Source organism: Pseudophryne corroboree, chromosome 7, assembly GCF_028390025.1.
Source record: "Pseudophryne corroboree isolate aPseCor3 chromosome 7, aPseCor3.hap2, whole genome shotgun sequence".
Classification (NCBI taxonomy): domain Eukaryota; kingdom Metazoa; phylum Chordata; class Amphibia; order Anura; family Myobatrachidae; genus Pseudophryne; species Pseudophryne corroboree.
This window is the reverse complement of record NC_086450.1, coordinates 427,025,486-427,097,574: the sequence shown is the minus strand read 5'-3', so window position 1 is coordinate 427,097,574 and position 72,089 is coordinate 427,025,486. Positions and strand designations below refer to the sequence as shown.

The window sequence follows — 72,089 nt, the reverse complement described above, 5'->3', positions numbered from 1 at the left end:
CCGAAGCCAGACGGCTCGGTCAGACCAATCCAAAATCTGAAATCACTCAATTTCTACTTAAAGGAATTCAAATCAAAGATGGAATCTCTCAGGGCAGTGATCTCCAATCTGGAAAAGAGGATACAGGAGGTCGACTTACATTTTCCTCCACATTAGATTTACCTGAGGTTTGCTGTTCAGGATGGTCATTACCAATTTCTCCAGGGTGATGGCGGTAATTATGGTTCTCCTTCTCTAGTACGGAGTCACATTTATCCCGTGTTGGGTCGGTCTCCTGATAACGGCGAGATCAAGAAACCAGCGGGTGCAAAACGTTGCACTCTCCCTGACAGTTCTTCAACAACAGGGTTGGCTCCTGAACTGGCCAGATTCACTGATGGTCCCATCGACGCGGTTGTCAGTTTTGGGAATAATACTAGACACAGACCTACAGAGTTTTTTCTTCCAGTGGAAAAGGCTCTGGAGAGCCAGAGTCTGGTAAAACAAATTCTGAGACCAGCAAGAGTATCAATTCATCAATACATTCGGTTGCTGAAAAAGATGGGTTCGGCCTATGAGGCCACTCCGTTTGGCAGGTTTCATGCACGGATGTTCCAGTGGGACCTGTTGGACAAGAAGTCTAGTTCCCACCTACACATACACCGGAGGATAAGCCTGTCTTCCAAATCCAGAATCTCACTCCTGTGGTGGCTGTGCAGTTCTCACCTCCTAGAGGGGCGCAGGTTCGAGATCCAGGACTGGATCCTAGCGACCACGGATGCAAGCCTCGGAGGCGGGGGCGGCAGTCACACAGGGGGGAAAAACTTCCAAGAAAGATGGTCAAGTTAGAAAACTTGTCACCACATAAACGGTCTAGAGTTAAGGGCCGTTTACAACGGTTTTCTACAAACGAAAAGCAGAACGGCAATGGCAGAAACCACAAGGATTTTCCGCTGGGCGGAAAAACATACAAGCGCTCTGTCGGCAATGTCATTCCAAAAGTGGACAACTGGGAAGCAGACTTCCTCAGCAGACACTATCTCCATCCAGGAGAGGGGAAACCTCCTCCAAGTAATCTTCGGAGAAGTGGCATGTCGGTGGGATTTCCTCAAGTAGGTATGATGACATCTCGTCTCAAGAAGATGCTTCAGAGTTCCAGGTCAAGGGACCCTCAAACAGGAACAGGGAATGCACGGGTGACACTGTGGGTGTTTTCAGTCGGTATATGTATTCCATACGTTTTCTCTCATTCCAAAAGTTCTGGGATCATAAAAACGAAATTCGAGCGAGCCTCATGGTCTCAGACTGGCCAAGAAGAGCTTGGTATCCAGATCTCAGGAATTACTCCTAAGAGATCCCTGGCTTTTTCCTTTGCGCGAGGACCTGTTGCGGCAGGGGCCGTGCGTGTATTAGGACTTACTACGGCTACATTGGACGACATGGCAGTTGACCGCCAAATCCTGGTCCGTAAGGGTATTCCCACGGTATTTGTTCTCCACACTTATTTGGGCTGGAAAAAGGGGTAACGTCTAAACATTACTACCGTAGTTGGAGAAAATTAATTTCTTGGTGTGAATCCAAGAAGACTCCTACGGCAGACTTGTCAGTTAGGACGTTTTTTTCCATTTCCTACAAGCCGGTGTGGATGCGGGCCTAACCTTGGGGCTCAATTATTATCGGCCTTATCAGGTTTCTTTCAGAATAAATTGGACTCCCTTCCAGAAGTTCAGACTGTCGTGAAGGGCGTGTTGCACATCAACCTCCATTTGTGCCCCAGTGGCACCATGGGATCTTAACGTGGTGTTGCAGTGCCTTCACTCATATTGATCTGAACCTTTACAGAAGGTGGAGTTGACATTCATCACTTGGGAAGTGGTCGTCAGGTTGGCCTTGGCATACGCAAGGCGAGTGTCTGAGTTAGCGGCCTGGTCTCACAAGAGACTTTATTTGATCTTCCATGAAGATAGAGCAGAGTTGGAAACTCATCAACAATTTCTACCAAAGGTGGTTTCTTCTTTCCACATGTACCAACCTATTGTGGTGCCGGTGACTACCGATGCCTTCGCTGTGTCGAAGTCTCTGCATGTGGTCAGAGTTTTGAAAATGTATGTTGCCAGGACTGCTCCGTTTAGGAACACAGGCTCTGTTGTCCTGTTTGCTCCCAACAAGTTTGGGTGTCCTGCTTCCAAGCAGACCGTTGTGTGCTGGATCTGTGGTACGATTCAGCATGCTCATCTCACGGCAGGATTGCAGTTACCGAAATAGGTGAAGGCCCATTCTACTAGAAAGGTGGGCTCGTACGGGGCGGTTGACCGGGGAGTCTCGGCATTGCATCTTTGCCGAGCAGCTATTTAGCGAACAATTGGGCTAAGTTTTACACTTTTAATGCCTTGGCCGAGGTTGACCTCACGTTTGGTCATTCGGTACTGCAGAGTCGTCCGCACTCTCCCGACCATTCTAGAGCTTTGGTATAACCCCATGGTTCTTGAAGTGACCCCAGCATCCTCTAGGACGTATGAGAAAATAGGATTTTAATACCTACCGGTAAATCCTTTTCTCTTAGTCCGTAGAGGATGCTGGGCGCCCGTCCCAGTGCGTACTGTATCTGCAGTTATTGGTTGTGGTTACACACAGGTTGTGTTACGTTTTTTGTCAGCATATTGCTGAAAATTCTTCATGCCGTTGGCTTGTGTTCTGTTGAATGCCACGTCCTGCGGCATGCTTGAGGTGTGAGCTGGTAAGATGCTCACCGTGTCTTAACAATAAATCCTTTCCTCGAAATGTCTGTCTCCCTGGGTACAGTTCCTTAAACTGGAGTCTGGAGGAGGGGCATAGAGGGAGGAGCCAGGTCACACCATTTGAAAGTCTTAAAGTGCCCATGTCTCCTGCGGATCCCGTCTATACCCCATGGTTCTTGAAGTGACCCCAGCATCCTCTACGGACTAAGAGAAAAGGATTTACCGGTAGGTATTAAAATCCTATTTTTCCAAATACGATGGTGATGTTTAGACGTAACTCCTTTCCTAGTCTGTATCAGGGTAGGAATAACCTTGTTCGGAATGCCCTTCTGAGCTAGTAGCTGGCGTTCAACCTCCATGCCGTCAACCACAGCCGCGGTAAGTCTTGATAGGCGAACGGCCCCTGCTGCAGCAGGTCCTCCCGAAGAGGAAGGGGCCTCAGCTCTTCTAGCAGTAGATCCAGAAGATCCGCGTACAAAGACCTTTTGGCCAGTCTGGAGCAATGAGGATCGCTTGAACCCTTGTTCTCCTTATGAGCTTTAGCTCTCTTGGAATAAGCGGGAGTGGTGGAAACACGACACCGACTGGAAAACCCACAGAGTCACCAGGGCGTCCACCGCCACTGCTTGCGCGTCCCTCGAACAATATCGCAGAAACTTCTTGTTGAGACGAGAGGCCATCATGTCGATTTGAGGTACACCCCAAAGATCTGTTGCCTCCATGAACAACTCCGGATGGAGTCCCCACTCTCCTGGATGGAGATCGTTTCTGCTGAGGAAGTCCGTTTCCCAGTTGTCTACTCCCGGAATGAAGATTACTGACAGCACCAACGCGTGTTTTTCTGCCCAGAGGATGATTCTTGTTACCTCTGACATTGCAGCTCTGCTCTTCGTTCTGCCCTGTCGGTTGATGTAAGCCACTGTCGTTACATTGTCCGATTGCACTTGAATGGCCCGATTTCTCAGAAGATGGGCTGCTTGGAGAAGACTGTTGTAGACGGCTCTTAGTTCTAGAATGTTTATCGGCAGGCCAGCTTCCAGGCTTGACCACCTTCCTTGGAAGGTTACCCCTTGAGTGACTGCGCCCCAGCCTCGGAGACTTGCATCCGTGGTTAAAAGGATCCAGTCCTGAATCCCGAACCTGCAGCCCTCCAGAAGGTGAGGTAGTTGCAACCACCAGAGGAGGTAAATCCTGGCCTTTGGTAACAGACGTATCCTCTGGTGCATATGCAGATCCCGAACACTTGTCCAGGAGATCCAGTTGGAAGCACCGAGCATGAAATCTCCCATACTGTAGAGCCTTGTAAGAAGCCACCATCTTTCCCAGAATGCGAATGCACTGAAGAACCGACACCCGGGCTGGCTTCAGGACATCCCGGACCATTGTTTGTATCACCAACGCTTTTTTCTTTGGAAGAAACACCCTCTGCACTTCCGTGTCGAGGATCATTCCCAGAAAGGACAACCTCCTGGTTGGTTCCAAATTTGATTTGGGCAGATTCAGGATCCAACCGTGTTCCCTGAGAAGGTAGGTCGTGAGAAGGATGGACTGTAACAGCTTCTCCTTGGACAGTGCCTTTCATCAGCTGATCGTCCAGATATGGAATTATGTTCACCCCCTGTCTACGGAGGAGAACCATAATTTCCGCCATCACCTTGGTGAAAACCCTTGGTGCTGTGGAGAGGCCAAATGGCAGAGCCTGGAACTGATAGTGACAGTCCAGCAGTGCGAATCGGAGATAAGCCTGATGTGGCGGCCAAATCGGAATGTGGAGGTACGCATCCTTGATATCCAGGGATACCAGGAATTCCCCCTCTTCCAGACTTGATTTCACTGCCCTTAGAGACTCCATTTTGAACTTGAACTCCTTCAAAAAGGGATTTCGCGATTTTAGGTTCAGAATGAGCCTGACCGAACCATCCGGTTTCGGTACCACGAAAAGGTTCGAATAGTAACCTTTGTTTTGCAGATGAGAAGGGACCAGTACAATAACCTGTGCCTCCACCAACTTCTGGATGGCTGCCTGCAGGACAGCCCTGTCCGCCAGCAAAGCTGGCAAGCCTGATTTGAAGAATCGGTGAGGAGGGAGATCTTGAAATTCCAGTCTGTACCCCTGGGACATGATATCTTGCACCCAGGGATCCAGGCCGGAAGACACCCAGACGTAACAGAAAAGCCTGAATCTCGCTCCCACTGGCCCCACCTCCGGGGTGTGCAGTCCACCGTCGTGTGGAATGGGATCATCATGAGAGGACATATCCTCTGCAGCATATGACACAGAGTCCCTGGACATAGCTTAATGGAGACCACAGACACTCCACATACACACAGGGGAAGGCAGACAGAGTTTCACCCCCAAGCATGGCAAGAGAGACACAGAGATTGGAGCCAACCCACACCCAGCGCTTTTTAGGTAAAGGGAGACCCCCAAACAACGCTGACTGTGCACCTTAATAGGTTACACAGCCTGTATACAGCCTCCCCCCCCCCCCCTTCTATAACCCCCTGGTAACATGAGAGATAGCTGGAGTTGTTCTGGAGGGACTTGCTCTTCACTGACAGCGTTGTGCAGGCAGGAAAATGGCGCTGAACGCTGCTGGGTCCGCTCTGAGAAGCTCTGCCCCCAAAATGGCACTGTCTTCCCGCTCTTCATAGGATTATACTGGCCTGAGGAATTATGCTGCCAGAGATCCCGGGACCCCGACAGGCTGTGTGACCAGTGTAGGCGCTGACTCAGGGCGCTCCTCACAGCGCCGCACTATGTACCGCTGAGCCCAAGCTCCATACCCTGTTGCTGCCATCTTCACACCGGCCCCCCGCTTGCTAGTGGGGGTCGGTGACTCACTCGCCACCAATCTTCTGGCTCTGTAAGGGGGTGGCGGCATGCTGCTGGGGTGAGCGATCCTGTGGTGGCGAACGATCGATCCCCTCAGGAGCTCAGTGTCCTTTCAGCGGAGATAGTGGCTCAGACCCCGCAGGGCGGACACTACTCCTCCCCCTTAGTTCCACGAAGTAGGGAGGATGTTGCCAGCCTCCCTGTAAAATAACAAACTCTAAAAAAAAGTCTGTTAGGAGGGCATAGAGGGAGGAGCCAGCCCACACTCTCAAACTCTTAAAGTGCCAATGGCTCCTGGTGGACCCGTCTATACCCCCCTGGTACTAATGTGGACCTTAGCATCCTCTAGGACACTCGGTCCTCAGGACCCCACACAGTGCATGTTTTGCAGGTCTCCTCACTGAATCGCAATTGAAATAATTAACTCCACCTGTGGACCTTTTAAAATGTGTCTGTAATTAATACAGCTGTGCACCTGCTGGGTTACCTGCAAAACATGCACTGTGTGGGGTCCTGAGGACCGAGTTTGAGAACCTGTGCTCTAGGACGTAAGAGAAAAGGGGTGTGACCACACCCCTTTTACCCGTGGCCAGCCCTCTTCAAATTTGTACTGATTTGTTGGGGTCATTCCAAGTTAATCGCACGCTGCCACTTTTTGTAGCCCATGTGATCAACTAGATGCCGCCTAGGGGGGGGGGGGGGGTGTATTTTTACATAGCAAGGATGAGATCGCTTGTGCAGCCCTGCTATGCCAAAAAAGTTTTGTGCAGAACTAGACTAGGGTAAAACTTACTTACCCTGTGCAATCACTTCAGCGTTCCAGGTTCCAGAATTGACGTCAGACATCCGCCCTCCAAACGCCTCCACACGCCTGCATTCTGATCTCCACGCCACGAAAACGGCGAGTTGATGCCCGGATCCGCCTTCCTTCTGTCAATCTTCGACCGTTTTCTTCGTTGAAGCGTTGCTGCCCGGTGACGGCAACGACTCACCTTCGCAGTTCTGACCCGTTCGCACGGCTGCGAAAAAGCGCAGTGTGCGATCGGGTCGGAATGACCTATATATATAAATATATATATATATATATATATATATATATATATATATATATATATATATATATACATATATATATACATACATATATATATATATATATATATATATATATATATATATATATAAAATAAGATTTTACTCACCGGTAAATCTATTTCTCGTAGTCCGTAGTGGATGCTGGGAACTCCGTAAGGACCATGGGGAATAGACGGGCTCCGCAGGAGACTGGGCACGCTAAAAGAAAGATTAGGTACTATCTGGTGTGCACTGGCTCCTCCCTCTATGCCCCTCCTCCAGACCTCAGTTAGGATACTGTGCCCGGAAGAGCTGACACAATAAGGAAGGATTTTGAATCCCGGGTAAGACTCATACCAGCCACACCAATCACACCGTATAACTCGTGATACTATACCCAGTTAACCGTATGAAATATAACTGAGCCTCTCAACAGATGGCTCAACAATAACCCTTTAGTTAGGCAATAACTATATACAAGTATTGCAGACAATCCGCACTTGGGATGGGCGCCCAGCATCCACTACGGACTACGAGAAATAGATTTACCGGTGAGTAAAATCTTATTTTCTCGGACGTCCTAGTGGATGCTGGGAACTCCGTAAGGACCATGGGGATTATACCAAAGCTCCCAAACGGGCGGGAGAGTGCGGATGACTCTGCAGCACCGAATGAGAGAACTCAAGGTCCTCCTCAGCCAGGGTATCAAATTTGTAGAATTTAGCAAACGTGTTTGCCCCTGACCAAGTTGCAGCTCGGCAAAGTTGTAAAGCCGAGACCCCTCGGGCAGCCGCCCAAGATGAGCCCACTTTCCTCGTGGAATGGGCTGTTACTGATTTAGGATGCGGCAATCCAGCTGCAGAATGCTCCAGCTGAATTGTGCTACAAATTCAGCGAGCAATAGTCTGCTTAGAAGCAGGAGCACCTATTTTGTTGGGTGCCTACAGGATAAAAAACGAGTCCGTTTTCCTGACTCCAGCCTTCCTGGAAATATAAATTTTTAAGGCCCTGACTACGTCCAGTAACTTGGAATCTTCCAAGTCCCTAGTAGCCGCAGGCACTACAATAGGTTGGTTCAAGTGAAAAGCTGATACCACCTTAGGGAGAAACTGGGGACGAGTCCTCAATTCTGCCCTATCCATAAGGAAAATCAGATAAGGGCTTTTACATGACAAAGCCGCCAATTCTGACACACGCCTGGCCGAAGCCAAGGCCAATAACATGACCACTTTCCACGTGAGATATTTCAAATCCACAGTTTTAAGTGGCTCAAACCAATGTGATTTTAAGAAACTCAACACCACGTTGAGATCCCAAGGTGCCACTGAAGGCACAAAAAAGGGGATGAATATGTAGCACTCCCTTTACAAATGTCTGAACTCCAGGCAGTGAAGCCAGTTCTTTCTGTAAGAAAATCGACAGAGCCGAAATCTGGACCTTAATGGAACCCAAATTTAGGCCCATAGTCACTCCTGACTGTAGGAAGTGCAGAAAACGACCCAGCTGAAATTCCTCTGTTGGGGCCTTCCTGGCCTCACACCACGCAACATATTTTCGCCAAATACGGTGATAATGGTTTGCGGTTACTTCTTTCCTGGCTTTTATCAGCGTAGGAATGACTTCCTCCGGAATGCCCTTTTGCTTTAGGATCCGGAATTCAACCGCCATGCCGTCAAACGCAGCCGCGGTAAGTCTTGGAACAGACAGGGCCCCTGCTGTAGCAGATCCTGTCTGAGCGGTAGAGGCCATGGGTTCTGGGTACCAAGCTCTTCTTGGCCCATCCGGAACCACGAGTATCGTTCTTACTCCTCGTTTTCTTATTATTCTCAGTACCTTTGGTATGAGAGGCAGAGGAGGGAATACATAAACCGACTGGTACACCCACGGTGTCACTAGAGCGTCCACAGCTATTGCCTGAGGGTCCCTTGACCTGGCGCAATATCTAGTTTTTTGTTTAGGCGGGACGCCATCATGTCCACCTGTGGCCTTTCCCAATGGTTTACCAACAGCTGGAAGACTTCTGGATGAAGTCCCCACTCTCCCGGGTGTCGGTCGTGTCTGCTGAGGAAGTCTGCTTCCCAGTTGTCCACTCCCGGAATGAACACTGCTGACAGTGCTAAGACGTGATTTTCCGCCCATCGGAGAATCCTTGTGGCTTCTGCCATCGCCATCCTGCTTCTTGTGCCGCCCTGTCGGTTTACATGGGCGACTGCCGTGATGTTGTCTGATTGGATCAGTACCGGCTGGTTTTGAAGCAGAGGCCTTGCCAGACTTAGGGCATTGTAAATGGCCCTCAGTTCCAGAATATTTATGTGTAGGGACGACTCCTGACTTGACCAAAGTCCTTGGAAATTTCTTCCCTGTGTGACTGCCCCCCAGCCTCGAAGGCTGGCATCCGTGGTTACCAGGACCCAGTCCTGTATGCCGAATCTGCGGCCCTCTTGAAGATGAGCACTCTGCAGCCACCACAGTAGAGATACCCTGGTCCTTGGAGACAGGGTTATCAGCCGATGCATCTGAAGATGCGATTCCGACCACTTGTCCAAGAGGTCCCACTGAGGTAGGCTCCCTGCCTGAGGGAGTTGTTGGCAAGGCAGATTTGAGGAAACGGCGGGGGGGGAGACGCCTCGAATTCCAGCCTGTACCCCTGAGATACTACTTGAAGGATCCAGGGATCCACCTGTGAGCGAGCCCACTGATCGCTGAAATTTTTTTTGAGGCGGCCCCCCACCGTACCTGGCTACGCTTGTGGAGCCCCCGCGTCATGCGGTGGACTGAGGAAGCGGGGGAAGAATTTTGATTCTGGGAACTGGCTGACTGGTGCAGCTTTTTCCCTCTTCCCTCGTCTCTGTGCAGAAAGGAAGCGCCTTTGACCCGCTTGCTTTACTGAAGCCGAAAGGACTGTACCTGATAATACAGTGCTTTCTTAGGCTGTGAGGAAACCTGAGGTAAAAATTTTTCCTTCCCAGCTGTTGCTGTGGATACGAGGTCCCAGAGACCATCCCCAAACAATTCCTCACCCTTATAAGGCTCTATGTGCCTTTTAAAGTCAGCATCACCTGTCCAGTGTCGGGTCTCTAATACCCTCCTGACAGAATGGACATTGCATTAATTCTGGATGCCAGCCGGCAAAATATCCCTCTGTGCATCCCTCATATATAAGACGACGTCTTATGTTCGCAAAATAGTATCCCTGTTTGACAGGGTTTCAGACCACGCTGCAGCAGCACTATCTGCAGGTCTCAGTCTAGTACCTGAGTGTGTAAATACAGACTTCAGGATAGCCTCCTGCTTTTTATCAGCAGGTACCTTCAAAGTGGCCGTATCCTAAGACGGCAGTGCCACCTTTTTTTGACAAACGTGTGAGCGCCTTATCCACCCTAGGGGATATCTCCCAGCGTAACTTATCCTCTGGCGGTAAAGGGTACGCCATCAGTAACTTTTTAGAAATTACCAGTTTCTTATCGGGGGAACCCACGCTTTTTCACACTTCATTCACTCATTAGATGGGGGAACAAAACACTGCCTGCTTTTTCTCCCCAAACATAAAACCCTCTTTTTTTTAGTGGTACTTGGGTTAATGTCAGAAATGTGTAACACATTTTTTATTGCCGGGATCTTGTAACGGATGTTCCTAGTGGATTGTGTATATGTCTCAACCTTGTCGACACTGGAGTCAGACTCCGTGTCGACATCTGTGTCTGCCATCTGAGGGAGCGGGCGTTTTTGAGCCCCTGATGGCCTTTGAGACGCCTGGGCAGGCGCGGGCTGAGAAGCCGGCTGTCCCATAGCTGTTACGTCATCCAGCCTTTTATGTAAGGAGTTGACACTGTCGGTTAATACCTTCCACCTATCCATCCACTCTGGTGTCGGCCCACAGGGGGCGACATCCCATTTATCGGCATCTGCTCCGCCTCCACATAAGCCTCCTCATCAAACATGTCGACACAGCCGTACCGACACACCGCACACACACAGGGAATGCTCTGACTGAGGACAGGACCCCACACAGCCCTTTGGGGAGACAGAGAGAGTATGCCAGCACACACCACAGCGCTATATAATGTAGGGATAAACACTATCACTGAGTGAATTTTCCCCAATAGCTGCTTGTATAAACAATATTGCGCCTAAATTTAGTGCCCCCCCTCTCTTTTTAACCCTTTGAGCCTGAAAACTACAGGGGAGAGCCTGGGGAGCTGTCTTCCAGCTACACTGTGAAGAGAAAATGGCGCCAGTGTGCCGAGGGAGATAGCTCCGTCCCTTTTTCGCGGACTTTTCTCCCGCTTTTTTATGGATTCTGGCAGGGGTAATTATCACATATATAGCCTCTGGGGCTATATATTGTGATTATTTTGCCAGCCAAGGTGTTTTTATTGCTGCTCAGGGCGCCCCCCCCCAGCGCCCTGCACCCTCAGTGACCGGAGTGTGAAGTGTGTATGAGGAGCAATGGCGCACAGCTGCAGTGCTGTGCGCTACCTTTGTGAAGACTGAAGTCTTCTGCCGCCGATTTTCCGGACCATCTTCATGCTTCTGGCTCTGTAAGGGGGACGGCGGCACGGCTCCGGGAACGAACACCAAGGACGGGTCCTGCGGTCGATCCCTCTGGAGCTAATGGTGTCCAGTAGCCTAAGAAGCCCAAGCTAGCTGCAAGCAGGTAGGTTCGCTTCTTCTCCCCTTAGTCCCTCGTTGCAGTGAGCCTGTTGCCAGCAGGTCTCACTGTAAAATAAAAAACCTAACATATACTTTCTTTCTAGGAGCTCAGGAGAGCCCCTAGTGTGCATCCAGCTCGGCCGGGCACAGAAATCTAACTGAGGTCTGGAGGAGGGGCATAGAGGGAGGAGCCAGTGCACACCAGATAGTACCTAATCTTTCTTTTAGAGTGCCCAGTCTCCTGCGGAGCCCGTCTATTCCCCATGGTCCTTACGGATGATAAAGCCTAATATTTATCCTATATTAAACACTATAAAAGGTTAAAAGACACAGTACGCAATTGGCGTATGGGGTACCGTAAGGGTACGCACTTAGCGTAGCATACGCTCGGCCGTGATCGAGACGCACATGCGGCACGCTCGCTCACAGCTTAATACGTGGTGTCGAGCACGCTATAGGCGAGCGACTACCGTAATGCTACGCTACTAGCGTACGCTCGAGACCACGAGGAGATCACGAGCGGCGCAGACGCTTACAAGATGGCAATCAGTAAACCTTGAATGTAACACACAGAAAGGATACTCTTATACTGTAAATCTTGTACTGAAACACTGTAGCGATATAACGCTGCTTAACCTAGTTAACACTAAAGCTGTTTGAGCGATCGTGATTGCTCCTATTACCCACTGCAATGTAATGAACACACGATACCGTGCTAAGGATCCAACACCTTTACTAACGAGCTTTTAGTTATATCGAAAAGAGAAACAGTTAACAAGTCATACACTACAGGCTAACATATAATTCTAACAGGATATCTAGACAGAAATATACGCAAATAGTAAACAATCGCAAATACAAATACATAGACTAAGAATGAATGGCTAACATTACACGGGTAACAAAGTGGCAACAGAGAAACATACCATACGGGGAACACTCGCAGGCGCAACCGGAATCCAGTCCTCCAATTATCAGCGATAACTGTTGAAGAGAGAGTACTGGCCGGTCTGGGGACAGTGACCCTTATATACACAAAATACAGTGTACTTCAAAGGGCCCTACAACCTTATTGTTCATTGGACACAGGAATGTCTCTCTGCACTATAACAAAAGGTCATAGGTGGATTTGAACAGGTGGGCTGTGACTATTTCAAACAGCTCAGGTGGCTGGGAATCTCCGGATTCCCGCCGCATGGATAATGAACTGCAAATATAGAATATGTCCAGAAACTACTAATGGTCATAACTACACGCAGGAGCGATTAATCTTTACCTAACCAACACCGGATTATTGCTATTAAAATACTCTTCAGTTAGGTACCAGACACCACTGTTCAACCTTAAACAGACCCTTTGTACCACGCAAAGAGGGATTCCCAAGTCCGTGAACAAGTCACATTAAACAAACTTACAGTTATTACTAAAGGGAACATTACCTATAAAACATGCTATTTGGTTCTATCATTAAACGATTGAGTCGCCCGCTAGACGCACACAAACTCTACCGTAAATGCACATACCACGCGCTCGAGCGCATGGCCGAGGCGCCATCACGCGGCTGCGTATATCCGCATGCACGGGAGAGAATGTGCACGTGCAGCAGGCACGCGCATGAGGTGAATATATGGCAACGTGTAGCGTGATATTTTTCTGACTTTGACACGGAGTTCCCAGCATCCACTAGGACGTCAGAGAAATATATATTTTAGATAGGATAACCACATATATCTTATCTGCATATCATATATTTAGATACACACATATGTAGATAGGGCTGTTGGGTGTCTCTGCTGCAGTATAAAATAAGTGACACCAACAAAAACAAAGTAAATGTAAATATAACAGTATAAGTTGATCTACGCTAAACAAACATGAATGTAGAACAGTTCTGCAACTCACACATTATAATATTGTGGGGACTGAGGACTCATTAGGGGGTATGCATCACTGTCCTCAATATCTGGACTGTGCAGTAATAACACATTCTGTGTGTGTACTGTCTGTATAAAGTGCACAATAGCAACAACCGCCCTCCCGAACGCGTTGGCGGTGGAATCCGAAGTAGGAGAACCATGTGATCAACCCATAGTAACTCCTTGGAGGACCGCATGATGTAATCAAGAGATCGGTGTGTGACGCTACCTCACCCCACTCGGACCTCGCACTTCCATTGGACAACGCTACTCGTTCTACAGGCGGGGTTTCCCCTTTGCTCGGTCAACCAAGCCTGCAGGAGAAGCCGCGCCCTCTAAGTTTTCATTGGTTGAAGTAGCGCTCGTGTAGGAAAAGCGTAAGCGATTAATATTAATTAGGAGGGCGTGTCCCTGCTGCTAAGGCGTATTTGTGTGTGTTGTGTTGCGCGCCCTGCTGCGTGAAGTCTTCCTAAGTAGCTGGGCAGGGGGCGGTGCTAGCTGGACACTGTTAACCCTGACGCTGCTGGCCTGAATTATGTGTATACAGATGCACACACCTTGTGTTGCTTAGCAAGAGCGTAAACTCCTGTGTGCCTGGTGCATGTTTTTATTTTTATAATCTATGCATTAAACATATATATGCAAGGCGCATTAACAGTAATATACACTCCAGTTTTCCTGACCATATCCCTATTACACGACAAGTATTTAATAATGTATTTGGAAGAACAAGTTAGCTACATAAAAAAAAAAAAATAGAATTATAGTAATAATATAACGCTTATTTCTACAAGCCGCATCCTGTGCCATGAATGTCATCGGCTTGTCCCCATCCCATAATACACTGTCAGAGCTGCTGACACCTGTCCCGCTGCTCGCAGCATTGAACAGGCATGGTTTAGTAGGATTCAGGGATGGACTAGGCTCCTGGCGCAATGAGGCATGCCACAAGTCAAGGGTCCACCTACGGATGGGCGAATAGAGAGCAGGAAGGCTGCGCTGTGTGCGGCCTGCCTGGCTCTCTGTGGCCGCACCAGCCTGACAGACATTTGCTAGGTGGCCAGTCCAGCCCCGATGGGACTGTCCCTCATTTGGGACAGAAGTCCTCATTAGCAGAAAGCAGGGCCATCTTAACAGTATTGTAGGCCCTGGGCAAAGCAATGCACGGGGGTCCCCTAACCCCCTAATAACGGGAACCAATTAAAGGAAATCATAACATTCACATACAGTGAATGGCTGTCAGCACTGATTGGTGGATAGCTTCAGGCATCCACCAATAATGCAGGCATGTCCTGACCGTTTCAGGGTGTGTCTCAACCTACGTCTGCGATCCTGCACATAGTTACAATGGGTCTGGCGTCTAACTTCCTGCGGCCATGCTATGCGACCATAGGGCTAGTCTAGGCTGACCATATTATCGCTTTAACCTGGGACACTCATGAATTACACAGGTTCTGTGGCTGCTTTAAACCAGGTGACATGTAGGCATGTAGCATACTTACCTACTCTCCCGGATTCTGCGGGAGACACCCGGTTTTCGGGTAGTCCCCCGCAGCCCCCGGAAGAGTGGGCACCCCTCCCGCATTCTGTCCACTTCCTAGTGAAGTGGGCAGAATAGGGAGAATAACACCATAAAATCACGGGCCCGGCGGGGGCGGAGCCTAATGACGCGATCAGATGCTAATTGCGTCATTTAACCCCGCCCCTAACCAAATTTCATCCAATTACCGTCTTTTCCCGGTTGGTGGGCGGGGCCTGCTGATGTAATCAGCTTGGCTCCTCCCTCATCACCGCCCACCTGCTTCTCCTCTCCGGTCATCTCCCGGAGAGGAGAGTTAAAATATCGGCAAGTATGGCATGTAGTCAGCCAGCCACAGAACCTGTGTAATTCATGAGAGTCCCAGGTTAAAGGGATAATATAGTCGGCCTAGTCAGAATTTTGATAATCGACTGACATGCTGCATGTTTGTATGAGGACTCAGGGACTCACAAAGCCGCCGGTGGGCATCTTTATACAAATCCAGGCGGCTGTGGCATTTGCATATGTCCGCACAGTGTCTGAAAGATTCCTCTCCATACAGAAAGCCACGTGTCCACTTCTCCACTCATTAAAAGGCTTATTACATCATACCTCCCCACATGCTACATCCCAGATATATTGCATATTGAGCAGTGGGGCCTAATTTCAAAGGTTGAATCTTTCATTTAGCTCCTATTCTAAAGCCGGGTACACACTAGCAGATGTGTGTTCCCAGTGATATTGGCTGCGGCAGGGACCCGGCGGGGTGCCGGCATCGGCAAGTGCATTTTCACTTGCTGATGCCGGCAGAAAGAGAGTGACAGGGGGAGCGGTCATGGGCCTTGTTAATGAGGTCTTCTCTCGGCTAGGCTGTTCAGATGAGGGAGGGGGTCGTTAATTATGCGCGGGAACACGCACTGTTAACAACATTGAGTGTACACACTTGACGAGATAGTAAAAGATATCGCTCAGAATGGCCCTTCTGAGCGATATCTTTCACTTTCTCGTCTAGTGTGTATGGGGCAGGGGTTAAAGTGGGCCGGAACGGAGCGGAACTGCGTTCCGTCACTTCAAATTGGAGGCGGAACCAGTTCCGCCTCCGCCCGCCCACCTTAACTACACACAGGCAGCCTAAGCACTGAGTCAAAAAAAGGAGTAGAGCAGACAGACTGGTGCTCCGCCTCTGCATCTGTTCTGCTGCGGGTTGCAGGCTGTCACTAGCACACACACACAGCCCGCGTAACAGCGCTCAGCTTTCCCTCTCGCTGGCTTTAAGTTCCAGCCCTGGATTCCATGTGTGGGTGGGCGGCGCCGACGAGAATGATCGATTACCCCAACCCGCCTCCTCCAGACCCTGTGCCGCAGGCGGGAAATATGACGTCATCGCGCATCTCCGTCTACAGGGAAGAGAGGATCCGCGCTGACTGAGTACCTATCTGAGTGCTTGGACGGAGACTGAGAGTCCCTATAATGTAAAAACCCATGCAATTGCAATGCAGTATTTGTTCTATAACGTAATGAATTCTATGGTTGATGAATGATTATATTTTAATATGGCCTGTTTAGTGATCACATTTTCATGCTAATTATATTAATTTAGAGAGATTGCCAGTGCAACATTTTTTTTGTTAATTTGTTTGGAATAGTTGACTACTTTGATTCTTGATATTATACATTTTGAGAGGGGTTTACAGAAAAGTGGATCCTGCAAGTGGCTAGTTGTTAGACAGTGGAGCAGTGCTGTAGTATGGTGGGTGCAGCCTGCGGTCTTTCTGGCTTCCAGTGGTAGGTCGGCGCTGCTGGTGGCTACATGTTACAAAGCGAAAATAGACGATCCTAATTGCGCTTATAAATAGGTGGCAGCCCTTGGTCACACAAAACACCTTCACCGTGGTTTTAATATAGAATCATGCACCCAAAATTAGTGAAACCAGGTGGCGCAACCTTATCACAACAAGATTTAAATGGTCAAAAAAAGGCTTACACAATAAATACGATAGAATGGTTCCAGCTCCAGATTGATTAACAATGGGCTAAAAAAATAATGAGAAAATACAACACATAGTGTATTCCGCTTGAATGAAAGTGTGATTTTATTACTCAATAGTCCCACTCACATAGTATAGCTGGTAAATTTGCATGTAGTAGGCAGAATCTCATTCTGGCTGGTTTTACTTCTTAAATGTGTTACAATACCGTTCCCATACGGAGCTTGAATAAAGAATAATGATAGTGCAATACCGTCTGTGTATTTGATTTAAAATAAATTTAATACAAGACACACTCACAAACAAAGGTTAAAAAACAGCATATAACAACAGGTGTCCAGAAGGCTGCAGCGGACAGTGTGGAGATATAGTCACCCAAAGTCCTGGTTACTGAAGGTGTCCCAAAACTGCCGAGTATGTCCTCCGGATCCTCCGTCAATGCCGCACAGATAGGTCCTACAGGCTTAAGCGCTTTCGGATCGTTTATCCTTCTTCAGAAGCGTGTGAAGAAGGATAAACGATCCGAAAGCGCTTAAGCCTGTGGGACCTATCTGTGCGGCATTGACGGAGGATCCGGAGGACATACTCGGCAGTTTTGGGACACCTTCAGTAACCAGGACTTTGGGTGACTATATCTCCACACTGTCCGCTGCAGCCTTCTGGACACCTGTTGTTATATGCTGTTTTTTAACCTTTGTTTGTGAGTGTGTCTTGTATTAAATTTATTTTAAATCAAATACACAGACGGTATTGCACTATCATTATTCTTTATTCAAGCTCCGTATGGGAACGGTATTGTAACACATTTAAGAAGTAAAACCAGCCAGAATGAGATTCTGCCTACTACATGCAAATTTACCAGCTATACTATGTGAGTGGGACTATTGAGTAATAAAATCACACTTTCATTCAAGCGGAATACACTATGGTGGTCATTCCGAGTTGTTCGCTCGGTAAATTTCTTCGCATCGCAGCAATTTTCCGCTTAGTGCGCATGCGCAATGTTCGCACTGCGACTGCGCCAAGTAAATTTGCTATGAAGTTAGGTATTTTACTCACGGCTTTTTCTTCGTTCAGGCGATCGTAATGTGATTGACAGGAAGTGGGTGTTTCTGGGCGGAAACTGGCCGTTTTATGGGTGTGTGTGAAAAAACGCTACCGTTTCTGGAAAAACGCGGGAGTGGCTGGAGAAACGGAGGAGTGTCTGGGCGAACGCTGGGTGTGTTTGTGACGTCAAACCAGGAATGACAAGCACTGAACTGATCGCAGATGCCGAGTAAGTCTGGAGCTACTCAGAAACTGCTAAGAGGTGTGTAATCGCAATTTTGAGAATCTTTCGTTCGCAATTTTAAGAAGCTAAGATTCACTCCCAGTAGGCGGCGGCTTAGCGTGTGCAAAGCTGCTAAAAGCAGCTTGCGAGCGAACAACTCGGAATGAGGGCCTATGTGTTGTATTTTCTCATTATTTTTTTAGCCCATTGTTAATCAATCTGGAGCTGGAACCATTCTATCATATTTATTGTGTAAGCCTTTTTTTGACAATTTAAATCTTGTTGTGATAAGGTTGCGCCACCTGGTTTCACTAATTTTGGGTGCATGAGGCTACATGTTACAGACAGGCTGCGTAGTGTGTTGTCCATGAGGCTTCAGGGCTACTCGTTGCAGGTGGGCAGCACTGTTCCGTCTAATGCATCGTGTTTTGTGTGAGCCAAAGTGCTCTCGGGGTGGGGTGTTATGATGAACGGACACACACACTTTCTCTCGCTCTCTCTCTCTCATGAGTATCAGTGGCTCTACCTGGCATAATGTGTATCGGGTTCTGTCAGGCATAATGTGTATCAGGGGCCCTACCTAGCATAATGTGTATCATGAGCTCTACTATGGTGTAAGGGGTGCTACTGTGTGGTGTAATGTGAATTGGTACTATTATGTGGACACGCCCCTTCCCCATAAAGCCACAACCTTATATTTTTGCTGCGCGCCTTCGGCGCGCACTGTCCCTTATTTCTGTGTGGTGGAAGAGAGGGCATCAATTATTTTCCTGCCGCTGGACACCAAAATGTCTATTTACAGCACTGCTGCATTAAGTAAATAATAATTAGTTAGCTCTGTACTACTGCTGTGGATTTTTATCTTGTGTTCTCTTACATTATTCAGCAGTCAGCAGTTATGCACATCTTCCCCACCTGTGTTGGAGTGGGCTATGTTGATCAAATCATTTTTAATTGTTTGACCAGTATAATTTTGATTATAAACAGATGAATTTACTCATATAGGGGAGGGACTGGGGGTGTGGCATCGGTCAGGTGGGAGGGGCTAGGGCTATGACATATGCCAGGTGGGAGTGGTTAGGGGGCACGCACAGGGTTGGGGGGGGTGAGTTCCACCACCTCTTTAGGACCACTTTAAGCACTGGTATGGGGCTTAAGAATCCTAAAGACTCGGGCAGATCATGATTAAAAACGTATAGACTTGGTGCAGCACTAAAGGTATCCTCAAATTTGTCTCTGCTAATAAAGCCTGGGACAAGGAGATGTACTGTATACAGTAGTAGTTATAGATCTATGTCATCCATCTGTGCAGGCTATAAGGGAAGGATGTTTTGTCTGCTACCTCGAGGGTCATATCAAGTAGATTGAGACGGCTTGCAGCGAGAGTAAAGAGGGGTACTCACGGAGCGATCGCTGCTTAAAATCTAAGCAATCTGACTAGATTGCTTAGATTTTAAGCATGATCGTTCCGTGTGTACCCCCCACAGCAATAGCGATGCGCAGCCTCGCGCATCGCTAACGCTGGTGCTAGATTGGCCTGCATGTAGGCCAATCTAGAGGGCGCTCATTTCATCCCGCTGGGTGAAATGAGCGCCCCCACCCCATCTCCCCCCGCACGCTCAGCACACATCGCGCTGTGCTGAGCGGTGGGAGAGATGTGTGCTGAGCGGTTCACTCAGCACACATCTCTCCCACATCGGCCCGTGAATACGGGCCTTAAGTACGAACTTACTGTTTTTTGTTTGCAATCTTGCATAAAATACACAATACTAGATCTGAGGACAGCTGAAGGAACACGTATAGGTAACCGGCTGACCGGATGCGGGCTGTCACTATACCAACAGCCCCATCCCGTCAGCCAGAATCCCAGCAGTGAGGCAGCGAGTCCCCTCCCTTTCCCCGCCTGTCAGGATTCCGCCGTTGGGATCCTGTCCCAATTATATGCCACGTATCCTTTACCATTAGTCAGTGCAACCAAGGTATTGTTTCGTGAGAGGCTTATCACATCTGAGACTGGCAAGAGGTCGTGGGAGCAAGATGAAGGGTTTCTGGGGAAGAGAAAGCAAACAACGGGACTGTACTGAATTATTTTCTAATATTCATCCCTTATCATTTACATTAGACAAATAAATAGTTTTCACATCAAGTGTGCTCTTTTGCTTGTTTGTTTTCATTCATTAATCCAATTGGATATGTCATAATGTAACACAGCCTATTCTTAATATTTACAGGCAAAAGTTCATGTAGACAGAAAAACTCACAGCTTAATCCTTTTCTGTTTATTGATTAGAAAATAAATAACAGGGACAGAATGAGAGCGATAAAATATAAAATAAAAATGGTGATTGAAACACAAGTATCTACATATCTGGCCAAAGTGTATCTCTGAATTCTAAATCATTCAACTCAAGTCTTCACTCACACATACACGATACAAATACAGGTTGAGTCTCCCTTATCCAAAATGCTTGGGACCAGCGGTATTTTGGATATGGGATTTTTCCGTAGTTTGGAATAATTGCATACCATAATGAGATATCATGGTGATGGGACCTAAATCTAAGCACAGAATGTATTTATGTTACATATATACCTTATACACACAGCCTGAAGGTCATTTTAGCCAATATTTTTTATAACTTTGTGCATTAAACAAAGTGTGTGTACATTCGCACAATTCATTTATGTTTAATATACACCTTATACACACAGCCTGAAGGTCATTTAATACAATATTTTTAATAACTGTGTGTATTAAACAAAGTTTGTGTACATTGAGGTTTCACTATATCACTCTCACTCAAAAAAGTCCGTATTTCGGAATATTCCGTATTTCGGAATATTTGGATATGGGATACTCAACCTGTATAATATTTCACCTTTATGTTTCATAACTTGCCCCCGTTGTCTATTGGCGTGATTGCACGTTCCAGAGCCTAATTGCTACCATTGATTTCCGGCGTATTTCTTCTCCTACTGACTGTGGTGTGAGGAGATAAGAGGAGAAATAAGGACACAATAGAGGTGGAACTGTTAGTATGCTTTTCAGTCATTGCCTGGGATATTGGTCTTGTGTAAAGAAATACTCGTTAACTATTAACAGCAAGGCTTATACAGGGCCTTAATAATTTGTATACTGTCTGGAGTATTACAGGAAAGTTCCCTTATACAAAGCATCAGGTATTAACCCTTACCACCGGTTACAGTATTCATTATCTGGGATTTTTTTTGTGTTAGCGTCACTAAATGCCTTACTGTATAGGACAAATGATAGTATTACAGTTATAGCTCTGATTTACCGCAGTAACTTATTGTGGGCTAATTGATCCCCCTGGAGCTTAGGGGTCTATTTACTAAGCCTTGGTTGGAGATAAAATGGACGGAGATAAAGTACCAGCCAATCAGCTCCTAGCTGTCATTTTTCAAACACAGCCTGTGGCATGGCAGTTAGGAGCTGATTGGCTGGTACTTTATCTCTGTTGACTTTATCTCCATCCGAATCTTAGTAAATAGACTTGGGGGTCTATTCACGAAGCAGTGGAAAGAGTGGAGAAAAGCTCCAGTGGAGAAGTTGCCTATGGCAACCAATCAGCTTTGAATGAAACCTTTATCAAGTACATTCTATAAAATGTAAGGGAGATGCAGATTGGTTGCCATGGGCAACTTCTCCACTGGTCTGTTTCTCTACTCTCTTCACTGCTTCATGAATAGATCCCTAAATCCCTATGCACATGTGCATATGACGTTAACCCTTTGCTGGAAATGCTAGGCTGCCGGTAACGGAGGGGGGGAGGTGCTGCTAAAGCTCTTCCTGCTTCGCCTTTTTACCGAGGGGAAGCAGGAAACACTACCGACAAGATGTATTAACATCTCGGATGCTGGAGTGAGATAGTGAAAGTTCCCCCCTCCAGTCATTACTGTCACAGCCCACAGCGCATCAGCTTAGTGCTAATACACTGTGTATCACCGCCCGGCCGGCTCCACTGTGCATGCGCAAGATCTCGCAAACATCGCGAGATCTCCCGTGCAGACCGAAGCCAGCAGCCGCCGCAGCCAGTGGCTATGAATGTGGCAATGTCGAAATTTATAGCTGCAGTTGTCGAAACAGTCAGTGCGACTCACCGTGCATATATCGCTTAGCACATCAGCGTGCTGTCTTGTAGACAGCAGCGCCAATAATGCCGTAGGCTGGTCACACATCTCCGCATTCATACATAGCCTGCGCTGATACCACTGTACCCCATAACGCCTAATAATACATCTCCCCCAGGGGTGTAAGGGATGTTCCAATCATTATTCCCTGCCCCAAAATGATAAAATATTTTTATACTGCGCCATGTTGTGATATGATTTCTACTGATAGGAGTACCGCCATTTAAATTGGGACGTGATTTTACCTACCTACCTGATTCGGGGAGCTGGCTTCTGTTATTTGCAGTGTGAAATGTCATTTCAATACTGGCATCTGATGCCCCCTCCCTAATGCTAGCTAGGCAAACAGTGTCTCTCCATTGGTTGTGCCAGGCAGAACCTGCTGTGACTTGTAGTCCCTCAGCAGCTGCCCGTAACACCTCACACGAAAAAGATGACACAGGCAGCTATTAAAAACCCTGTTCTTCACGCTTGCTCCATATACCTTTTTATCTGTCCTGTTTTATTACTGTTCCAAGTGTAAAGCGCAGCGGAATACGCCATATAAGCAAAGGTAGTATTACTATTATTATTATTATACTGTCAGTGATGACACTAGTGTACAGAAATCCCACTGAAGGAAGATGTACACTGCTCCCTTCTTTCTCACACCCCTCCCTCACTTTCCACTGCAGAACATCTTACTATGTTACAGTATGTGCAATAAGAAAAGTTTCACAGGGCACACTAGCAATGAGAGGGTTAACTGCCTCCCCCCCTCCCTGACCCAGCCTGCTCCAGTCCCTAAGGCAGTGGCACACTTGGTTTTAGAGCAAGGGGAAGTCCAGGATACTGGGGGAGGAAAGGGGCAGGCCTAGGACATGGGTGTATGGGGTGTAGTGGGCGGGGCCAGAGCAGCCAGACCCCTCCTCCCCTTGCAGCCAGCAGTAGGAGAGAGGCAGCTGCAGTTTTGAACTGAACTTCCATGGTGGTTCCTGTAGACATTGGGGGGACTATTGGCAGCAGACCCCCTCCCGCCACCACCAATACAAGCACCCCTGCTGATTCCTTGGGATAAGCTGCATGCCTGATCCAGGACAGTGGCACTGAGGAGGAAGAGGGACCCTCAGGATGGACAGCCTGGCATTTGATGACAGCTCCCTGGATCAGCTGGACCCTTCTCTGACCCTCCATGAGAGCAGTGACATAGAGTCAGCCCTACTGAGTGACATAGATGGTGGGTGAGCCATGCTTGTGTGGGGGGTGGCAAGGGGGTCTCTGCAGCTGCATGCCATGTGTTCTGCAATTCTATGGGCACTCCTGTAATTGGGAATATCAGGGGAGATGTACTAAAGCCTTGGAGAGTGATACATTTCACGGTGATAAAGTACCAGCCAATCAGATCCTAACTGCCATGCCACAGGCTGGGTTTGAAAAAATGACAGTTAGGAGCTGATTGGCTGGTACTTTATCTCCGTTGACTTGATCTCTACCCAAGCCTTAGTAAATAGACCTCAAAGTACATCTGGCCCTTTGAAAGTCTTTTTGTGGGCAATGTATTGTGCTAAGTGGCACAGCTGGCAGGGCATGCTGAGACTTGTAGTTCATCAACAGCTGGACGGCCACGTCTCCGGCTGGAAGGGCATTCTAGGGCTGACATGAGTTGACCCTCGTTTGGGTTTACGGGGTGAGTTTTTTGGGACTGCCCCGTGATAATGTAATAACATTGCTGCTTGCGATCAGACACATGGAGTGGATGTGTATGATATGGAATCCTAGGGCTGCTTCTGGCTGAGCCCTGCCCCCAGTGTGACATCACGCAGGGTTACTGTCGGTCATTGTGCTAGTGCTGAGCTGGTTAATAGACATGCATATATATTATAGTGTTATAATGTGCAGCGCCGTGTACACTGCTGCTGGTCACAGCACTGATATAATGGTCTGTAGGAAAATACAATTTGCTTTATTAGATTAATCCCCTGATTATTGTTGTCTGCTGTTATTTATAAGCGGTGGAACTTTATCTTGTGTGTTTTACTTTCTCTATCAATAAAACCTTTGCCCATGTTTTAGCCAGCGGTCAAATCGTTGCTGCGTTTGTCAGTGCTGACCCAAATACCTGTACCTGCAGTGCCCCCGTCTTACTGCTTATTCATTAAATTGGCAAAGAAAGTGTATGTATATATATATATATATATATATATATATATATATATATATACGTAGGTAGGTGCGGCACTCCGGAAATAAATAAATAAATATATATATATATATATATAGTCAGTCCAGAGTACGGCACTCAGCGGTCTTGGTCATCCAGAATAAATCACAACTTAGGCAGCATAAGCTTTGCAACGTTTCGGCTCTTTATTAGCCTTTGTCAAGCAGCATAACCATGGTTATGCTGCAGCCTGCTTGACAAAGGCTAATAAAGAGCCGAAACGTTGCAAAGCTTACGCTGCCTAAGTTGTGATTTATTCTGGATGACCAAGACCGCTGAGTGCCGTACTCTGGACTGACTATTACACATTATGGAATGAGCACCGCGGCATTATTATAAGAAGTGTGAGTGCCGGTTACACATTGTTTATATATATATATATATATATATAAATATAAAAAAAAATTAAAAACACCTTTATATTTAATTCTGCAATTTGGGTGGTTTTTATCTGGTTACACTGGTTGCGTACAGGACACATTTAACATTTTTGTGAATTGGTATATAAAGGGGTTTATACGCTGCTTGGGGTGGCTGTGGGTGTAACAGGTGAGTGTAGGTTTGGGTATGTTATTTTCATCCTCTAAAAATGGCTATATAGATCGCCGATGGGCGCTTTGAATCTTTACAATAATTTCTCTATCGTCCTAAGTGGATGCTGGGGTTCCTGAAAGGACCATGGGGAATAGCGGCTCCGCAGGAGACAGGGCACAAAAGTAAAGCTTTTACAGGTCAGGTGGTGTGTACTGGCTCCTCCCCCTATGACCCTCCTCCAGACTCCAGTTAGATTTTTGTGCCCGGCCGAGAAGGGTGCAATTCTAGGTGGCTCTCATAAAGAGCTGCTTAGAGAGTTTAGCTTAGGTCTTTTATTTTACAGTGATTCCTGCTGGCAACAGGATCACTGCAACGAGGGACAGAGGGGAGAAGAAGTGAACTCACCTGCGTGCAGGATGGATTGGCTTCTTGGCTACTGGACATGAAGCTCCAGAGGGACGATCACAGGTACAGCCTGGATGGTCACCGGAGCCACGCCGCCGGCCCCCTCACAGATGCTGAAGCAAGAAGAGGTCCAGAATCGGCGGCTGAAGACTCCTGCAGTCTTCTTAAGGTAGCGCACAGCACTGCAGCTGTGCGCCATTTTCCTCTCAGCACACTTCACACGGCAGTCACTGAGGGTGCAGGGCGCTGGGGGGGGGGCGCCCTGGGAGGCAAATGAAAACCTTTAAAAAGGCTAAAAATACCTCACATATAGCCCCAGAGGCTATATGGAGATATTTACCCCTGCCTAAATGTACTAAATAGCGGGAGACGAGCCCGCCGAAAAAGGGGCGGGGCCTATCTCCTCAGCACACGGCGCCATTTTCTGTCACAGCTCCGCTGGTCAGGAAGGCTCCCAGGTCTCTCCCCTGCACTGCACTACAGAAACAGGGTATAACAGAGAGGGGGGGCAAAATAAATGGCAATATATTAATATAAAAGCAGCTATAAGGGAGCACTTAATCATAAGGCTATCCCTGTCATATATAGCGCTTTTTGGTGTGTGCTGGCAGACTCTCCCTCTGTCTCCCCAAAGGGCTAGTGGGTCCTGTCTTCGTATAGAGCATTCCCTGTGTGTCTGCTGTGTGTCGGTACGTGTGTGTCGACATGTATGAGGACGTTATTGGTGTGGAGGCGGAGCAATTGCCAAATATGAGGATGTCACCTCCTAGGGGGTCGACACCAGAATGGATGCCTTTATTTGTGGAATTACGGGATAGCGTCAACTCGCTTAAGCAGTCGTTTGCCGACATGAGGCGGCCGGACACTCAATTAGTGCCTGTCCAGGCGCCTCAAACACCGTCAGGGGCTGTAAAACGCCCCTTGCCTCAGTCGGTCGACACAGACCTAGACACAGGCACTGATTCCGGTGGTGAAGGTGACGAATCAACCGTATTTTCCAGTAGGGCCACACGTTATATGATTTTGGCAATAAAGGAGATGTTACATTTAGCTGATACTACAGGTACCACTAAACAGGGTATTATGTGGGGTGTGAAAAAACTACCAGTAGTTTTTACCGAATCAGAAGAATTAAATGACGTGTGTGATGAAGCGTGGGGTGCCCCGATAAAAAACTGCTAATTTCAAAGAAGTTATTGGCTTTATACCCTTTCCCGCCAGAGGTTAGGGAGCGCTGGGAAACACCTCCTAGGGTGGACAAAGCGCTAACACGCTTATCAAAACAAGTGGCGTTACCCTCTCCTGAGACGGCCGCACTTAAAGATCCATCAGATAGGAGGATGGAAAATATCCAAAAAGGTATATACACACATGCAGGTGTTATACTACGACCAGCTATTGCGACTGCCTGGATGTGCAGTGCTGGGGTAGTTTGGTCAGAGTCCCTGATCGAAAATATTGATACCCTGGACAGGGACAATATTTTACTGTCGTTAGAACAAATAAAGGATGCATTTCTTTATATGCGTGATGCACAGAGAGATATCTGCACACTGGCATCACGGGTAAGTGCTATGTCCATTTCGGCCAGAAGAGCTTTATGGACACGACAGTGGACAGGCGATGCGTAGAGGAGTTATTTGGGGTCGGTCTATCGGATTTGGTGGCCACGGCTACGGCCGGGAAATCCACCTTTCTACCTCAAGTCACTCCCCAACAGAAAAAGGCACCGACCTTTCAACCGCAGCCCTTTCGTTCCTTTAAAAATAAGAGAGCAAAGGGCTATTCATATCTGCCACGAGGCAGAGGACGAGGGAAGAGACAGCAACAGGCAGCTCCTTCCCAGGAACAGAAGCCCTCCCCGGCTTCTACAAAAGCCTCAGCATGACGCTGGGGCTTCGCAAGCGGACTCGGGGGCGGTAGGCGGTCGTCTCAAGAATTACAGCGCGCAGTGGGCTCACTCGCAGGTAAATCCCTGGATCCTGCAGATAATATCTCAGGGGTACAGGTTGAAATTAGAGACAGAGCCACCTCGCCGTTTCCTGAAGTCTGCTTTACCAACGTCCCCCTCAGAAAGGGAGACGGTTTTGGAAGCCATTCACAAGCTGTATTCTCAGCAGGTGATAGTCAAGGTACCTCTTCTACAACAAGGGAAGGGGTATTATTCCACTCTTTTTGTGGTACCGAAGCCGGATGGCTCGGTAAGGCCTATTCTAAATCTGAAGTCCTTGAACCTGTACATAAAGAAGTTCAAGTTCAAGATGGAGTCACTCAGAGCAGTGATAGCGAACCTGGAAGAAGGGGACTTTATGGTATCCTTGGACATCAGGGATGCGTATCTCCACGTTCCAATTACCCCTCACACCAGGGGTACCTCAGGTTCGTTGTACAAAACTGTCACTATCAGTTTCAGACGCTGCCGTTTGGTTTGTCCACGGCACCTCGGGTCTTTACAAAGGTAATGGCCGAGATAATATTTCTTCTTCGAAGAAAAGGCGTATTAATTATCCCATACTTGGACGATCTCCTAATAAGGGCAAGGTCCAGAGAACAGCTAGAGATGGGTTTAGCACTATCTCAAGAGGTGCTAAAGCAGCACGGATGGATTCTGAATATTCCAAAATCCCAATTAATGCCGACAACTCGTCTGCTGTTCCTGGGGATGATTCTGGACACAGTTCAGAAAAAGGTTTTTCTTCCCGAAGAAAAAGCCAAGGAGTTATCTGACCTGGTCAGGAACCTCCTAAAACCAGGAAAGGTGTCTGTACATCAATGCACAAGAGTCCTGGGAAAAAATGGTAGCTTCTTACGAAGCAATCCCTTTCGGCAGATTCCATGCAAAGGGATCTGTTGGACAAATGGTCAGGGTCGCATCTTCAGATGCACCTGCGGATAACCCTGTCGCCGAGGACAAGGGTATCCCTTCTGTGGTGGTTGCAGGAGGCTCATCTATTGGAGGGCCGCAGATTCGGCATGCAGGATTGGATCCTGGTGACCACGGATGCCAGCCTGAGAGGCTGGGGAGCAGTCACACAGGGAAGAAATTTCCAGGGAGTGTGGTCGAGCCTGAAAAAGTCTCTTCACATAAGCATTCTGGAACTAAGAGCAATCTACAATGCTCTAAGCCAGGCGGAACCTCTGCTTCAAGGAAGACCGGTGTTGATCCAGTCGGACAACATCACGGCAGTCGCCCATGTAAACAGACAGGGCGGCACAAGAAGCAGGAGGGCAATGGCAGAAGCTGCCAGGATCCTTCGCTGGGCGGAGAATCACGTGATAGCACTGTCAGCAGTATTCATCCCGGGCGTGGACAACTGGGAAGCAGACTTCCTCAGCAGACACGACCTTCACCCGGGAGAGTGGGGACTTCATCCAGAAGTTTTCCACATGCTATTAAACCGTTGGGTAAAACCAATGGTGGACATGATGGCGTCTCGCCTCAACAAAACACTGGACAGGTATTGCGCCAGGTCAAGAGATCCACAGGCAATAGCTGTGGACGCGCTGGTAACACCTTGGGTGTACCAGTCGGTATATGTGTTTCCTCCTCTGCCTCTCATACCAAAGGTATTGAGGATTATACGGCAAAGAGGAGTAAGACTAGTGGCTCCGGATTGGCCAAGAAGGACTTGGTACCCGGAACTTCAAGAGATGGTCACGGACGATCCGTGGCCTCTACTTCTGAGAAGGGACCTGCTTCAGCAGGGTCCTTGTCTTTTTCAAGACTTACCGCGGCTGCGTTTGACGGCATGGCGTTTGAATGCCAGATCCTAAAAGGAAAAGGCATTCCAGAAGAAGTCATTCCTACCTTGATAAAGGCAAGGAAGGAAGTCACCGCGAAGCATTATCGCCGTATTTGGCGAAAATATGTTGCGTGGTGCGAGCAGCGGAGTGCTCCGATGGAGGAATTTCAACTGGGTCGTTTTCCTACATTTCCTGCAATCAGGATTGTCTATGGGTCTCAAATTGGGATCTATTAAGGTTCAAATTTCGGCCCTATCAATATTCTTCCAAAAAGAATTGGCCTCAGTCCCTGAGGTCCAGATTTTTATCAAAGGAGTACTGCATATACAGCCTCCTGTGGTGCCTAAGGTGGCACCGTGGGATCTAAATGTAGTTTTAGATTTCCTCAAATCCAATTGGTTTGAACCACTAAAGAATGTGGATTTGAAATATCTCACATGGAAAGTGACTATGTTACTGGCCCTGGCTTCGGCCGGGAGAGTATCTGAACTGGCGGCTTTGTTTTATAAAAGCCCTTATTTAATTTTCCATTCGACATAGGGCAGAGCTGCGGACGCGTCCGCATTTTCTCCCTAAGGTGGTATCAGCGTTTCACCTGAACCAGCCTATTGTAGTGCCTGCGGCTACAGACGACTTGAAGGACTCCAAGTTGTTGGACGTTGTCAGAGCCTTAAAAATATACATTTAAAGGACGGCTGGAGTCAGAAAATCTGACTCGCTGTTTATACTGTATGCACCCAACAAGTTGGGTGCACCTGCTTCTAAGCAGTCGATTGCTCGTTGGATTTGTAACAAAATTCAACTTGTACATTCTGTGGCAGGCCTGCCACAGCCTAAATCTGTTAAGGCCCATTCCGCAAGGAAGGTGGGCTCATCTTGGGCGGCTGCCCGAGGGGTCTCGGCATTACAACTCTGCCGAGCAGCTACGTGGTCAGGGGAGAACACGTTTGTAAATTTTTACAAATTTGATACCCTGGCAAAGGAGGACCTGGAGTTCTCTCATTCGGTGCTGCAGAGTCATCCGCACTCTCCCGCCCGTTTGGGAGCTTTGGTATAATCCCCATGGTCCTTTCAGGAACCCCAGCATCCACTTAGGACGATAGAGAAAATAAGAATTTACTTACCGATAATTCTATTTCTCGGAGTCCGTAGTGGATGCTGGGCGCCCATCCCAAGTGCGGATTATCTGCAATACTTGTACATAGTTATTGTTAACTAATTCGGGTTATTGTTTAGGAAGCCATCTTTCAGAGGCTCCTCTGTTATCATACTGTTAACTGGGTTTAGATCACAAGTTGTACGGTGTGATTGGTGTGGCTGGTATGAGTCTTACCCGGGATTCAAAATCCTCCCTTATTGTGTACGCTCGTCCGGGCACAGTACCTAACTGGAGTCTGGAGGAGGGTCATAGGGGGAGGAGCCAGTACACACCACCTGACCTGTAAAAGCTTTACTTTTGTGCCCTGTCTCCTGCGGAGCCGCTATTCCCCATGGTCCTTTCAGGAACCCCAGCATCCACTACGGACTCCGAGAAATAGAATTATCGGTAAGTAAATTCTTATTTTCCCCGTGTCTGTTGCTTTTGCCTCCCCTTTCTCACCCTCTGCCCCATCTACCGGAGCTGTTGTCCCCGCAGCGTTCGCCCTATGTGGTTTATTCATGCTTCTGTGGGAGGCAGCCTTCTCAGGCTGTATACTGTATGTGCTGATTCAGTAGACTGTAGTTCCACAAAGTCACCAGTGCAGCGTTTATCTCCAGTGGCCCCTGTCACAATGGCTTTGCCGAGCCAGGCTTCCCATTCCTGACTAGAACCGTCCACTGGGGCCTCGGCCAGTTGTGTGTCTGAACATGACTCTTTGTAAATAGGCACTGCTCTGTCCAGCGGCAAAATAACATCAGGTCGTTCCAAATGAGTGTACGGTTTAGGTAGAAGTCTATATATACACCAGGCTGCAGGCCCAGAACAGCCACCATTGTTAGGGCACACCGTTGTCTAGAACGGACAACATTTTGTCGGAGTGAAACTTTGTCCTGGTTTGTGCCTTGGGTGGTTGCCCCTTTTACACATTCCCCGGTGGTCACCGGTGATGTCACTATGGGATCTGTCCATGAAGCAGTGAAAAGTGTGGTGAAGTGAACCTGTGGAGAAGTTGCCCATGGCAACCAATCAGCTGCTACATGCAATTGTACAGTATGCAAATTATAAATGTTACTTTGATGCTGCTAGGTTGCTATGGGCAACTTCTTCACTGGCTCACTTCTCCATACTTTTCACTGCTTCATGAATGGACCCCTATGTACCTAGTAAATCAATAGGCTTTTTGCAATCATTGGCTCAGCCGACAAAATGGCTGCTCACACTATGGGCCTAACTCATGCTTGTATGGCGATTTTCTCTGTGTCGCAAATGCTGAAAGAACATTGTGTCTAAGGATTGGCCTATAGCTACGCAGACTGGACATGGCAGTAGCACTGCAGGCACCATGTTATTCTACGTACAAGCCCACAGCTGACGGCAGATGTACGCCTGAGTCTTTGCAACCACTCCCATTAACATCCCCAAATGGTCACTTCCTGTCAGTCACCTTCCCATGAAATCCTCATTGTGAGCGGGATCTCAGCGGCACCTTGACGCTTGCACAGTGCCATTTGCAGCACATGCGCAGTCTGTCGAGTTGCGTGACCATCGGCCATAGCATACAAACATGAATTAGGCCCTATGGGCATTCAATAAGGACACTTTTTAAAGTTGCACTAAAAGAGTCTTACTAGGGGGACCCTCCCAATATATCCGCAGCTCCAGAGGTTATACGCCCGCACCTGTTTTCCCCTAGGACTTAATTTTGTTCAGCAATTCTAAATGGGGGCAGAAAAGGGACGCGAGCAGAGCGACCAAGAGATTGCGGCTTGCTTTTGTCTCTTTCGCTAACTTCAGGGCTGTAAGTGACTCAGAGGAGCCCCCGAGAATACCCACAGCTAAGCAGAGGAGACACCTTAATAAAATCTTTTATTGATGATGGTATATTTGCCGTTGTAAATATTGGACCATACTTATATATATATATATATATATATATATAAATATCCTCGCCTACAGTGCTGGAGCACTGCCCCTATATATTACATTACAGAGCCATGTTTCGCTTTCTTGCACAATTATTGTGTGTACAGTAGAATTGCTGCTGCCTGTGAACGTCCTATAATAACCCTGACGAGGTGGAAACTACATTGAACGGTAATAACCTTGAGAGACAGGCTGGTCCTTCCTCAGTCTTTAGCCGGGCCTATGATTGGCCCTCAGCAGTCACCTCATCTCAAAGCTCTGATTCAGTCTCCTCGTTCCCCCTCCCTCAGAGGAGGAGGCGGAGAAAGAGGAGGGTGTGGGAACAGGCACAGAGGGTCACTCCAAAATCCATGGCTCTGTACTTACATTAATAACAGCATTTGTGTGCTGCATCTCTTGGGTGTCAGGTCTGGGGAAGGGGAATATCGGGGAGTCTGGCCGTGTCCCTGTATTCGGCGTAGCCATGGAGTGCACTTTTGAAGGTACAGAACCAATGAAAGAAATGGTGTAGCATTAACACCTGCACAGCCACAGACAGTTATTACAGCAGAATAATCTTCAGTGATGGGGAACCTTTGGCACTCCAGCTGTTGTTGAACTACACATCCCAGCATGCCCTGCTACAGTTTTGCTATTTGGCCATGCTAAAACTGTAGCAGGGCATGCTGGGATGTGTAGTTGAACAACAGCTGGAGTGCCAAAGGTTCCCCATCACTGACTAGCAGGTCGATGCATTAAATGAAGCGCTGTAATGCTTTGCGTCCCTTAATTTGATAATGCATCAGCCTGTAACCACATGGGCCTATGTGGAATTATGCAGAACATCCATTAAGGGGTAAACTTACTAAATCTTCTAAAAGTGTAGGTTTTGCCCTTAGCAACCAATCAGTTTATAGCTAGCATTTTGTAGAATGCACCAGATTTACGATAGCTTGATTCTGATTGGTTGTCAGGGGCAATACGTCCACTTTTCCTTTGATAGAAGTTAAATGTATAAATTTATCGCAGTTGTTAAAAAATGATTTCTATTAGGAAAGTGATTATTCCCCATAGCCTACAACTTATTATTGTGTTAATTTATTAAACATATCCCGTGAGGCTCAATTTCACTGCTTAGACACTTTTTTTATTTTCTTAGGTCCATAGTTGCATTTTTGGTTTGATTCATGTTAGAATAACCATCTGTCCCGGCGACAAATAAGATGTAAGATAGTCTGCGTCTTTTTATCATTCGCCGTCCTCTGCTATAGAACCAGAATGGCATTATCTGCAGGGCAGCGGCTTTGCTGGTCCATAAATGCAAATATTACAGCGCCTTTCCTAACGTGGGTCTATGATAGGGGCTATAAAACTCCTGCTAGTTATTTTCCATGTGGATGCCTGCAATAATCTAATATTTATTTACCAGGCTGACAATCCGAGGATTGCAGGGATCTTTACATTACTAAAGGTCTCGGTTGATTTATCTCTTGCAAATTATTGAGTGATAAGAAAAATCATTATTCTCTATTGTAATGAGGTTTTGAACATAGCCATAAATTATATGAACTGTTGTAATAAACTAGCAACCTCAATGCCTGACAGGAGTAGCCCGGATGATATATGATGGCAGATATATATGTTGGACAGAACGGTGGTTGTATATAGCTTTATTGTTCTTAAGAAACTTCTAAACATTCCCAGAATGCCTACAAGTATGCGGTGTACAGGTTCAGTCTTCCATATCTGAAATATTCCAAAATCCCACATTTTTTTGATCACGACTGAGATAGGAACTTTGTTTCATGCACAAAATAATTAAACATATTGTATAAAATCGCCTTCAGGCTATGTGTATAAGGTGTATATGAAACATAAAAACTTTTTGGAGGGGGGAAATGGACTACACACCCTAATTCTAAACATGTGCTGTCATGTGGTTGGGTTTGTGCTGGCTAGGGGGGGGGGTCCCGTGTTCTGGACTTGAACATTAGGGACCCACCTGATGAGGTCACCTGGTCGTGGTAGATGGGCCCATATTTTTTGGGCCAAAATTACGCTAGAAACCTAATTTTAACTCCATATTAAATTGCAGAGTTTATAATAATTGTTCTTAGTGTACACCCGCATTTTTTTTATTTTATTTTTGCATAAATTGCCTTTAGGGTTTACCCTTCCCCAAGATACCTCATTATGGTATGCAATTATTCCAGAATCACAAAAAATCACAAATACTTCTGGTCCCAAACATTTTGGACACAGTAGACTCAACCTTAGCTGGTTTTTCAATTTGTATATTGGACACATGCGAGTGTGACCCTTTCTTGTCACTCTAATTAATATAGTGATAAAATTTCCTTGCGTCCCCCTCCCCCCGATTAAATCCTGGGGTGTTTAAAAATTTGTACAAGCAATAATTTAAGTTGACTGAAAGTGACACAACAGAGCACTTTCATATATCCCAGTTTTCTCAGCGTAGTCCCCATTTTTGGTACTTGAAATACTTATCCAGAAAATCTAACTTCCATGGAATTGCTGACGCAGGCTAATCAGGATTACTGCACATAGGTTTCCATAAGAATGTCATTGTGTCAGGCATCCAAGAAGAAGTAGAGGGATGTTTTCTGTGGATGATTGAAGTTCAGGTCTCATGGGTGTAATAAAGCATTATTTATGGCCACGCAGAACCGTAAATCTGCTGTGCAAATGCTAATACGGATTAGGCACCAGAATGCACCAGGCTTTGCTGTACACTGGAAAGATGAGATTTTATTTTGAAGGGGCAAAACGATTTGACTTGTAACGTGCCATGGAGTAAATACATGTTTATAATTACGATGGTGTTAATGAGAAGGCGCATTTAATGTAGAATTCTCAGGTTCACGGTTGGGGGCGCACCCACAGGTCTTGGACTTCTGACAAACAGAATGAGACTTCCGCAATTGTCCCCTCTCGCAGATGTACAGTATTTTAGGAATATGAAAAATGTCAATATATGTGCTGCCCTGAAGTGGGAGTTGTTTGGATCTTGTCATTAAGTGTGGGTTTTTCGAAATGGAGATGTTGTCCATAGCAACCAATCACATTCTAGCTATTGTATTCTAGATGGTGCTAGATAAATGATAAATGAAATCTAACTCTGCAAATATGTTTTTCTGACGTTTGGTAATTTGCCTTACAGGCTTAGCTTCACAATTATGAAAACCATGTGCAAACAAACGGGTCAAAGTAAATGTCCCAACACTTAGTGATCAGTCTGCTGCAATGGCCTGCAACCAAAGTCTGATATGCACCTCTGGCACAGCCAATATCATCAGTCGCTGGCACTACAGAAACTTCGGCCTACTTACTGGCTGCTATTAAGCATCAGTGCACAGAGCACTGGGTGTATAAAATTTTAAACCTCCCTGTCTCTCAGTGATGAGTTCCTGCTGTATCTGTGTAGCCTGGAAAACCCGTAGTTCCAAACCTCCAGTGCTAGTGCAGACTGCACAGGTTTTACTTGGAGGGAGTTGATCCCATAGGAATATGGGTAATTCAGGTGAGAGACAACCCCTCTCACCACAATATATTTTTTTGGCATAATTCTCCTTTGTGGTTAGGCAGGTGGGCTTGAACGATGAAGTCAGGATGAGGTAGGGCCCTGCCCCCAGGAGCTTGCATTCTATTTTTGTGCAAGTTTACCTACAGAAGTTATGGCATTGGTATGGGTGTGGTTCATCAAATCGACAGTATCTAGGTCGACAATGTTTAGGTCGACCACTATAGGTCGACAGTCACTAGGTCGACATGGATGGAAGGTCGACAGGGTTTCTAGGTCGACATGTGCTAGGTCGACAGTTCTAAAGGTCGACATGAGGATTTTTTTTTTTTTGTGTCGTTTTCTTCGTAGAGTGACCGGGATCCCAAATTAGTGCACCGCGTCCCCTCGCATGGCTCGCTTCGCTCGCCATGCTTCGGGCATGGTGCCTTCGCTCCGCTACCGCTTCGCTCGGCACAGATTACCGTTCCAATCGTAGTCCGCGTGGATCGTTAAGTATGAAAAAATTCAAAAAAAGAAAAAAAAATGTTAAACTCGCGTCGACCTTTAGACCTGTCGACCTAGAAACCCTGTCGACCTTCCATCAATGTCGACCTAGTGACTGTCGACCTATAGTGGTCGACCTAAACATTGTCGACCTAGATACTGTCGATCCACAGACCGGATCCCCATTGGTATAGAGTGTGTATGCTGAATATGGGAGAGGTGTGCTACGTTTTATGTAGGAAGCTGAGATGCAGTAAGATGGGTAGGTTATGGAGCATTGGGCCTGATTGACACTATGGTGTACTCTAATGCATTCACAGCTGTGATCCCGTACACAGCGGCAGTGCGACAATATGCTAATGCTGCAGCCACCTGGAAATGGATTGAGACTCCCACCGTTGGCCTTGCAAATCTCAGCATCCGCGCTCAAACACACGCCGGCGGTCGCAGATCCTTCGATAATCCACCATTCTGGTAACCTTATGATCACGCAGAGTGGCAGCAGGAACTGAGATGCTGGTGCCATGTTTTCTGCCTACGAGATCGCAGTTTAGGCTGAACTACGCTCCAAAAATGCTTGAGACAGACCTGCATTTTTGCTGCCACTCCCCACTTTGTGAAAAAATCCTCACCGTGAGCGGCACCGCTAAGGTACCTTAGTGCGTGCTTAGTGTGACTGTAGCGCATGCGCCGTCTGCATAAATATCGCCATTGACTATGTCTCATCAGGCCCATTGTGTGGTATATCGGAAAGACGGGTGAGGGGCGTAGATGAGGTACGAGGTGAGGTATCCGCTTGGAGCGCACTATGGGGATAATGTATCAAACATTCTACAGAGAGGATAAGTTGCCCACAGCAACCAAGAAGCTTCTACCTATCATTTTATAGAATGTATTTGATAAATGCTAGCTTCAAAGCTCATTGGTTGCTATGGTAAACCCCTTGACTTCTCCACTCCATAGAAGATTTGATCTATTTCTCATTCTATTACACACACTCTCCCGGCTGAGCAGGAACAAGGTAGAACCCACTTATACAGTAGCATGGTGTACCAGGTAGTATGCAGTAAGAAATAGTCAGTGGAGAATGTTCCCTGTATCATACATTGCTGCTAGCCGGAAGTTATTAAGCGTTAAAGTCATTAACTTATACAGCTGCTCCGACATATCAGGCACGATACAGATCTATAGTTTTCCGCTTGCAAATAAATAATAAAAATATAATTGCTTTATCCCTAGCAACATAACACGGCGACACGCTCTTCATCCATATGCAGCTGTAAAGCCCCACTATTGTGCACGGAGGCCCTGAGGCAGCCTACAAGCAGTTGTGTTTTTTCCTGGGGCTCTACTGTTGTTCTCACAGCTGTGGGCAGAAATCTAAGGGGGATGAGTGGGAAAACCAATCACCAGCTGCATTCAAAGGAAAGTGGCCTCTGATTGGTCTTCTTGAGACTGCGGATTGTGGTAACAGAGCTACGATTACTAAAGCATTTATACTTACTCAACTAGATACATCCCTCTCATGACACCTTGTCCTCTACTTTGTGGCAGGTGCCATATTTCATGGGAGGGGCTTCTGGGGGGGGGGGGGGGATTCAATTATTTTTGTGCACATGTAAGTACTGGGTGCCTGATGGGTGATTTCAGTTGTTCTGCAGATGGGCACAAGTGCTGCGGGCACCCATTACTAATTATCAAGCCTGTAGCACCCAAATGCACCAGTCTTTAGACTCGTAAACGGGTAATCCCGTGCAGAGTACTGGACACAGAGTCTGGGCGCCCAAAAGCCCGACTTTTGGTGTATGTCTGCTCACCACCTCAGAAGGGTGCGAGCAGAAATAATGGGTGCCTGTGGAACTTGCGACCATTAGCATGGACAATTGAATAGCTCCTATCACTTTAGGATTCCTGCCTGTAGTTCTGTAGAGGAACATTCTTCAGTCTGAAATTGTTGTGGTAGAACAACTGTGGTATCCCCTGGCAACAACTAGCAATATGCTATCCTCTGTATAAACCGGGTTAGACAGACAAAGCAAGTGTATTATTCTGTCTTTTCTCTCCCACCAGATATGCTTCAGCTCATCCGCAATAATGACAATGACTTCTCTGGGTTTTTCGATACCCCGTTTGGACCCGTCCATACTCCCACCCAGGATGTCGCCCCAAATGTGGATCTTGCTGGTGGCGCAGCCCTTAGCTCTTTGGAAGGGTTGCTGGCTGCCCCCACAAACGCACCCCCCATAAAACTGTTTCCACTTTCCACGCCCAGCTTCCAAAGCCGCCCACCGCTGTCCGCACCCCAGGATAATCTCGCCCATCAGATGAAAGTTGGGGTCATGAGCGCAGTCAAGGATGAGCCTATGCAAGTCTGCCCGGCCTCCCAGCACGCTCACGCCAAGCTCCAACCCGCTTCTGCTCCACAACAGCTGCAGAGCATGGCGTTTGGGCAGACCCTAGTGACGCAACCGCAGTACAACATCCAGCCTCTGCCTGTATTTCAAGATCAGAGCACTTATACAGGTAATCATTGATAGGGTGATAAGTCAGGTGGAAGGTATAGGTCCTATTACGTTACCTTATCATCAGGACTGGTAGATCTAATGTTCCAGGCCCCTCTTGTGAATTAGGCCCACCAGGTTTAGTAACGGCACAGCCAAATATTTCTTCCTTCAAAATAAAATGACAAATGTTATTACTTTTTTTTACGTAATCAATTTATTTTATCAAGATCTTTTGTACTATTTAAAGGATGCAGGTCAAGTCTATTTATGTTGACCAATGTGACTTGTAAGAGCCTTATAATCTACAGTAGAGAGCAGGTCATTCCTTTATAACGCCACAGGGTCCTAATGAACACTACACTGACAGTGATATCTACTCCTGTCCCCTGTGTCTATTAAGTCTCTCTTCTTTATTCCCGTGTGGACCGTTGCAGCTCCACAGAGTACTGCATCCCAGCAGAGCACAGCAAACCAGCCGTTGCAGAGCGTCACGAGCCAGCAGTTGCAGAGCACCGCAATCCAACCATTGCAGTGCGTTGTAAGCCAGCCGCTGCAGATCGCTGCTTCCCAGGCCCAGACTCTGCAGACGCACGCTTCAACACCAATACACCAGCACCTGACCATCCAGAACATCTCCCCCCAGCAGTTCCTGACCGCCACCAGTACTGCTTCTGTAGCACCACAGATCCAACAGGTGAGCACTCGCTCCGGTGTCGCGCTCTGTCAGGTCAGAACAGTATTAACCTAGATTCTCCTCCCTGGAACAGGTCCTTCTCCAGCCTCATTTTATCAAAGCTGATTCTCTGCTGCTGACTGCCGTTAAGACGGACACAGCCATGATGTCTGGCGTCAACACCACACCGACTAACACCACAATACGGACCACCCCGCTGCAAATGCCGGTGAGAAGTATAACGTGGTCAGAGACGTATAATAATGGTAGACTAACTTATGACTTGTTCCTAGACCTCAAAAGGTTCTTTACGAAAGCAAAATGAAGCCGAAGGTTTGCGGTTCACGATGATGGGATCTTTACTGTAATATTTACCTCATGGAAATGATTATCAGGGGCTACTATACACACAGTGGGAGCCGCCATGTTGTGGCCTGAACTCTTTATTCTCTTGCTTTTAGACCTTGGTGAGTGGAGGAACCATTTTGACCACCGTGATGGTAGACGCAGACAAGTTGCCGATAAATCGTATAAACTCTAACGGGAAGATGGCCATGCTGAATTGCAAAGGGGAGAAACGCACGGCGCACAACGCCATAGAGAAACGCTACAGGTCGTCCATCAATGACAAGATTATCGAGCTGAAGGACCTTGTGGTGGGAACAGAAGCCAAGGTAAGCGCTATAAAGTACAGGGTTGAGTACCGGAGACCGGTAGCTAAGATGCCAGCGGTCAGAATACCGACCTCGGCAGCTCGACAGGTCTTAATCCCGCACTTAAGCAGTCCTAGCCCTCCCCTCCCACAGCCTGACCCCCCCCCCCCCCCCCCCCCGATACTTAAGTTCGGGATCCCGGTAGTCTGGACTCTGGCGCCGGCATTCTGACAGTTGTCGGAATTCCAGCGCCGGCATCCTGATCGCTGGCATGCTAAATACATCCCAGTGTATGGGTAGCAGAACTATGTGTCTGTGTAGTCAGTCAGGTGGCAGTCGGAGCCTTGTAGCTGGGGTTGCCTTGTTGTCTGACTCCTCTTTAATAACCCATCAGGATATATTTTACTTGGTGTTTTAGTTAGCCTAGCTGCCACCAATTGACCATTGCCGCTACCTACAAAATGTAAATTTGCAGTTATTCAGATTGCTCTTGGAACCCGCTGAGCACGTATGAGGGCAAATGCAAGGACCGTGTTTATTACAAGCTGAATATGTGGAACAGGCGAAGTTTGATAGTGATGTTCACCACGTACAGAAAGCAGCTGTATATACGGGAATATTGCATGAATGATTAGAGGCACATTAATATTCATATGCCAATCTCAGTGTCGCCCTCTCCGCCCACAGCTGAATAAATCCTCCATTCTGAAGAAGGCGATTGACTACATTCGCTATCTGCAGCAAAACAACATCAAACTGAAACAGGAGAACATTATGCTCAAGATGGCCGCTCAGAAAAACAGTAAGAACGTCTTTTGTGTTATTTGTTATCTGATGATATGAAGTTCACCTGTCACCTACACACAGCGGAGCTGCCAGTTAGTGGGCTGAGCTGATATATGTGGAAATGTTTCCTGTCTGTTTTCCGGGAGGCAGTGACTTCACCACAGGCCCTTGCTGAATGGTTAGTGAAGTGAATAGCCACAATATGGCTGCCTGGGTGTACTCGAAGTGCACACTGTGTTATCAGTGTTTTATTTTCCAAGTGCTAGTATACAATCCTCTGTGAGCTTTCTGTTCACCTTGTAAGCAACATGGATGAATGAACCTAGACGGGGTTAGGCTGTGGGGTGGTATATTTGTGTATTTACGGTTTTTCTTCCTCATTAGATACTTTGAAAGACCTTGTGGCCGGCACTGGGATTAATATGGATGGAGTGAAAGTGGAGATGATGGATGTTCTCACGCCACCTCCGTCAGACGTGGGGTCCCCATCTCACAGCGGCAGCTCTCTGTCCCAGTGCAGCAGCGACTCTGAGCCTGACAGCCCCTTCTGTGACGAAGCCAAGGTGCCCGCCCAGACATTGGTCCGCACTCCATTTACCAGTGTACATCATTACATAACACCGCTTCCAGAGTCACGCTCACCAGCATCACACGTGTATCATACACTCACACACATCACTCACACTCATATCACGCACTCATATGTCACACACATCACTCACACTCTCATATCACACACTCACACATGCATCACACACAACTCACTCACGCTCATATCACACACTCCCTCAAACACATGCAAATTCACACACACGCCTCACAGATATATCACATACACTCTTAAGTAGGAATGGACATCAACCATCGATGGTTTCGCTGCTATCCATGACCAATGGCAGGTCTTTTTTGTGTGCCATAAATGCTTAATCATAGATGGTCTACTGCCAATGGTTGAAAATCATAGATGGCCACCACTACTTTCAAGACACCAATTGTTTATAGTCCATCTCCCATGCTGAGCACACAGGACTCACTTACTGCACATTAAACGTTTCAGGTACCAGTCAAGCAGGAGCTGCCCTCTCCCGCCAGCAATGGGATGCTAGACCGCACCCGTATGGTGATGTGTGTGTCCGTCTTCCTCTGCCTCTCTTTCAATCCCCTGTCTTTCCTGATGGGGGGATCCAGGAGCCAAGAGTCCACTGGAAGTGACCGATTTCATGGCAGCAGCAGAAATATGCTGGAGATGGGGTCCTCCGGTAAGTGCAGAGATACCGGTCGAGGCTTCGGCTACTATAGGACAATGTGGCTTTTTGTATCTGACTTGCTGTCTCTCTGCAGACGCCTCTTGGTGGCTCAGCTGGCTGTCCCCCACCGCTCTCCTCTGGCCCATAAACCTCATCATCGTCTTGGCCGTCTTCATTCGGCTGTTTATCTATGGTGAGCCGGTCACTCGGCTGCACTCGGAATCCTCTGTCCTCTTCTGGTGTCACCGGAAACAAGCCGATGTTGATCTGTCCCGGGTAAGCCGCCTCTGCTTTTGAACAGGCTCAGCCAATATGCCAGGCTAGGGCAAACCTAGAACCAAAATAAAGTCACATGTTCATTCCAAGGTCATCGGGTTCTTCATTAATTCCACAATGTCACCATTTATAAAGATCCATGAGTTTCTCCACAGATATCAGTGTTGCGGTAGTTTTTATTAGACGTCAGACAATCCCTTAAGACCATTAATGAAAAGATCAGACGACTTTAACTCCTGTTGCTGTAAAAGAGACCGTGAGATGCACAAACTACTCTTCTAGCAACTAGGGTAATGGTGTAGCCTCCTCATTCTAGGGGGACTTTGCCCAAGCCTCGCTTCACCTCTGGAAAGCCCTGAAAGCTCTGGGGAGACCCCTTCCTACGTCTAACTTCGACCTGTGCTGCAGTCTCATGTGGAGCATCATCCGCTACGTGTTACAGAGGCTGTGGGTGGGGCGCTGGTTGGCGGAGCGGGCCGGGGGCTTCCGCAGAGACCACCAGCTGAAAGATGACGTGCGGAAGAGCTGCAGAGAGGCTGCCCTGGTGTACCATCGTTTGCACCAGCTACACATGACAGGTATATTGGGGTATATACATGGCTGTATATGGAATGAGAGCACTGTGTATGTTGTGCACGGAAAGGGTTAAACCATGTGTTTGATTATACTGGTGTTTCACATTTCCTGTTCCCTAGGGAAGCATGTGGGAGGTCACCTGTCTGCTATCAATATGGCGCTGAGTGCGGTCAATCTGGCGGACTGTGCGGGCAACACCATCTCAGTGGCCACCCTGGCGGAGATCTATGTGGGGGCAGCATTGCGAGTAAAAGCCAGTCTGCACCGTCGCTTTCACTTTTTAGCGGTGAGACACCCTAACCCCCAAAAGCTGTTCCTCTCATGTCTTAGCATACTGAGATCTCTGTGTCACTCGTGTAACTGTGTGTGTCTGCTATTCTTCTAATTCCATTATATACATGTATACCCACCTTCATGAAGACGCTGGCATATACAATGTCACTGATACTTAGTACGCACCCCCTGTGCACCTGCTGCATCTGTTTTACGTCCTCCTGGTGCCAAGGTAATATGCCTCCTAGCCACAGCTATACGTAAGCCCTTGCTTTGCTGGCTTTGATAACGGAGTGCCCATAATCGCCCAGGTCACGGCATCACTGCTTACACGTTCTGTGCTGTGCCCATGCTGTGTATCACCCTGGCATCTCCCCTGCTGGCCAGTCTGTAGGCCCTCTCAGCTGCTCATGCAGCGTCACCATCTGCTTGCACCCGCTGCCTCTTACCAGGTTCTGACCTTGCTTCTCTCTTCCCAGCGCTTCTTCCTGTGCAGTGCGCGCCAGGTGTGCCTGGCACAGAGTGTGGCCATCCCTCCTGCCATGCAGTGGCTCTGCCATCCTCTAGGACATCGTTTTTTTGTCGACGGAGACTGGAGTGTGAGGAGCTCTCCGAAGGACACGATTTACAGCATCGCGGGCAGCACAGGTACTGATCTCCATTCATAAAGAGAGCACCACCTGGTCAGCCCAGTTACCATCATACTGCACCCTGGCCAACTGCGGTGTCATCCTCCCTTTATGGTGCATGTAAAATACATACAATAGCCTTGGGACATCGATGTATACATCACAGTGGTAGCGCAGACCATTCTCTGTATAATACTCTACACATCACACCGGGCAGAGGGTATACCATTCTCTGCATACCCACTAAACAGGGCAGCAGAGTACACACCACAAGTACCAGCTTATGTCTACCTGAATATATATAAGAATACTGAAATGCATTTTGTTTAATGGACTCATTTTGCCATTGAATTGTGTTTTGGATTAGTGGACCCACTGGCTCAGGTGACGCAGGCATTCCGTGAGCATCTCCTAGAGAAGGCGCTGTATTGTGTGGCTCAGCCGGAGCAATCTAAACCCCTGACGGAGGGGGAAGGGTGAGTCTGCAACGTTTGTGTGTCTGTGTGCGTAGAACAGCCTACAGTATACAGCAGTACACTGCTGTACCTGTCTTTCATGGCAGATGCTTTTTATCTGTGCAAACAAACCGTACCTTTAGTGATCTGTTGTGCTGGGAGCCACGACCAACGCGTTTCGCCTCCGATAGTGGTTTCCTCAGTGGCTTCAATGCGTTTCAATGGAAAAAAAACTGAGGAAATGTTTTTGGTTTTCTCTCTGTGGCAATTAATATAACTATTGGTTAGCACTTACATTTATATACGGATCTAGTATAATTGCCCCTTTTACGTCTATTACCTCACCCTCAGTGCTATATCTGCCAGATGTGGGCATTGTCTTTCTAGGCTTTGTTTTTTGTTCCCTCATTCTCCGGATTGACCACGGCTAGCTTCTGCGGGGAAACGACCCTCCTCGCTGAGCGCGGTTACTCAGTTGTCTGCTCTTTTCTTCCCGTAGTGAGTTCTCCGATGCTCTGGAATATCTGCAGCTGTTGAATGGATGCTCTGACGCTGCTGCTGTAACCAATCACACCTTCTCAATCAGCTCCAGCATGGCTGCCGTTACAGGTGAGCGCCGTACCTCTACTGACGTGTGTCCACAAGCCACGTCGGGGTGCACAGTTGTGTGTGTGTATGTATATGTGTATATATATATATATATATATATATATATATACACACACACGTCTGTATATACGTTTTCTCATTGTGGAAAAAAAGTTTGTCTAAAAGATGGGCAGACCACCATGAAATACTTGGGATAAACCGTAAAACATGCAAATTTCATTCTCCCATTATACGTTCCGTAGTAGTGAGTAAAATACACAGGCTTTAGTATTAAAGATGTGATTCTTTTTAATGCAGTGCCCCCTAGTGGCTAAATCACGAAGATACTGCTAAATAAACGCAGATGACCGTAATCCTACCTTCATGCCATCCTCTCACGTTTTCCTGTACAGGGACAGACCCGGTGGCTAAGTGGTGGGCTTCCGTCATTATCGTGGCTATTAACTGGCTGCAAGGCGACGATGAGGCTGCACAGCGGTTATACCCGGTGGTGGAGTACATGCCGAAACCACTTCATACCACAGAGTGAGTGACCAATCAGTGATTAGAAGGCTGGGGCTTTTAAACTATTACATTTGTGAGGGACCGTCTGGCATTGAATTATCCAAAAATGTGCATTTGGAGAATAAAGGGCGAGATGTATTATTAATTGATACACTCATGTGCCAGAAAAACTGAGACGCCTGTCTGGTAACGCATAGTTCCTCCTTTTTGGTCGGATTACAGCAGCAGCACCGCCGAGACATCTGCCTAGATATGGTACTTTGGTTGGGGAAGATACCATTTAATGTGTGTGTGTGTGTGTGTGTGTGTGTGGGGGGGGAATCCGCCAAGATAAGTACTTAAGTTGTGAAAGAAACTATTTAATGTGGGGATGGGGTGGCATGTACTGGAAACGGAAGCGGCTGTCTCAGTTTTTTTTGGCACATCATGCAGGTATCAAATAGAACCAAAGAGAATCTCACGGCATGCTGGTGGTCTTACCCATAACAACCAATCAGATTCTAACTACAGTATCATGTGTCTGTTGCCTTTCAAAATGAAAGACTTAATCTGATTGGTTGCTATGGGCAACACCTCCATTTTTCATTTTTAGAAACTTTAGATAATATAGCCCCCAGGTGTAATTTATGAGATTAGACCTCAGTCAAGTCTTACGGAAAGGAACGGGTCCTTGTCATGGGATTGGGTTTCCATTGGTTACCCAGAATTCTCTAATACTGTGGCTCAATGTATAGTTCAGTAAGTACAAAGTACAAGGGACCCCGTGCCTCACTTATTACTGGTTCCTAGTCGATCATAGACTGCATTGTCGTGAATATTGGTTCGGCCTACAAAAATGTCTGCCACCATATGCAGCAAACTGCTTAGAGGCTGAAATCGGTAACCCCAAATCATAGCTTGCATGGCATAGGATGGATATGTCAGTCAGCCAAATAAGTGTTTGTTTTCTTTCTGACCAGAAACATGTTGCCAAAAGCTGCACTTCACGTCTTCAAGGCAGTGCGGACCCTGTTGGGTAAGCAGGACAGCGCGCAGGTCAGCCTGGCTCAGTGTGAGAAGGCCAGCAGTTTCCTCCGGGACAGCCTCCGCGCCAGCCCTTCCAGTAACGGCAATGTGGACAAGGTGAGCCAAGCTGTGGTAGGAGGCCATCGTTCTGGTAGAGTATCCTGCCCAGGCTGCAGGGGGCGCCCCCTGAGATCGCTGTGGCTGTGGTGCATTGTAGTTGCATTGCATGTTTCATTCCCTATGTGCAATGTGTCTGCAGTGCAACACAGAGGCAGTGTCTGACCTGCGACCCCTGCCTGTCCTGGGAGTCTCTCTGTGTGGAAATATGGTGGGCTAGAAGGATAATACACGTGACTAAATTGGGGATATTATATACGTTGAAAGTTGTGGCTTCTGAGTCTGTGCATTTACCACCCCATAATGTTGCAAATCCGGACAGTGTTTGGTCTGCAGTCCCTAGGGGGAGAGATGTCTGTTATGGGAGGAAAGGGACGTTTTAGTTTGTTTTGTTCATTTCTTGATTTATTATTTGTATTCTGAGTAGGGAACGTGCATCATAGTAGGAACAGAACGTCTTGCTGGAATCTGGAGAAAACACTTCACTTTTACGTTCATTCCGACACGTTGTTCACCTGTGGCAAGGCCGAAACAAATCAGTTTCTCCACGTGTAACAGATACCTCAGAATATTGTAATTCAGAGCTCACTTCAGTTGTAGCAGCATTTCTCCACTCCGGATCTTCATCATTAGCCCATACTTGCCTACCTGACCCTCTCCATGAGGGAGAAAATGCTCTGTTCCTGGACTTTCCTGGTAATGTATGATTGCCATCACCTGTGGTGAAACCCCTTTCTTATCAATTAACTAGCTCACCACAGGTGATGGCAATCATACATTACCAGGAAAGTCCAGGAACAGAGCATTTTCTCCCTCATGGAGGGGGTCAGGTAGGCAAGTATGACTTAACTTCTTTTCAATACTCCCTTCGACGGCACCAAATTCCATAATGTGTTTGTATGTATGTATATATATATATATATATATATATATATATTATGCACACTTACCCCATCTGTCTGGATAAAGTGCAGACCAGCATTTAGCTTGTTGATGTGTTTATTGAGGATCACACATGGAATCGGGAAGCATAGCGGGTGCACCTGTTCTTGTTTTAAAGTTTCTCAGAATATTTCCTGTATTAGGAGCAGCATCTTATAACATGTTACAAGTTGAGTCTCCCGTGTCCGAAATCCAATATTTTTTTTTTTTTTTAGAGTGACTGAGATAGGCAATCCTTTGCTTTGTGAATGATCAGTGGGTCTGATTCATGCTCGAAAGTAAAGCAATGAATCAAGCAGCTGGGCAGAACCATGCTGCACTGCAGGTGGGGCAGATATAACATGTGCACAGGTAGATTTGGGTGGGGTGTGTTCAAACGGAAATCTAAATTGCAGTGTAAAAATAAAGCTGTCTAACATTTGTGGGTTACATTATTATTACTACCAGTTATTTATATATAGTGTGCACATATTCTGTAGTGCTTTCCACAGAATAGTTGCCCATTCACATCAGCCCCTGCCCCAGTGGAGCCAAGTAACCTACCAGTATATTTGTGGGTTGGGGTGGTCTTCAGTATGCCGGCTGTCGGGATCCCGGCGCACAGTACACCGGCGCCGGGATCCCTACAGCCGGCATACCGACACTTATTCTCCCTCGTGGGGGTCCACAGCGTGGCGAGCGCAGCGAGCCCGCAAGGGGCTCATTTGTGCTCGCCACACTATCGGTATGCCGGCGGTCGGGCTCCCGTCGCCGGTATGCTGGTCGCCGGGAGCCCGACCGCCGGCATACCATACTACACCCTGTGGGTTGTGGGAGGAAACCGGAGTACCCGGAGGAAACTCGCACAAGCACAGGGAGAATGTACAAACTCCACACAGTTAGGGCCATGGTGGGAAACGAACCCATCACCTCAGTGCTGTGAGGCAGTAATGCTAACCATTACACAGTCTGTGCTGCCCCCTGCACAGAAAACACATAACCCACCTAAATCTGAATCTCCCTGCACGTTACATCTGCCCCACCCGCAATGCAACATAGTTTTGCCAAGTTGCTTGTTTTTTTTTGCTTTACTTACAAACATGAACTAGGCCCAGTGGACACAAACTTTTGTTTTATGCACAAAATTATTACAAATATTGTATAAAATGACCTTCACGCTGTGTGTATAAGGTGGATGTGAAGGATAAATGCATTCTGTGCTTAGACGTAGGTCCCATCCCCAAGATCTCTCATTATGGTGTGCACATATTCCAAACTACGGAAAAATCCGATATCCAAAATACTTCTGGTGCCGGTCCCCAACATTTAGACTATGGGAGACTCCACCTGTATATTGACTTGTGTTACAGAGTGTGAATGGCGTGCCTACTAACTTTGCATGTAACTGCAAAATGTGCATTGAAAAACCACGACCAATCAGCAAATAGCGTTTATCTGCCTAGTACCAGTAATACAGAGACGGGCAGTGTCAGTAAAGGAGCCCGTGGTGGCAGCTATACCATGATGATAAGTTTATACATGAGCTCAGTGGTAGCTTATGTCTCCTTTGTCCTGGTCTTCCTCCTGCAGGCGGTGCAGCTTCTCATGTGCGACCTCCTTCTGGTGACTAGGACCAACATCTGGCAGCAGCAGCAGAGCACCCTGGGGCAACAGCCGAGTCTCATCCACCCAGCTTCTCCCCAGGAGCTCAGGGGATTCCAGCTGGATCTGAGCAGCCTGCGCAGGTTAGCGCAGTATTTCCGGCCCGCCATGCGCAGGGTGAGTGTTGTATGAGACGCAGTTGTTGGGTCTGAGATGCCGAAAAATCAGTAGCTTCCACCTTTTCCATTCAGCTGCATCTATAGAGCATAAGGCACAAAGCTGCTTTCTGGATAGAACGATGTTCTATGTCCTACCCAATTGGGAACAGCAATAAACCTTTATCCCTGATGATATAAAAGTTCAGCTGAAAAGTACAGACAGAATGTAAAAACTGCTGTCTTTAGTCAGAGATGCTGGAGGGGCAGGTAGAAGCCGACGCAATTATTTCGCATGTAGGTGCAGCCACCCAATAATGAAATTATTTTGCCCACAGAGATTTACACCAGATCTAATGATAATTGTCCTACTATCTCAGGTTTTCTTACATGAAGCTACAGCCCGGCTGATGGCCGGGGCCAGCCCCACGCGGACGCATCAGCTGCTGGACCGGAGCCTGCGTAGGAGAGTACCTCCGTCAAGTAAAGAAGGTGAGAAGTCTTTCCACTGGTATCAAGCTTGTGTGACACAACATGGTAGCCAAGTCTCTTAGGGAGCAATTCAGTACAAAGTGGTAGGCGTGAGTTGCCGGTCTTTATGTCTGTTTTACCGGCAACTCGCGAGCACCAACGTGGCAGAATTTCTCTTACGTCCTAGAGGATGCTGGGGACTCCAAAAGGACCATGGGGTATAGACGGGATCCGCAGGAGACATAGGCACACTATAAGACTGTGAATGGGTGTGAACTGGCTCCTCCCTCTATGCCCCTCCTCCAGACCTCAGTTAGATTCTGTGCCCAGAGAGACTGGACACACACTAGGGGAGCTCTCCTGAGTTTCTCTGAAAAGACTTTGTTAGGTATTTTATTTTCAGGGAGACCTGCTGGCTACAGGCTCCCTGCTTTGTGGGAGTGAGGGGAGAGAAGCAGTCTACTTCTTCTGAGTTCAAAGGCTCTGCTTCTTAGGCTACTGGACACCATTAGCTCCAGATCGTTCGATCACTTGGTGCGCCTAGCTGCTTGTTCCCGGAGCCACGCCGTCACCCCCCTCACAGAGCCAGAAGAAAGAAGCCGGGTGAGTATAAAGAAGATCAGATTACTTCAGTGACGGCAGAAGACTTCAGTAATGAGGTACCGCGCAGCGGTCGCGCTGCGCGCCATGCTCCAACGCACACTTATGGCGGCACTTGGAGGGCGCAGGGGGGGCACCCTGGGCAGCATGATTACTGGAGTTTGGCAATTGATCTGGCAAAAATATGTATGTCTCAAGTGCCTAGGCACTAAATATAGCCCCCGCCAGTATAAAGATTTAAGATTTGAGCGGGACTACAGCGCGCCGGGAGGCGGCGTGGCTTGGCCCTCACAGCTTACCAGCGCCATTTTCTCTTCGCATGGAGCTGCAGAGACGCTGGCCCGGACCTCCACTCTCCTGCACAGGTAACAGGGAGAAAAACTGGGGGGTTGGGGGGGGTGGCAGCACAGTAATTTGGTGCTATTAACCCATTAATAACAGCGCAGACATCTGAGGCCCTCAGATGTCTGCGCTGTTATTAATGGGGACTGAGGCAGTGTGTATTTGCTCTCAATACTGGGATAGGCGCTGGGGTGTGAGCTGGTAAACTCCCTCTGTGTTCCTCTAACGGGTTTTACTGTGGGTCTGTCCCCTGTAGCCAGTGTGTTTGCATGTCGGTATGTGTGTGTCGACATGTCTGAGGCTGAAGTTGCAGTGGGGGCAGATAAGGCGCTGGGAGTGACTCTGTCGGCACCGACTGCTGATTGGGTGGATATGTTGAGTACATTGAATGCAAATGTGGCGTTATTGACTAAAAGGCTGGATAAATCTGATTCTCAGACACAAACGTGGAGAAAATCCATGGAGGACGCCTTGTCTCAGGTAAAGGCCCCCTTAGGGTCACAAAAGCGTTCATTTACCCAGATGGAGGATACTGATACCGACACGGACTCGGATTCCAGTGTCGACTATAGTGAGGCCAGTTTAAATCCAAAACTGGTTAAGAGTATTCAGTACATGATTGTGGCAATTAAAGACGTTTTACATATTTCAGAAGTACCTACTGTTCCTGATACTAGGGTTTGTTTGTATAAGGGAAAAAAGCCTGAGGTGACGTTTCCCCCCTCTCATGAGCTGAACACTGTTTGTGAAAAAGCTTGGGAATCTCCTGACAAAAGGTGGCAGATTCCCAAGAGAATTCTAATGGCTTATCCTTTCCCCTCTGATGACAGGGAAAAGTGGGAGTCATCTCCCAATGTGGACAAGGCTCTATCACGCCTGTCCAAGAAGGTGGCGCTTCCGTCTCCTGACACTGCTGCCCTAAAGGCCCCAGCGGATTGTAAGCAGGAAATGACCTTAAAATCCATTTATGTCACTACGGGTGCATTGCTCAGACCTGCCGTGGCGTCGGCATGGGTGAGTAGTGCTATTGGCAAGTGGGCAGATAATTTGACATCTGACATGGACACCCTGGATAGGGATAGCATTCTTTTGACTCTCGGTTATATCAGGGACGCTGCAGCTTACCTAAAGGATGCAGCAAGGGATATTGGCCTTTTGGGATCAAGGGCCAATGCCATGGCAGTCTCGGCCAGAAGAGCGCTGTGGATTCATCGATGGAACGCTGATGCCGACTCTAAGAAAGCTATGGAAGCTCTCCCTTATAAAGGTAGGGTCTTGTTTGGTGACGGCCTCGCTGATCTGGTGTCTACTGCTAAGTCATCATTTCTTCCTTATGTTCCTGCACAACAGAAAAAGACGCCGCATTATCAGATGCAGTCCTTTCGGCCTAATAGGTACAAAAAAGGTAGAGGGTCGTCCTTCCTTGCCTCAAAGGGTAGAGGACGGGGAAGAAGGTATCCTGCTGTGCCAAGCTCCCAGGAGCAGAAGTCCTCCATGGCTTCGGCCAAGTCCACCGCATGACGCTGGGGCTCCTCTACGGGAGTCCGTACCGGTGGGGGCGCGTCTCCGGCTCTTCAGTCAGGTCTGGTTTCACTCGGGCCTAGATCCTTGGGTGTTAGACATAGTGTCCCAAGGGTACAAACTGGAGTTTCAGGAGGTGCCCCCCCCACCGATTTTTCAAATCGGCCTTGCCAGTTTCTGTCCCAGAAAGGGAAGTAGTGCGTGCTGCGATACAAAAGCTGTGTCAACAGCGTGTCATTGTCACGGTGCCCCCGTCTCAACGGGGAGAAGGATTTTATTTGAGTCTTTTTGTCGTACCAAAGCCGGATGGCTCTGGCTCGGTCAGACCGATCCTGAACCTAAAATCCCTCAATCTGTATTTGAAAACTTTCAAGTTCAAGATGGAATCTCTTCGAGCAGTGATCTTCAGTCTGGAAGGGGGGGGGGGGGTGATTTTATGGCATCAGTCGAAGATGCCTACTTACATGTCCCAATATATCCTCCACATCAAGCTTTCCTGAGATTCGCGGTTCAGGATTGTCATTACCAATTTCAGACGTTGCCGTTTGGTGAAGATCCTCGGGGCCGTGGAAAGACCAAAGTAATGGCGGAAATGATGGTGCTCCTACGAAAGCAGGGCGTCACAATTATCCCGTACTTGGACGATCTCCTGATAAAGGCGAGATCAAAGGAGCAGTTGCTAAGACACGTGGCACTCTCCCTGACAGTTCTGCAACAACATGGTTGGATTCTAAATTTGCCAAAGTCATAGTTGGTTCCGACAACTCGGCTGTCTTTCTTGGGCATGATCCTGGACACGGAACTGCAGAGAGTGTTTCTCCCAGCGGAAAAACCTCTGGAAATCCAAAACATGGTCAAGGAGATTCTGAAACCGGCAAGAGTGTCGATCCATCAATGCACTCGGGTGCTGGGAAAGATGGTTGCAGCTTACGAAGCCATTCCGTTTGGCAGGTTTCATGCCCGGGTACTTCAGTGGGACCTGTTGGACAAGTGGTCCGGGTCTCACCTGCCCATGCACCGGAAAATAAGTCTATCTTCCAGTACCAGAATATCTCTCCTGTGGTGGCTTCAAAGTTCTCACCTCCTAGAGGGACGCAGGTTCGGGATCCAGGATTGGGTCCTGGTGACCACGGATGCAAGTCTCTGAGGCTGGGGAGCAATCACTCAGGGACAAAATTTCCAGGGAAAATGGTCAAGCCAGGAAGCTTTTCTGCACATAAACATTCTGGAATTAAGAGCCATCTACAACGGCCTTCTGCAAGCGGAACATTATCTTCAAGGTCTACCTGTCCTGATTCAGTCGGAAAATGTAACCGCGGTGGCGTACATAAACCGCCGGGGCGGAACAAAGAGCAGAGCGGCAATGGCGGAGGCCACAAAAGTTCTCCGCTGGGCAGAAAAACATGTAAGCGCTCTGTCAGCGGTCTTCCTCCCGGGCGTGGACAACTGGGAAGCAGATTTCCTCAGCAGACACGATCTCTATCCAGGAGAGTGGGGTCTTCATCAAGAGGTGTTTGCAGAAGTGACAAGTCGTTGGGGAACGATGGCGTCTCGTCTCAACAAGAAGCTTCAGAGATATTGTTCCAGGTCGAGGGACCCTCAAGCCAGTGCAGTGGACGAACTGGTGACTCCGTGGATGTTTCAGTCGGTATATGTATTCCCTCCACTTCCACTCATTCCAAAAGTGATAAGGATCATAAGAAGAACAAGGGTTCAGGCGGTACTCATTGTTTCAGATTGGCCACGGAGGGCCTGGTATCCAGATCTTCACCAGGAATTGCTCATAGAAGATCCCTGGCCTCTTCCTCTCAGAAAAGATCTGATACTGCAGGGGCCGTGCGTCTTCCAGGACTTACCGCGGTTGCGTTTGACAGCGTGGAGGTTGAACACCAAATCCTAGCTGGAAGGGGTATTCCCGGGGAAGTCATCCCCACTCTCCTTAAGGCTAGAAAGTAGGTCACGGCGAAGCATTATCACCGTATTTGGAGAAAGTATGTGTCTTGGTGTGAAGCCAAGAAGGCTCCTACGGAGGAGTTTCAGATGGGTCGTTTCCTACATATTTTGCAGGCAGGTGTGGATGCGGGCCTGAAATTAGGTTCCATTAAAGTGCAGATCTCAGCTTTATCTATTTTCTTTCAAAAAGAATTGGCCGCCCTTCAGGAGGTTGACTTTCGTGAAGGGGGTACTTCACATACATCTTCCATGTGTGCCACCCGTGGCACCGTGGAATCTTGACGTGGTGTTCAATTTCTTATGTCTCACTGGTTTGAACCTTTGCGAAAGGTTGAGTTGAAATTTCTCACTTGGAAGGTGGTCATGCTTTTGGCCTTGGCGTCCGCAAGACGGGTGTCGGAATTGGTGGCTTTGTCTCACAAGAGCCCCTATTTGATTTTCCATGTGGATAGAACGGAATTGAGAACTCGTCAACAATTTATGCCGAAGGTGGTTTCTTCGTTTCACATAAACCAACCTATTGTGGTACCTGTGGCTACGGATACCTTGGCTGTTTCAAAACCTCTCGATGTAGTCAGAGCGTTAAAAATTTATGTTGCCAGAACGGCTCAAATTAGGAAATCAGAGGCTCTGTTTTTCCTATATGCTCCCGACAAAATTGGGGCTTCTGCTTCCAAGCAGACTATTGCCCGCTAGATCTGTAATACGATTCGGCATGCTCATTCTACGGCTGGATTGCCATTGCCGAAGTCAGTAAAAGCCCATTCTACTAGGAAGGTGGGCTCATCTTGGGCGGCTGCCCAAGGAGTCTCGGCGCTTCAAATTTGCCGAGCGGCTACGTGGTCAGGTTCAAACACTTTTGCTAAGTTCTGCAAGTTTGATACCCTGGCTGATGAGGACCTCACGTTTGCTCAATCGGTGCTGCAGAGTCGTCCGCGCACTCCTGCCCGGTCTGGATCTTTGGTATAGACCCCATGGTCCTTTTGGAGTCCCCAGCATCCTCTAGGACGTAAGAGAAAATAGGATTTTAATACCTACTGGTAAATCCTTTTCTCCTAGTCCGTAGGGGATGCTGGGCGCCCGTTCCTGTGCGGACTGTTTTTGCAGTAGTATTGATGGGTATTGCTTCGGAGGTTGTGTATCGGTTATGTTCAGCTTGTTGCTGTTTTTAGTTCATGCTGTTAACTGGTATTGCTTAAAAGCCATGTTGTACGGTGTGTTGTGGTGTGAGCTGGTGTGTATCTCACCCTTGGTTAACAAAAATCCTTTTCCTCGAAATGTCCGTCTCCCTGGGCACAGTTCCTATAACTGAGGTCTGGAGGAGGGGCATAGAGGGAGGAGCCAGTTCACACCCATTTAAAGTCTTATAGTGTGCCCATGTCTCCTGCGGATCCCGTCTATACCCCATGGTCCTTTTGGAGTCCCAAGCATCCTCTACGGACTAGGAGAAAAGGATTTACCGGTAGGTATTAAAATCCTATTTTTCCTCGCACCCCATAGGGGAGGGCAGGGAACTCTGCGATGCGAACATACTGTAATTCCGAGTGATGCGCGCAACTGCGCATTGCAACCGTACATTGCTCATAAGTTGAATCCCTTACTGTCATCCAGTACATTGCATGTGACCATCTCCTCTCACCGCTACCCCCGATGTGTACCTCCCTATATTTTCCATAGTCGTCTGCAAGCTATTTCCGAGTATACTAGGGGCGCATGAATAGCACTAACCATCTTACTGACATACTCGCTCAGGAAGCTTGTACTCGAAAAAAGAAAAGAAAGAAATTGAAGTACGAGAGAAGGAAGTAAAGCGCAGTAATATCCCTGAAAATGGAATCTTTATTGGGGAGTCCTGGTAATTGTGACCAGGTGTAATCTTGTGGCCAAGCATGCAGCAATGCGATCCATGAATAATAATCTGGGTGGACTAATTTCAGGCCTGCGGAGCGCAGTGTGTAGTTTTGTGCATGCCTAAGACCTTTATTTAGTAACGTTGTGCGAATAGCACTTGTGTGCTGCAGCCTGGGGCTGTGTCTGCAATGAGGCAACTGCATGAAGCATCACTTAATGAGCTAAAGGAAATTGAATTTGTTTGAGCCAAGTATTCCAGTGCCGCATCCGGTGGCAAAGCCCAACCCCTGACCGCAACCTGTGCGACCAGTGGGACATTTATACAGTCATAAGACACAGGCAGATTTGTTTGTCCATCTCATTGGATCGGGCTGAACAGAAAACATGAGTGTGGATGGGGGAGGGGGGGATCCCAGTCCATACTTGCCCAGGTGATCTTATCTAGGCTTTGCCGTGTGTGCCAAGAATATGAAAGTAAGACGGAACTTGGCGATCTTGCCTCCCAGCGTGATTCCTGCATGATCACACCCATTTTCTGATTGATTGCTGTGGGCCATAGCACATTACTGCTGTTCGCACAATAAAATCCTATTTTCTTTTTGAGGGAGGGGTGACAGTTACGGGAGTAAATACACCTACGGATTCATGGGCACTGGGCTAGGCGTCTTGTCACCACCCATAAGGCTTATGTAGTGTTGTGTGTAAGACGCAGGCTTGGTGGGATATCAGGTGATACTGAAGCTGCTTTTCTTTTATCCACAGATATAGCGCGGTTGGTCAGCTGCAGTGTGACCCTGCCGACTTTACCCTGTCAGTGAGCGTCCATCAGTGGCGTGTTAAAGAGAACTCCCCCCTGTACCTGACAGTCTGTCTGTCATGATTACGCCCCCTCCTGGCGCTGACAGGACTTTGTCCATGGACAGTTTGGAGCAGTGTGACAGGAGTCTATGCCCAGCCCTGCAGGAGCTCATTACAGAATGGCAGGGGGGGGTGGGCTCATCTCCCCTTATTTTAAGTAGTGGAGAAGCTTTGCAATCTATTACGTGTTCTAGCTCTGCTGCAGTGCAGCGTCTGCCGCCAATGAACAATTCCAGCCACCCAGAGCAGTCTATGTGTAAAAAACATTAGAGTGAAATTTGGTGCACTACATACAACCCCAGGATATTTTGGATGTTACGTCGGACTGACTGATGTTCACTCTACAGATCATTAAAAAATCTTTTCCCGACATCTGGAGCCTGTACAGCTACCTGTAGAGATACTCGGTCATGTTTTAGTCCCTGGGCAAGCGTTTGCACTTGTATTTGGGAGACCTTTTAATACATCGCATGCGGCTATGGTGTAGAAATAGCGAAGGGTGAGAAATGTCACGTTTTGAGTGCTTGTAAATATATATTGCAGTTTGTTCTTTCTATTAAATACTTTTTAAATTAAGAATTGGCTGTGGCTCCCTCTCTGTGTTCAACAAATGACGCCATAAGTTGACCGTGGAGCCAGTGTCTGGAGGGAGGCAGGGGAGTGCTCGATGGAGTCCTGTAGGCTACACCTGGCGGCAGCTGATGCTTTGTTGCCTATAACAATATCCACAAGGGTGTAGTCTATGATTAGAAAGCAGCACCATCACTGAGGTACAGTGTGTGTCAGAAACCTCTGGCGCCTCATGCCTCGGTTAAGTCACTGGTTAACAATGATTTCATAGACTGTATTATTAAGAGAGAATTGGTTAAACCCAAAAATTGTCTGCCACCATGGCGACATCTAAAAACAAATCGAGATCTGCTCTGCTATGGTGACCCACATATGGTGTGTGCTAGCGTTTTATGAGATGTACATTCCCGTACTAAGGGCCTGATTCAGCATGGATCACTATTCAGAGAAATTGCAGTTGTCTGCGAGTAGAAAGGGGCCGCCCTGACAGGAGGGAAAAACACCCTGTGCAAAATTGCGAAGGAATGGCAGTTCGCTATCCACACGCAGATGCATACGCAATTTCCAGAACATCAAAGAATCTGTGCCTTCTGAGCAAATGTGAGTAGGTCTGAGGCAGCGATCCATGCTGAATTAGGTCCAAAGTCCTAAGAAGAGGCAATGGGGATTCCTACTAATCTCCCAGACATATTGATTCAAATACAATCGGGAAACAATGGTGCAGCAGGCCTTGCTTACATTACAGTTCATGGTCTCATTTTTTGATAATCATTGTATGTTAGGTTCTTTCTAACAATATCGGTGAGAGATGTCAATTAGCCCCAGGGGTTTGTGTACAAGACTTAAAATACTGGGGTTTGCTGTCCACTGCGGTCACTGGGAGATACAGATAACTAGAGTGGTCTTCAGTTTGCCGACTGTCGGGATCCCGGCGCACAGTATACCGGCGCCGGAATCACGACAGCCAGCATACCAACATTTTTCCTCCCTCTTGGGGGTCCACGACCCCCCTGGAGGGAGAATAGATAGCGTGGCGAGTCCGCAAGGTGCTCATTTGCGCTCGCCCAGCTGTCAGTATGCCGGCGCCGATATGCTGGGAGCTTGGCCGCCGGCATACCCTACTACACCCGATAACTATAGTTATACACAAGTAATTGTGCAGGACAGTACACGTATTCTCCTTTCGCACTGGACGCACTATGCTTGAATGGTGGTGAACCTATTGCCTCTGCAAACATGGGAGCCACATTTACATTAGCGAGTAGTGATCTCCGCGAGTATTCCACCACACTGCAGAGTTTAACATGATGTGATCTAGCTATCCATATATATCGGTGGGGGGAGGGGGGGATTGATGCTGTGGTATGAATTATAGACAAAGAACTGCGGCATTTCTGATGTCTTCTGTACACTATGAACATAATTCTCCTAATAAGTCACAAAAGTCACCTACATGGTCACCTTACTACTCACCGTTTATACAGCTATAAAGAAGGACTCCGACCCCTCAGAACTCTGTTGTCCAGGCAGATTTATTTTGATGCACCAGGGACAACAGACCTGATGTGTAGGTACAAGTGACTCCAATACAAATACATGAAGATGATCTGGGTAACGTAAAGCCAACAAAAATAAATCTGTCTGGATGTTAGTTCTCCCCTTTAACGTTACTGGTGTTTTGTATGAGTAATTATAATGTCTCCTGCAAATGAGCTTTGTAGCGGTCAGTGACTTGCAAGCATTGTCTCTGTTTTCACCAGGCACCCGTGAAACAAGCCTAACCACGCGGGAGCATGCCGAAGCCCTCCTCTTGGCCTGCCGCTACCTGCCCCCGTCATTCCTGTCTGCCCCAGGGCAAAGGGTGGGTATGCTGGCTGAAGCTGCCCGCACTCTGGAGAAGCTCGGAGACAAACGCACCCTGCAGGACTGTCAGCAGTTTATCCTGACGCTGAGCAGCGGATCAGCTGTGACCTCCAGCTAGGCCGAAAACTCCCTGCGTACTCCGACGAACAGTATTGGGACACGAGGGTTTTTTATTGCTCAGCGGCCATTTCACTAAGGTCACGGCTCCGGCTTCTTTTCAGTATTCGCTTGTATAGAATTTATGGAGATTTAATGGTTTGTAAAAACAAGTGGTGGTCATGTTTAAATGGCCGCCAACTATTACTAGAGCTTTAAAGGATGATTTTTAAAATACCTGTTACTTATACACAGTGGAAGCAGCCCGCTTGTAGGTTGAACTACCATTTAATAGAATACAGGCCGTTTTGTTTCTTGGAAAACAGGGACGTAATGGGCTCCGTTTTCATGGCTGTTGGTTATCTCACAAAATGGCTGCCTCCACTATGTCAGGTCAGGTACTGCACAGTAAAATAAAAATAATCAAATTGCACTAGAACAGCTTCTATCTACTTGTATGCTTATACAGGAGTTGCCCTGTTGCCACTTTTCATCTGCCCTTTCGGGGATTTAAAGAGACGTTAATGATCACAAAATCGCTTTTCTTCTATGAAAAAACTTTATTTGAACACTTGTTCAAGGACACTAGCTGTACCGGGACAATGGTGAAATGATCAGAAAGTATTGCGTCACTCCCGCTGCACTGAAGTGACACTCCTGCTACATTGAAGTGATGATGACAGTGATTGCACTTTTATATCCGAGGTGTTCATGTTTTCAATATCGATGCCCGGAGGGTTATATTGTGGAAAGAGTTAAATTGAGATTTTACCAGGAAATGGCTGCCTCCATTGTGCCAGATGCTCTGTACAGATTAGAGTGATCTGAGGTAAAAATACAAAATAAAATGATCCTAGCCATATCAGGGCATTGCCAAACAGTGCATGGAGTTTATGTATGCTCCCTCAGGTAGAAAAAGCATAGAATATCTGCTGACCATACACAATGTACTAAGTGAAAAACATATTTGTCTCATAGGGGGGGAATTCAATTGATATCAATGCCTGATCTCCCGTCTAACATGACAGGAGATCGCAGGGGCGATATTCAGTTGATGTCTGTTATCGTGCCCAATAGTGTCGGGTTACGTAAGGCAGCTAAACCCAAGTAAACTAATGGACGCGATTGCGAAAAGTGCAGTTTGGGCGCCCAAACGGGTCACTTTTTACACATTTAAGCTCGCCACCCCTGGGGTAGTAAGCTGAAATGTTTCTCCCCACGGTTCAACACACCCGAACGGGGCAACAATTGAATTGCTCTTTTGGGCGCCATCTAGTGGCGGCCGTGGGGAGAAACAATTGAATTCCCCCCCAAAAGTTGAGCGGTCCTCTTTAAGCTAAAGTGTATATTATTAAACGCCTGGGGAAACAATTTTGGTATGTCCACTCATCTCCATCCAGTGTTATGATAGTCCAGTTTGTTTAAGAAGGTGCAGATTTTTATTGCTGCCCAACAGTACATTTTCTCTACGATTCAGCCACAGCTTCATAAGTGTATCATGCCCGGCTGGAGAGAGAGTCCTAACAACGGGCATTGATTATATCACCGATCAGTGTGTGGGACATGTGTAACAACCTAAGATGGGGGAAATGTACCAAACCTTCTAAAGATGACAAGCAAAGCTGTTGGCTAAACCAACCAATCAGATTCTAGCTATCAGTTTGGAGACTGTACTAGATAAATGGTAGCTAGAATCTGATTGGTTGCTGTAGGCAACTCCTATACTTGTCATCCTTAGAAGGAAAATTCCTAAGGAGCCTATTTATCAAGCATTTTGTTCATAAAATTATATAGAAACAGCAGTTATTGCATAATTTGAGGAGTTGTTGCTATGTACTAACAGCCTAATGCAGGAGATTTCACACATCTTCTGCAGAAGGCTAAATAGCGCTGCAGGATGCAGTTCCCATTATTATCAATGGGAGCTGCGATCTGAACGCTATATACAATACTCCAAAAAGCGTAGCTTTTCCGCATTTGCCCCCACTGGTTTATGCCATCCTCAGATAGTGTAAACCACTCTATGCCTATCCACAGGAGAGGGATCTTACATTTCCCCTCCTGCAGCATCAACTGGCTTCAGATTCAGATTATTTAGCACATAGGCTTTTTCATTTTAAATAAAATTTCCCCTTCTGTTGCGATATGGACTGTTAATAATCGCAGCATTGCAGTGATTATTAATACCTAGGCCCCTAAGTCTGTTATCGACACGCCCCAAAGTAACATAAAAGAATAATGAGCCACAATTTGGTGATCACAGCCTCCAGGTCACCTCTCTTTGTGGCAGACATGTCTCCCGTGGATCGTGGGTGTAGGCAGAGTTCAGCCCAGCGTGTATATATTCTCCTGATTGTATTAGTGCATTTCAAATCTTATTTTCTTAGTTTCCGAAGTGTTTTTTGTACAGAGGATTTATTAAGAGATATTTATAATTTTCTTTTATAAAGGAGAAAAAATAAAGTAGTTATTTTTGCTTTGCAAACTGTCTCCCAGTCGTACCTCTCTCTTTCCTGCACACAGGTGGAAGGATTAATCGTGGGGATTAAAGCAAACTTCTGACTGGCTGCTGGGGAAGGGGGTCACAAACTAACATAAAAGAAATGCAGCCATACAGCGTAATAATGGAGAACACATGGGGGAGGGAGAGTGGGTTAAATGTAGGCCTTGAACTCGCAATGATCCCCGTTACATATTGTACCAAGACAGCACAGACCATTGATGGACAACAGGCGGCAAACCTGTGGCCCCAGCTCTGCACCTTGTTCTGAATTATTCTCTGGCATCTTATAAGGCATGCAGAACAAGAGGAGGAGGGCAGAACATTCTGCACAACATGCTATGCAGGCTACAGCTGCGCAGGTAAGGGTTCTGAGACTTAGCGAGTGTGTATGGGTATGTGTAGTGTCAGCAAGTGTGTGTGCGTCTTCGGGAGGATGGAGAGCTGCACATGTTGTAGCCCAGCACTCCCAACACTGGTAATGAACATGGCATTAAAGAGTTGTGGCAAAGTAAGGGACTTACCACATGGTTGGAAGAGATTCTACGGGCAGATCTCAGGGTGGGGCTGCAGTTCAGGTCAAACAGGACACCTGGTCTAGTCAGCTCTATATAGGAAAGGAGGGAGCTGTCAGACTCGGGGAGAAAATATACGTTATGGTAAGAACTTACCGTTGATAACGGTAGTTCTCCTATGTCCACAGGTTTCCACAGCTTATGATATGATGGAGCGACAGCGGATTGGTACCAAACGATCACAAGCTTTCTGGCCTCCCAGGATGCAACGGGCTCATCCATATTTCCCCGCCCACTGGCTCCGTCAAATCAGTTTTTTTCCAAAGCATTTAGGCAGGAGCATTATGTAGAACCCTATTCAGGAGAGAAGAACACACCTGCACACCCTTCCATGCAAGAGGGATGAGGTTAGTGCAGTGTTTCCCAACCTCGGTCCTCAAGGCACACTAACAGTCCTGATTTTAGTGATATCCAGGCTTGAACACAGGTGGCTTAATTAGTAGCTCAGTTATTTTGATTTAACCATCTGTGCTGAAGCCTGGATATCACTAAAACCTGCACTGTTGGTGTGCCTTGAGGACCGTGGTTGGGAATGCCTGGGTTAGTGAGTATAAAGATTCTCAAATCAGGTGCGTCAGGGTAGGAAACCTGTGGACATAGGAAAAATACCTTTATCAACGGTAAGTTCTTACCATAATGTATATTTCTCTTACGTCCTAGAGGATGCTGGGGACTCCGTAAGGACCTTGGGGATAGATGGGCTCCGCAGGAGACATGGGCACTAAAACGAACTTTAGATATGGGTGTGCACTGGCTCCTCCCTCTATGCCCCTCCTCCAGACCTCAGTTTGATACTGTGCCCAGAGGAGACTGGGTGCATTACAGGGAGCTCTCCTGAGTTTCCCTGAAAGAAAGTATTTTGTTAGGTTTTTTATTTTCAGGGAGCACTGCTGGCAACAGGCTCCCTGCATCGTGGGACTGAGGGGAGAGAAGCAGACCTACTTAAATGCTAGGCTCTGCTTCTTAGGCTACTGGACACCATTAGCTCCAGAGGGAGTCGGAACGCAGGTCTCTCCTTGCAGTTCGTCCCGGAGCCGCGCCGCTGTCCTCCTCACAGAGCCGGAAGATAGAAGCCAAGTGAGTATATGAAGAAAGAAGACTTCAAAGGCGGCAGAAGACTTCGGATCTTCACTGAGGTAACGCTGCGCGCCATTGCTCTCACACAACACACACATGTCAGGCACTGTAAGGGTGCAGGGCGCAGGCGGGGGGGGGCGCCCTGGGCAGCAATTAAACCTCTTCTCTGGCATATTAGAATATATATGGGCTTTGCTCGGTATATATGAGAGCCCCCGCCAGTTTTTCAAAACAATCGAGCGGGCGCCGCTGAGGGGGCGGGGCTTGATCCTCAGCACTCACCAGCGCCATTTTCTCCACAGCACACGCTGAGAAGCTGGCTCCCCGGACTCTCCCCTGCTGAACACGGTGACAGAGGGTTTGTAAGAGGGGGGGTGGGGCACATAATTTGGCGCAGTGTTATATATATAATTGTAAAAAGCGCTATCTGGGTAATTTGTTTCCCTGGGTCATTGGCGCTGGGTGTGTGCTGGCATACTCTCTCTCTGTCTCTCCAAAGGGCCTTGTGGGGGAACTGTCTCCAGATAGAGAATTCCCTGAGTGTGTGGTGTGTCGGTACGCGTGTGTCGGCATGTCTGAAGCGGAAGGCTCTTCTAGGGAGGAGGTGGAGCAAATGAGTGTGGTGTCTCCGTCGGCAACGCCGACACCTGACTGGTTGGATATGTGGAATGTTTTAAATGCAAATGTGAATTTATTGCACAAAAGGTTGGACAAAGCTGAGTCCAGGTATGGTACAGGGAGTTTAGCCCTGCCTTTCACTATGTCACAGGGACCTCCTGGGTCTCAAAAGCGCCCACTATCCCAAATAGTAGACACGGATACCGACACGGGATTCTGATTCCAGTGTCGACTACGATGATCAGTGCCGTAACTAGGCATTTTAGCGCTGTGTGCAAGGACCGGCATTGGCGCCCCCCATGCAAGACAGGGGCAGTGCGCGCCGTAGGCGCGTGAAAATTATATAGGGGCATGGCTTCGCGGGGAAGGGGCGTGGCCACAAAATAATACCAATTTATACTACGGTGTACAGTAGTCTCCATTCAGATTTCGCTGCACAGTAGCGCCACTACACCAGGTAGAGCCCCTTTTACACATTACGGCAGACAGTCCCCCTTTTTACACATTACGGCAGACAGCGTCCCCCTTTTACACATTATGGCAGACAGCGTCCCCCTTTTACACATTATGGCAGACAGCGTCTCCCTTTTACATATTACGGCAGACAGCGTCCCCCTTTTTACACATTACGGCAGACAGCGTCCCCCTTTTTACACATTAAGGCAGACAGCGTCCCCTTTTTACATTATGGCAGACAGCGTCCCCTTTTTACACATTATGGCAGACAGCGTCCCCCTTTTACACATTACGGCAGACAGCATCCCCCTTTTTACACATTACGGCAGACAGCGTCCCCTTTTTACACATTACAGCAGACAGCATCCCCCTTTTACACATTATGGCAGACAGCGTCCTCCTTTTTACACATTATGGCAGACAGCGTCCCCCTTTTACACATTACGGCAGACAGCGTCCCCCTTTTTACACATTACGGCAGACAGCGTCCCCCTTTTTACACATTACGGCAGACAGCGTCCCCTTTTTACACATTACGGCAGACAGCATCCCCTTTTTACACATTATGGCAGACAGCGTCCCCATCTTTACACATTACGGCAGACAGCATCCCTTTTTACACATTACGGCAGACAGCGTCCCCCTTTTACACATTACGGCAGACAGCGTCCCCCTTTTTACACATTACGGCAGACAGGTCCCCCTTTTTACACATTACGGCAGACAGCGTCCCCCTTTTTACACATTACGGCAGACAGCGTCCCCTTTTTACACATTACGGCAGACAGCGTCCCCCTTTTACACATTACGGACAGCATCCCCCTTTTACACATTACGGCAGACAGCATCCCCCTTTTACACATTACGGCAGACAGAGTCCTCTTTTTACACATTACAGCAGACAGTGTAGAGCGCAGAGTAGGGAGCAATGTTGGTGGGTGGGTGAGTGAGGGTAACAGAGAGAGTGGGTGTAGGGATCAGTGAGGGTGAGAGTAGGGAGCAATGTTGTTGGGTGAGTGAGGGTAACAGAGAGAGTGGGTGTAGGGATCAGTGAGGGTGAGAGTAGGGAGTAGTGAGGGGAGCAGAGAGTGGGTGTAATGAATAGTGAGGGACATCAGTGTGGAGGCGCGTGAGCAAAGTGTGTGTTCCCAACTTCCAGCTGTAACCCCCCCACGCCCACCCCGCTCTGTGACTCACCCCACGCTGCCTCCGCTTCTGCACTGGACTCTTCCTCTGGCAGACCATGTGTGCGACACTGCCGAGTGCAAGGTCGCACAGCAGTTCTCTCAGGGGCGCAGTCAGGAAGGGGGGATGCAGCGCCGCAGCGTTTGTGGCCACTCCCAATGCCGAGATGCGCTGCTACGGTATGCTGCTGGCTGCTCCTCTTCTCCGTTCTCCCACTCCCAAAGTGCAATGCGCATCCCTGGCTTGAAACGCTGGGAGGGAGCGCAGCGCAGTGTGGCACTGCTGTTTCCAAATTTGGCTGACAGCGACGGGGGACGGTGGCACCTACAGGGTAAAATAAGATTTTACTTACCGGTAAATCTATTTCTCGTAGTCCGTAGAGGATGCTGGGGACTCTGTAAGGACCATGGGGAATAGACGGGCTCCGCAGGAGATAGGGCACTTTAAGAAAGCTTTGGATTCTGGGTGTGCACTGGCTCCTCCCTCTATGTCCCTCCTCCAGACCTCAGTTAGAGAAACTGTGCCCAGAGGAGATGAACAGTACGAGGAAAGGATTTTTGTAAATCTAAGGGCAAGATTCATACCAGCCACACCAATCACACCGTATAACTTGTGATAAACTACCCAGTTAATAGTATGAACAATAACATAGCCTCGATTCAAACCCGATCAACTATAACATAACCCTTATGTAAGCAATAACTATATACAAGTCTTGCAGAAGAAGTCCGCACTTGGGACGGGCGCCCAGCATCCTCTACGGACTACGAGAAATAGATTTACCGGTAAGTAAAATCTTATTTTCTCTAGAGGATGCTGGGGACTCCGTAAGGACCATGGGGATTATACCAAAGCTCCCAAACGGGCAGGAGAGTGCGGATGACTCTGCAGCACCGATTGAGCAAACAGGAGGTCCTCCTCAGCCAGGGTATCAAACTTATAGAACTTTGCAAAGGTGTTTGACCCCGACCAAGTAGCAGCTCGGCACAGTTGTAGTGCCGAGACCCCTCGGGCAGCCGCCCAAGAAGAGACCACCTTCCTAGTGGAATGGGCCTTAACCGATTTAGGCAATGGCAATCCTGCCGTAGAATGCGCCTGCTGAATCGTGTTACAGATCCAGCGAGCAATAGTCTGCTTTGAAGCAGGAGCGCCAACCTTGTTGGCCGCATACAGAACAAACACAGCTTCGGTCCTCCTGATCCTAGCTGTTCTGGTCACATAAATCTTCAAAGCCCTGACCACATCCAGGGACTCGGAATCCTCGAAGTCCCGTGAAGCCACAGGCACGACAATAGGTTGGTTCATATGAAAAGATGAGACCACCTTGGGCAGAAATTGAGGATGAGTCCTCAACTCTGCCCTATCCACGTGAAAAATCAGGTATGGGCTTTTATATGATAAAGCCGTCAATTCCGAAACCCGCCTTGCAGAAGCTAAGGCCAACAACATGACCACTTTCCAAGTGAGGTATTTCAACTCCACTGTTTTGAGTGGTTCAAACCAAGGTGACTTGAGGAAACTTAATACCACGTTAAGGTTCCAAGGCGCCACCGGAGGTACAAAGGGAGGCTGAATATGCAGCACGCCCTTCACAAAAGTCTGTACTTCAGGAAGAGAAGCCAATTCTCTTTGAAAGAAAATGGATAAGGCCGAAATTTGAACCTTTATGGACCCTAATTTTAGGCCCAAATTCACTCCCGTTTGAAGGAAGTGAAGCTGACGGCCCAACTGGAACTCCTCCGTAGGAGCAGCTCTGGCCTCACACCAAGAAACATATTTTCGCCATATACGGTGATAATGTTTCGACATCACGTCCTTCCTAGCCTTGATCAGGGTAGGAATGACCTCCTCCGGAATCCCTTTTTCCGCTAGGATCCGGCGTTCAACCGCAATGCCGTCAAACGCAGCCGCGGTAAGTCTTGGAACAGACAGGGCCCCTGCTGCAGCAGGTCCTGCCTTAGAGGAAGAGGCCACGGATCTTCTGTGAGCAACTCTTGCAGATCCGGATACCAAGTCCTCCTTGGCCAATCTGGAACACTGAGGATTGTTCTGACCCTTCTTATTCTTATTATCCTCAACACCTTGGGTATGAGAGGTAGAGGAGGAAACACATAGACCGATCTGAACACCCAAGGTGTCACCAGAGCGTCTACCGCAACCGCCTGAGGGTCTCTTGACCTGGCGCAATACCTCTTTAGCTTTTTGTTGAGGCGGGACGCCATCATGTCTATCTGAGGCAGTCCCCACCGATCCGTGATCTGTGTGAAGACTTCTTGATGAAGTCTCCACTCTCCCGGATGCAGGTCGTGCCTGCTGAGGAAGTCTGCCTCCCAGTTGTCCACCCCCGGGATGAACACTGCGCTTACATGGCCTTCCGCCCAGCGTAGAATCCTGGTCGCCTCTGCCATGGCCACTCTGCTCCTTGTGCCGCCTTGTCGGTTTACATGAGCCACTGCCGTGACATTGTCTGACTGAATCAGAACCAGTTTGTTCCGAAGCCATTCCTTCGCTTGGCGTAGGGTGTTGTATATGGCCCTCAACTCCAGGACATTGATGTGGAGACCAGTCTCTAGGCTTGACCGGAGACCCTGGAAATTTCTTCCTAGTGCGACAGTTCCCCAACTTCGGAGGCTCGCGTCCGTGGTCACCAGGACCCAGTCCTGAATGCCGAACCTGCGACCCTCCAGGAGGTGAGCACTGCGCAGCCACCACAGGAGAGACACCCTGGCCCTGGGAGACAGGGTAATCCGTTTTTGCATGTGTAGATGGGACCCGGACCATTTCTCCAATAGGTCCCATTGAAAGGTCCTTGCATGGAACCTGCCGAAGGGGATGGCCTCGTATGAAGCCACCATCTTCCCCAGAACCCTCGTGCAATGATGCACTGAAACCTTTTTCGGCTTCAATAGGTTCCTGACCAGAGCTACGAGCTTCTGAGCCTTCTCCACTGGAAGAAAAACTCTTTTTTGGTCTGTGTCTAGAATCAGGCCCAAAAAGGTCAGACGCATTGCAGGGACTAGCTGGGATTTCGGTAAATTGAGAATCCAGCCGTGCATCTGCAACGTCTTCACGGACAGAGACACGCTGTCCAGCAACTTCTCCCGAGATCTCGCCTTTATGAGGAGATCGTCCAAGTACGGGATAATTGTGACGCCCTGCCTGCGCAGGAGCACCATCATTTCCGCCATTACCTTGGTGAAAATTCTCGGGGCCGTGGAAAGACCAAACGGCAACGTCTGAAATTGGTAGTGACAGTCCTGTACTGCAAATCTCAGGAACGCCTGGTGAGGAGGGAAAATCGGAACATGAAGGTACGCATCCTTTATATCCAGGGACACCATCCAATCCCCTCCCTCCAGGCTGGCGATGACCGCTCTGAGCGATTCCATTTTGAACTTGAACCTCTTCAAGTACAGGTTCAGGGATTTCAGATTTAAAATGGGTCTGACCGAACCGTCCGGTTTCGGTACCACAAACAGGGATGAATAATAACCCTCTCCTTGCTGGAGATGAGGAACTTCGACTATCACCTGTTAAATGTACAATTTGTGAATTGCAGCTAACACCAGCTCCCTCTCCGACGGGGAAGATGGCAGAGCCGATTTGAAAAACTGGCGAGGAGGCATGTCTTCGAATTCCAGTCTGCATCCCTGGGAAACAATCTCTATTGCCCAGGGATCCACCTGCGAGAGAACCCAGACGTGGCTGAAAAAACGAAGACGTGCCCCCACTTGATCTGACCCCCCCCCACCCCCCCACCCCGGAAAGCGTCATGCGGTGGACTTTGCGGAAGTAGGGGAGGACTTCTGCTCTTGGGAACTAGCCGGGTGCAGCTTTTTTCCCTTGCCTTTACCTCTGGCAACAAAGGACGATCCTCGTACCTTCTTGCTTTTATTGGAACGAAAGGACTGCATTTGATAATGCGGTACCCTCTTAGCATGCTGCTGGGGAACATAAGGTAAAAAATTCGATTTACCGGCCGTAGCACTAGAGACAAGGTCCGAGAGGCCTTCTCCAAACAACTCCTCCCCCTTGTAAGGCAATGACTCCATATGCCGCTTTGAGTCGGCGTCTCCCGTCCACTGTCGGGTCCACAAGAGTCGCCAAGCAGAAATAGACATAGCGTTTATTCTGGAGCTTAATAAACAAATGTCTCTGAGCATCTCTCATATACAAGGCAGCATCTCTGATATGCTCTATGGTCATTAAAATGGCATCCCTATCTAAGGTGTCAATCTCCGTAGATAAGGAGTCTGCCCATGCCACGACAGCACTACAAACCCAGGCCGACGCCATGGCCGGTCTAACGATAGTTCCTGAATGTGTGTAAATGTGCTTCATGGTAATTTCCTGCTTGCGATCAGCAGGATCCTTGAGGGAAGCAGTATCCGGAGAAGGCAGTGCCACCTTCTTGGATAAGCGTGTCAGTGCCTTGTCTACTTTAGGCGAAGATTCCCATCGTAGCCTATCCTTCTGTGGAAAAGGATACGCCATAAGAATCCTTTTGGGAACATGTAGTCTCCTATCCGGAGACTCCCAAGCCTTTTCGCACAATTCGCTTAGCTCAAATGAGGACGGAAACGTGACCTCAGGCTTTTTCCCTTTATACATGTGAACCCTCGTGTCAGGGACAGGGGGTTCCTCAGTGATATGCAAAACCTCTTTTATGGTAATAATCATGTATCGAATACCCTTTTCCACCTTCGGCTGTAATTTTGCATCTTCATAGTCGACACTAGAGTCAGTATCTGTGTCGGTATCTGTGTCAGCGACCTGGGACATGGGGCGCTTTTGAGACCCTGAAGGTCCTGGCGCCACAGGGACAGGTACGGTCTGGCTACCTGACTGATCCCTAGCCTCAGCCTTGTCTAACCTTTTATGCAGGAGATTCACATTTGCATTTAAGACATTCAGCATATCCACATAGTCCGGTGTCGGCGTTGCCGACGGCGACCTGACATTCAAACACTCCCCCTCCACATTAAGCGAGCCTTCCTCGTCAAACATGTCGACACACACGTACCGACACACTTCACACACACACACACACACACACAGGGAAACGCTTTTCTGAAGACCGTATCCCCTTTAAGGCCCTTTGGAGAGACAGAGAGAGAGTATGCCAGCACACACCCCAGTGCAATGACCCTGGAGACCAACACAAAATGTTTTTTCCCCAGCAGCGCCCTGCACCCATACAGTGACCGGAGTGTGTGAGGTGTGTGGAGCAATGACGCACAGCTGCGGTGCTGTGCATTACCTCAGTGAAGCCGCTGAAGGCTTCTGCCGCCTGAGACGTCTTCTTGCTTCTGTTCTTCTGGCTCTGTGAGGAGAACGGCGGCGTGGCTACGGGGGTGGACGCCCAGGACGAACCTGTGTTCACCCCCTCTGGAGCTAATGGTGTCCAGTAGCCGAGGAAGCAGATCCTATCATTTAAGTAGGTCTGCTCCTCTCTCCCCAGTCCCTCGATGCAGGGAGCCTGTTGCCAGCAGTGCTCCCTGTAAAAATAGAAAAATCCAAACAAAAATGCTTTCTAATGCAAAGAACTCAGGAGAGCTCCCTGCAGCGCGCCCATCTTCCTCTGGGCACAGTGTAAAACTGAGGTCTGGAGGAGGGACATAGAGGGAGGAGCCAGTGCACACCCAGAATCCAAAGCTTTCTTAAAGTACCCTATCTCCTGCAGAGCCCGTCTATTCCCCATGGTCCTTACGGAGTCCCCAGCATCCTCTAGGACGTTAGAGAAATACTAATACCCTGCTTGCCCGCTTCCTTCCCAGTGCACATGCGCAGTGTGCAACGCACCGCTAGCATACACCTAGTTACGGCACTGGTCGGGGGTGCTACGGATAGAGAAGGGGGGGGGGGAATTAGAGTTGTGAAGAGAGAGCAGGAGAAAGGGAATCTGGGTGGGGGACAGGGGGTCAGGGATGCCGCGGATGGAGGAGGGGGTGGAGCTTTGAGGAGAGAGAGCCAGCAGAAGAGAGGAATCTGGGTGGGGGACAGGAAGTCGGGGGTGTTACGGCTGGAGAAGGGGGGGGCGATTAGAGATGTGAAGAGAGAGCAGGAGAGGGGAATCTGGGTGGGAGACAGAGGGTCGGGGGTGCTACGGATGGAAAAGGGGGGGGGGGGTTAGGGGCTGTGAAGATATTTATTTGGAGGGTGCATACGATTACACACACACACACACACACACACACATATATATATATATATATATATATATATATAGTACATGCATGCATACATACACACATATCAATATACCATACACACATACATATATATATATATATATATATACAAACAAATATAGAAAACCACAGCACTTGCCACCCCAGAAGCGGGGTGCAGTGTCTGCACTCACCACTCATGGGGTGGGGTGCATGCAGCCCATGGCCACCTACCCAAATACATACAAATAGAAAATTCAGCACTCACCATAGCAAGCTCACTTGTCCTCACAACATCAATAAATAAATGATGGGGGTTT

The 72,089-nt window shown here is 48.0% G+C and overlaps 1 protein-coding gene across 3 annotated transcripts; it reads left to right on the top strand.

The window, feature by feature from the left end:
- The first annotated feature begins 23,025 nt into the window (after window positions 1–23,025).
- Window positions 23,026–59,627, top strand: SREBF1 (sterol regulatory element binding transcription factor 1). Of its 3 annotated transcripts, none has more exons than XM_063934846.1 (19): window positions 23,026–23,341; window positions 38,149–38,601; window positions 39,017–39,276; window positions 39,350–39,484; window positions 39,717–39,929; window positions 40,596–40,710; window positions 41,079–41,257; window positions 41,752–41,953; window positions 42,036–42,217; window positions 42,534–42,795; window positions 42,913–43,079; window positions 43,546–43,714; window positions 44,063–44,171; window positions 44,650–44,759; window positions 45,152–45,284; window positions 46,223–46,385; window positions 48,897–49,085; window positions 49,444–49,555; window positions 58,990–59,627. In XM_063934846.1, the coding sequence occupies exons 1-19, from the start codon at window positions 23,236–23,238 to the stop codon at window positions 59,208–59,210; spliced, it is 3,480 nt and encodes a 1,159-aa protein (XP_063790916.1). In that variant the 5' UTR covers window positions 23,026–23,235; the 3' UTR covers window positions 59,211–59,627. The 3 variants fall into 3 exon arrangements, with proteins under 3 accessions (XP_063790916.1, XP_063790918.1, XP_063790917.1); XM_063934848.1 differs by lacking the exon at window positions 58,990–59,627 and adding an exon at window positions 56,564–57,238 and having other exon boundaries at window positions 23,027–23,341; XM_063934847.1 differs by lacking the exon at window positions 23,026–23,341 and adding an exon at window positions 32,404–32,554.
- The last annotated feature ends 12,462 nt before the right edge of the window (window positions 59,628–72,089 follow it).

Bases quoted from the DNA above. Each gene is read 5' to 3' on its own strand.
- SREBF1 (XM_063934846.1), top strand. From the start codon at position 23,236: ATGGACAGCCTGGCATTTGATGACAGCTCCCTGGATCAGCTGGACCCT. The intron at 39,277-39,349 runs GTGAGCACTCGC...TCCCTGGAACAG, and splicing joins TAGCACCACAGATCCAACAG to GTCCTTCTCCAGCCTCATTT. The intron at 39,485-39,716 runs GTGAGAAGTATA...TCTTGCTTTTAG, and splicing joins CCACCCCGCTGCAAATGCCG to ACCTTGGTGAGTGGAGGAAC.